The sequence below is a fragment of the Panthera leo genome, chromosome D4, assembly GCF_018350215.1.
Source record: "Panthera leo isolate Ple1 chromosome D4, P.leo_Ple1_pat1.1, whole genome shotgun sequence".
NCBI classification, from domain to species: Eukaryota; Metazoa; Chordata; class Mammalia; order Carnivora; family Felidae; genus Panthera; species Panthera leo.
Window position 1 is genome coordinate 78,654,629 of NC_056691.1, and position 72,089 is coordinate 78,726,717.

The 72,089-nt window shown below is 46.4% G+C and overlaps 1 long non-coding RNA gene across 1 annotated transcript; it reads left to right on the forward strand.

Moving 5' to 3' along the window:
* The first annotated feature begins 24,890 nt into the window (after positions 1 to 24,890).
* Positions 24,891 to 49,727, forward strand: LOC122205158. The gene is made up of 3 exons (XR_006195926.1): positions 24,891 to 25,174; positions 27,256 to 27,314; positions 49,557 to 49,727. It is a non-coding gene; the product is annotated as an uncharacterized LOC122205158 (long non-coding RNA).
* Positions 49,728 to 72,089: the final 22,362 nt, after the last annotated feature.

Here is a 72,089-nt window from a genome sequence, read left to right on the forward strand (position 1 = left end):
CCTCTTATAAGAGCATCAAAATATAAAATACATAGGAAAAAATTACCAATATGTGTGTAACACCTCTACCCTGAAAACTAAAAAAAAAAAAAAAAAAAAAAAAGTTCAGAAAAAACATAGAAGACCTAAATTATCAAACCCTGTTGTGCTGGCATTGGAATTAACAAATAGATTAATATAATGGAAAGTATAGAAATAGGCCACACTTATATGGTCATCTGTTTTTTTTTCCCCCCAAGATTTTATTTAAATTCAAGTTAGTTAACATATAGTGTAGTATTAATTTCAGGAGTAGAATTTAGTGATTCATCACTTACTTATAACACCAAGGGCTCATCCCAACAGTGCCCTCCTTAATGCCCAACACCCATTTAGCCCATTGCCCCACTTCCCTCCCCTCCAGCAACCCTCAATTTGTTTCTATAGTTAAGAGTCTCTTATGGTCTGCCTGTTTTTTAACAAAGGCATCGAAGCAACACAATGTTAAAGGGGTCTTCCACAAATGGTGCGGAAGTAATTGGATATTTCTATGAGAAATTCTTAATCCAGGGGTGCCTGGGTGGCTCAGTGGGTTGAGCGTCCGACTTCGGCTCAGGTCATGATCTTGCTGTCCGTGAGGTCGAGCCCCGTGTCAGGCTCTGTGCTGACAGCTCAGATCCTGGAGCTGGTTTCAGATTCTGTGTCTCCCTCTCTCTCTCTGCCCCTCCCCCGCTCATGCTCTGTCTCTCTCTCTCTCTCTCTCTGTCAATAATAAATAAACACTAAAAAAAAGAGAGAGAGAGAGAGAGAAATTCTTAATCCACTTCAACCTTTACTCAAAATTTACTTGATATGGATCATAGATCAAAACATAAAAGCTAAACCCACAAAACTTTTTGGAAGTTAAATCTAAGAGATTATTTTTGTGATCACCGATAAACAAAGGTTTCTTAAACAGGTCATAGAAAGCATAAGCATAAAAGGAAAATTGTGATAAGTAAGATGTCAAAAGTTAAAAATTCTTCTCTGCAAAAGACACCATTAGGAAAATGAATAGACCAAACATAGACTAAGAGAGAATGTCCGTAAATACTCAAGAAAAGACTGTTATTCAGGGTATATAAGTAACCCCTATAATTGAATTGAAAGACAAACAATTCAATAAAAAGTAGCCAAAATATTTGCATACCCTTTGCAAAAGAAATATACAAATGGCCGATGAGCAAATTATAAAGTGCTCAACATCGTTAGCATGGAAATGCAAATTAAAACCACAATGAGATATAGCTACACAGCTACCAAAATGGATAAAATTATATACACTGGGAACATGAGATGTTGACAGTGATGTGGAGCAACCAGGCTCTCTTGGTGAGAGTATCAAATTGTACGATTGCTGTGGGAAAAAGTTCTGACCGATTCTGATAAACATAAGTGCATATGTACCTTATGATCCAGCAAGTCCAATAATAAGAGAAACAAAAGAATATGTCCACACAAAGACTTGCAGATAAATGCTCGCGGTGGCCTTATTCTTGTTTTTTTGCAAAGTTTATTTATTGGGTGTGTGTGTGTGTGTGTGTGTGTGTGTGAGAGAGAGAGAGAGAGAGAGAGAGAGAGAGAGAGAGAGAACAAGCAGTGGATGGGTCCATGCTGTCAGCTTGGAGCTCAGTGCAGGGGTTGAACTCACAAACCGTGAGATCATGACCTGAGCTGAAATCAAGAGTTGGATGCTTAACCGACTGAGCCACCCAAGCCCCCCGTATAGTGGCATTATTCTTAATAGCCGTAACAGGAAGTGAACCAAATGTCCATCAAGTGGTTAATGGATCAACAAAACAATGTATATCCACGTGGTGGAATACTACATAGTCATTAAAAGGAATAAATTATTGATAGCTTAAAACATTAGGCTCAGTGAAAGAAGCCTTAATTTACAAAGTACATTTTGTATAAGTTATTTAAAAATTTTTTAAATTTATTCTTTTCTTGAGAGACAGAGAGGCAGAGCACGAGCAGAAGAGGGGCAGAGAGAGCGGGAGACACAGAATCTGAAGCTGGCTCCAGGCTCTGAGCTGTCAGCGCAGAGCCCGATGCGGGGCTCAAACCCCCAAACTGAGAGATCATGACGTGAGCTGAAGTCGGATGCTCAACTGACTGAGTCTCCCAGGTGCTCCTGTATAAGTTATTTCATATGAAATTCTAGAACAGGTGAATGTAATCTCTAGCATAAAAAAATCAGAACTGTGGTTGCGTCTGCAGAGAGGGTGACTTTCGTGATTGGCTTGTTAGGGGCATGAGGAAACCTTCTGGAAAAATGGGAGTGTTCTCTATCTTGAGAAGGGTTTGGATTATAGGTAAGTGCATTTGTCAAGTCTCAGCGCATACCTCAAGATTTGTGCACTGCGTTGTACATCAATTTTACAACAGAAGGAAAAGGTGTAAGTAAATATTGAATCCTGCTAATGATATGAATGCTGAAGTTTTCAGAGTGACTAAGACTTGTAGTTTCCTTTGAAATGCAAAAAAGGAATCGATTAAAGGAAGGATAGATATGTAATAAAATAAGTATAGTAAAATGTTAATGGTACATTGAAAATAGCTTGGCCGTTGTTCAAAAGGTTAAACATTGAGTTACCATGTGACCCAGCAATTCCACTCGTAGAGATATACCCAAGAGAAATGAAAACATATGTCCACACAAATACTTGTAGACAAATGTTCATGGCAGCATTATTCACAATAGCCAAAAAGTGGAAACAACCCATATGGCCATCAACTGATGAACGGGTAAATAAAATGTGGCATATCCATACAATGGAATATTTTTTGGTAATAAAAACAATGTAGTACTGATGTATGTTGCAACATGGATGAACCTTGAAGACATTACGTGAGCTAAAGAAGCTAGTCATGGAAGGTCACCTGTTGTATGATTCTATTTATATGAAATGTGCAGAATAAGCAACTCTCTAGAGACAGAAAGTAGATTATTGGCTTCCTAGAGCTGGGGGATGATGGAAAGGACATGGGTGGTAGGAGGGGGAAAGAGAGCAGCTGGTGACGGGTATGGTGTTTTCTGAGAAGGAATGACAAACATATTTGAAAATCATTTGTGGTGCTGGTTACACAGTAAGAAAGCATTTAACGGCACACTTTTGATATATGAGCTATATGGTATATGAATCCTGTCGCAATAAGGCTATCATAAAATTTGTTAATGGTAAAATCTAGGTGGTGAGTATACAGGTGTTTACTATAAAGATATTTCAACTTTGCTATATATTTGAAAACTTATTTATTTATTTATTTATTTTTAACATTTATTTATTTTTGAAAGAGAGAGAGGGAGAGAGAGAGCACGAGCAGGGGAGGGACAGAGAGAGAGGGAGACACAGAATCCGAAGCATGTTCCAGGCTCTGAGCTATCAGCACAGAGCCTGATGCGGGGCTTGAACTCACGAACTGTGAGGTCGTGACCTGCACCGAAGTCTGAAGCTTACCCACCTGAGCCACCCAGGAGCCTCTATATTTGAAAACTTTTGAACTAAAATAGCCTAAGTAAGATCTGGATTGGAATTGTCTTATATCTAGAGATGAACAGGGACAAAACTGATACCTGGAAAATGTTGACTTTTTCCAGTTAGGGATAGGCCACCTGCTGTTTAAATCCTTTGTCAGCGTCCTTAATACACTATATCATCTCAGGCCACCTCTGACGAGTATGTGACCAGGTCCACTATTCCATCACGGCTCAGCTCTGGATGTCAGAAAGGTCTTCCTTATGTGCCAAGACAGAAATCCCTGTCACTGGTTCACTAGAACTTGTTCTTAACTTCTCGAAACTTCTTTCACATTTAATTCCATCCCTTGAGACAATAACAGTCATTAAGTCTACGAGTCTACTTGTCCTTCCAGTGGTGTTTTCTATTTGCATGCTCCTGAGACCCTTGGCTCTCTGGGGTCCCTTTCTCTGAAAATTGTCAGCTTCTCCTCGCCTCCTAGGTAGTACAAGAACGGAACAGTGTGGCTCGGGTAAGGTCTTATTAACCCAGAGGAGAGAGGAATTATTTTCTCTCATCTAAGACATTTTACTTCTATTAATACAACCTTAGGATTGCAGTAGCTTTTCCAGACAACCACATCTCATTGCTTTTGAACTTAAAACCACTTCGTCTATTCCTGTGTATTACCAAATACACTATGTTTTTTTTTTCCCCCATCTGTTTTTAAAATGACCTTAAAAAAAAAAACAACACCTCAAGGACTTTCCTCAGCAAGTGTTCTCGGAGTGCTGAGTGTCTGGATGCCTGGTTTAGTGGCCACCTACCTTTGAGAGAGCTGCTTTTCTGGATTTGCGTCACTTTCGTGATGAATAAAGCATGGAGAATCACTCTCAGCTGGTAGCGGTATTCATAGCCTTCCCAGATTGGAAGAGACCTTAAAAGTCCGGCTCCTCCCTCCTCCTGTCACCAAGCAAGACGATATCTACATCAATCCTCTTCAGAGAGAGGGCAACAGCTGTCACCAATCCCCCCGCCCCCAGGTCCCTAGGCTGTCCCTCTGTGACCCAGTCTCAGGTTAGCATAGTCCTGTTGATCAAGAGTTTTGAGAGCCTTGGATGAATACAGTACTGCAATTAGCAGGAAGTAGTGGAAATAATTCGCCTGCGCTCAGCGTCTTGTGCAGACAGCATCTGCCAGAAGTGGGGAACTGCGGGCCGGAAGAGATGTTGTGCATGCCAAAGGGTGATGAGGGGGCTTGGAGCTCCCTGCACCACGGGCTGAGAACTGCTCGTTCCCGGTCATCTACTTGGAGAGCACGCTATGAATAGCACTCCACTCGCCGCATGCTGCCCACAGCCCATGAAGGGAACGATTTTCCAAGGAAAGTAGGTCAGTGCAGTTCCTGGATGGAGGGTCACTTCACCTATCATCTGGGTCAGTCCCCAAGGCCCACGGTCTCTTACTGGCGGGGAGACCAGCATTCACAGTGCCAGGCTCTTTTACGGTATTTCTGCCAGACTCATCATATCCCAGAACTGGAGGCAAGACGTGGGTCATGAGATTCCAAAATCGGCCATCGGGTTATGGGATTCAAACAGCATTAGCTACTCCAAAATGTTTATTAATGACTGTGGTCGTGTTGACATACGTCCACAAAGGTTTTGAGACTCGTATCTCTGGGAAACAGAGCTTCATCCCCCTCCCCCTGAATATGGCCTGGACTTAGTGATTGGCTTCTAACAAATAGAGCACGGCAAGGGAACAATGCTAACTTTGCAAGGGAGAAACCTGGCAGACACCCCCTTCATCAAACGATTAATTAAGAGCAACAGTAACGTTGGAGTCACATAGCCAGGGCTGGCTTCGTAGATGCGCAACCTGTGTAGACACAGGGCTCCGTGCTCAGAAGGGTCCTGCCCTTGACGTAATGTTCCGCTTTGGGCATACTGAAATTCTTAATAATTTTATTTATGAACTTGTGTTTTAGAATTGAAGTGTTACGGGAAATGGGGCAGATGTGTGAGCAGAAGAGATACGTGCGGCACGCATGGCTTCCATTCCTTGCTACTCTGTTTGCATACAGCATCCGATGCCCCGTGAGCACAGGGTTCCAGTGGACCCATGATGCATGGGAGTCCAACGAGACTCAAGCAAGGACAGGGTAAGCGCATTACCCTGTAACTGAGGAGGCAGGGACGCTGATCGCCCCTGGAAGCCACTTCCTGTTCCAACCAGAACTTCCTTGGAAGAGAGAAGAAGGCAATGAATGGCGTAGGTGTAGAACACACGCACGTGCAAGCTTCAGAACACAAGTTGTGTAATTTCGATGATTCTGCATACAAATTAAATGCTCTAATATTTGTACTTAAAACTGCCATTCCGCGATGCAAAGATAATAAAATTCATGCCCATAATTTACAATATTTTTATTTAGAATGATCTTCAGTAGCAAATAAAAATTGGTGTAACAAGTTCAGAGATATTGTGGCGGAAAAGGAAAAGCTTTATATTTAGTGCCTTTAATGTTTTTTCCTCCTTTTTAAAAAAAAAACATGGGGTTTCACTTTTTCATTGTACACTGTGCCCAGAAAATTACATGGCCGATCCTGCATATATCCTGATGTTCTACAATCACCTCTTTGATATTCTTCCTCCAGATACTTAACTGTAGTCTAATCATAAGTAAGAGTCAGACAAATGCAGTGACATTCTCAAAATACCCAAACAGTGCTCTTCAAATATGTCCAGGTCATGAAAGGCAAGGAAAGACCAAGAAATTATCAGACTGGAGGAGATTAAGGAGACATGATGACTTAAAACAACATGCGGTTCTATATCTGATTCAGGAACAGAAAAAAGAACATGCATGGAAAAACTGGTGGAATCCAAATAGTCTGTGGTTTAGTTAATAGTACTCAAATTACTCAGTCATGTTAATTTTTCAGTTTTGATAAATATACTAAAGGATTATCAGATGTTAACGTTAAGGGAGGAAGCAGGATGACAAGTATGTGGAAACTCGATGTACTAACGTTGCAACTTTTCTGGAAATTTAAATTGCTTCCAAATAACCTTATTACTTTGAACAAAACATTAACTCGGGGTCTACTATGTTCAAATCACCACAAAAGGTAAATTCATGTATATGTTCTTCTTTAACCCTCACAACAGAGCTATGATGTGTGTGTGTGTGTGTGTGTGCGTGCGTGTACATATATTCTCTATTTTACAATAATAAAACTGAACCTCAGATGTCAAAGTGGCCACCTAAGATAAAAAAAAATATCTAAAGCGATGGGGCTCAGATTAAGATCAAACCCAATGGGGGCACCTGGGCGACTCGGTCAGTTAAGCGACCGACTTTGGTTTCGGCTCAGGTCATGATCTCACGGCTCATGGGATCAAAGCCTGTGTTGAGCTCTGCGCTGACAGTGCGGAGCCTGCTTGGGATTCTCTCTCCTGCTCTCTCTGATTCTCCCCACCCGCTCCCCCCAAAATAAATACATAAACTTAAAACAAAAACCAAAGCACATCCAATGATCACTTTCTTCTCTAAACGTTACTTTTCCTCCTTGTCCCCTAAATTAAGTCCAAAGCCCTGTGCCTTATAAACCAGTCTCCTTGTTCTCATTCCAGGCTCATATTACTTTGTGCTATATTATTTCACACATGCAACATCACACTTGACTTCTTCCAGATCACTAGTCACAACCTGTATTTTCCCTACTTTATGCCCAAATTCGTGTCACTTCCCTGCCTAAACTGCCCCCCCCCCCAAAATATCCAACCCCAACCCCAATCTTACTTGATGTTTATGACCCAGCTCAAATGCCCCTTTCTCCTTGAAATTTCCCCTTATCTTTCTTCTGGAAGTGATCTCACTCCCTCTCGTCAAATTCCATAGCACTGTGTGAAATTCTTTATGATTCGTAATGGTAATAATAAACAATAATGACACAATGCCATTAACATCTACTAGTGCCAGGCACTGTCACAAGTTTTATGCCTGTGTTATCTCACTGGTTCCTCACACACAATGGTGCTCTGGGGTAGGTACAATTGTTTTATCCATTTTACAAATGAAAAACTGAGGCTTGTAGAGTTTAAGTAAATCACCCAAGGTCACAGAGCTACCCATGATAATACCATAAAACTATGTAATTTTTTAAAAATTGTTTTAACGTTTATTTATTTTTGAGACAGAGAGAGACAGAGCACGAACAGGGGAGGGTCAGAGAGAGAGGGAGCTACAGAATCCGAAACAGCCTCCAGGCTCTGAGCTGTCAGCACAGAGCCCGACGCGGGGCTCGAACTCATGGACCGCGAGATCATGACCTGAGCTGAGGTCGGATGCTTAACCGACTGAGCCACCTAGGCGCCTCAACCTTATAATTTTTAAGTAAAGGATTTCTGAAAAGCCAACTAACTCAACCAAGTCACCCAATGCTTGGATTTTCTTTAGCACGTGAGGAGCCTGAGGCCAAGAGAGGTAAAGATGACTTTTTACGAAATAGGCAATGGCGCAAATGGATTAGGACCCAACACTCCTAATATGGGGCTAGCTCCACAAGCTGAAGCTTTATGCATTTTGCCTTAACCAAAATCCCCAGCCTTCAGGAACACTGGCAGAAATGTTATGGCAACTCAGGGATAAAGGGGAGCCTTCCCACAATCCATAGAAGAATGCATGAAATGTCTCTGCTTTGGAGGATTTATGACCTACTGTAGTAATCCTCAAACTGTAGTCCCAGACCAGCATTACCTGAAATCCTGTATGAGATGAAAATTATTGGGTTCCACCCAAGCCCAGCTAAATTATCAACTCTGGGGTGGGGCCCAGGACTCTGATTAATGAGCCTTCCAGGTAATTATGCTACTTGCATAATTAGTCTGAGAACTACTGTTGCAGGGTAGATTCTAAGGCACAGGTAGAGACATATGTTACCAACTGCAGCAATTCTGTGAGTTTTTTGGGCTCCTCTGGTTGTGTTGTTTGTTTCATGAGGCACTTGGTTTTCTTTTTCCTTAATAGACTCACTTGTTCATTAGCATCTGAATCAGGAAGAACAGGTGAGAGGAACTTTTCCAATTGGAGCAAGGTCACCATCTTGTCTTTGTCTGCCTCAAATCTATTCTTCTCCTCTCTCTTGGGTAAGAGTTGTCATATGGGTTCTCAGTATAAAAAGGTTAATGCAAAAAATGTCAAGGATTCCTTTTATGGACATGAGAGGCTTAAAGATTTCTTCAGGCTCTTGCTAATGCAGCAGTGCCTTGATTTTCCTACCCTGACACAATTCAGGATAGATTGGATTATGTTTTCAAATTCTTTATTCCCCTGCAAAAAGATTGCATCCCCATGCTCTGTCTTTGCAGTGCTCTCCTCTGTTTGTGGAATCCACTTCCCTGTCACGCTGATGTTAACTTTGGCACAGTGACTTGGTTTGGCTAACGGAATATAAACAAATGCGACATGAGCAGAGTCTTTAAACTTGCTTGTATATCATGGTCCTATTGATCTTCTTAGATCCGTCGTAAGAAGAGCATTCTTCAGGTAGCCAAAAGAATAACGGAGCACGTGGATCGTAGCTGAACCCAACTCTTAGCCCAGGGCCAAACCCAGATTCCAGCGGAACCACAGCCAACCCAAAGGTTTGTGATGATGGAAATAAATGCTTATTGCATGACACTAAGAATTTGACAGTGTCACTTCCGTGAAGAGGTCCTGGAATATGACCATAATGGTAACCAGAGAGAGTTATGTTTATGTTTGGGATGTGGTAGTTCAAGATAGACTATTGATCCCATAACCAAGAATTACAGAAAATATCATCTGTCTTTTAAGATAGGGGAGGACAGTGGACACAAAGACATCTAAAAGAATTAAATTTCAGCGAGAGCTGAGTCCTTTCTTGATGAGCAGAAAAGAGTGGCTGCTTTCCTTCCTGCTGGCATCAGCCTTTCTTAAGCCAGAGAAGGTGGAAGGTTATGCCTTCCATAGGCAGACATTCCTTCCATAGGCGGTTGGCCAATAATAAGCCAACAAAGCCTTTTGTCACATGACCTGGTATGATGAATGGAAATCTGTTGGACCCCACCTCCCAAAATACACCACTAATTCTCTTTTCCTACTGATTCCTCCCCCTAGGACTTTCACTAAATACATGGTGGTATTGCAGAAGGTTGAGGGCTGTGGTAGGAATAATAACAATCTCTCTTCATCTAGTGGTCCTCAGAGCTCAAAGTCTTGCAGGGAAAGGTGCAAGTAATACACACAGGATACATGTTGACCTTAGACATTTGAAATCAGAGGTGAACTGAAACTAAATAAAGTTTAACCTCAGATGTGACCAATTGCAACTCATGATGGAATTTAGCTGAAGTCATCAGTCCCTATTCCACCTTCCTTGTTGAGTAAAAGGTTTGTCTCTTTGGAGCAAAATAAGATTTACTCCATGCTCTATGGTTGTTTAAAGCACAATATCTGGCACACAATAAAATTTCAAGGTCTGCAAAGGAACAGGAAATTGCTATCCCTTAACAAGAGGAAGAAATAGTCAATAAAAGCAGATCCACAGGTGACCCAGATATTGGAACTAATAGGTAATGACTTAAAAATTATAACCATGCAGTAATAACATCTAGGATTAAAAGGTAGATTAAAAAAGGAGAAATTTAATGGAGAAAAAGAATCTCTAAAACAGTTCCCAGTAAACACCCAAACCGAAGAGTACAATATCTAAAAGAGAGGATTGATTGGATAGGCCTACAGCAGACCTGACGTAGCTGGATGAAGGAAGAGTGAATTCAGAAATAAATAAATAAATAAATAGAAATCATACAACCTCAAGCACAGAGAGAAAAAACCATGAAAAAAAAAAATACTTGTAAGACACTAACAAATGATACAACTGGAGCCCCAGAGGAGAGAGTTAGAAAAGAAGAAATATAAGAAGAGATAATGGCCAAAGGTTTTCCAAAATTGTTCGAGGAGGTCAAATCAAGAATATCTTTGAAACTCAATGGGGTTAATGATAATCCTAACCAATCTCAAGATGCCAGGTAGGAGCAATCTGGGACCCTGATTTCCCTTTGCACCATGATCTGTTTTTCTCTCTGCTCAGCCCCATGCACTGACCTCCTAACTTTATCCCCTGTGCTAGTGGCTCTCAGACTCTCTTGTAGTACCTTCCCTACACTGAAGAAGTCCAGCAAGGGAGCTACCAATGCCTCTGTCTAGCTCAGACTGATCTGCCCACATCAAGCCACCAGGGGAAGTGGTGACTGACTGTTGTTTATATCAAATTTCCACATGCATAGTGAACAGCCTACCCAGAGGCAGCCCCTCCCTAGATGGCCAATGATGCCTGATTTATTGTGAACTCAAGTTTCTGCCCGGTGGGAACACTCTTAATTAGCTAAGTAAACCACCAGGAAAGAAAATGGGAGGGATTGGTTAACGCAGAATAAGGAAATAACAAAACATTGGGTTTGGAGATGAAAAGACCCCATGATAAAGAGACCATATGAGGTTTGGAGCGAAGGACCCTGGGAAGCCGCTTTGGATTATTCACTCACTTAATCTGTGCCAGATGCAGAGCATTCAAATTTCATTTGCAATCCTTTAACAAATGCTTCTAGAGTGTCTCTTGTCTTTGCCACCATGAGCAAAGCTGTGGTCCTGCCAGAACGGCCCGATTGTCTGTCCCTGAATGACCCGATGGTCATTCTGCCTGGGACCCAATTCTGCCATGCACAGCTCAATGCAATGATTCTATATCCCAAGGCTGCTATACCAACAGGAAAATGTGCCCTGGACCACTCTCCTCCCTCTAACCCATGCCCCAGGTCCTAATTATTGTGGCCCTTCCCTGCCCTAGCTCATTTCACCCATACAGCATCCACCCGTCTCCTAAACCCCCACCCCCCACTTTTTTTGTATATGCCTGTCAGGAGCTATTTCAACTCAACAAATATTAACTGAACACCAACACTATTCAAGCCGCTATGCCACTTGTAATAAGTAGATGCAACAAATAAGTTTCTTTTGCATCAAAACTCTGATTCTGCAACAGAAGGAGCTTAAGGGGCTTTGTTATGAAGGGTTCTGAGGCCTTTTACAAGCACTGTGGTAAGGGATGCTGTGATTGATTATTAATGTCTACCTAGAGCAAGGCTTGAGGTAAAGGCAGTATGTTGCATACTTACTATCCTGGCTGTAAGAGAGAGAAATATGTATTAAGGGCACTTCTGTCCCAAAGAGTCTCTCAATTGATTGGGAAAGACAAATAAATATACACATAGCTAACTCGCACGACAAACAAGCCAATGTGAAATATTAATATATTCTATGACAACATGGGGGGACAATTTGTCTTAATAATGAGGGTTAAGAAAGGTGTTATAGAAGTGGTAAAATTTGAGCTGAGCTTTATTATTTTTAATTTTAAAATATTTTTAATGTTTTATTTATTTTTGAGGGGGGGAGAGAGAGAGAAAGAGAGAGAGAGAGAGAAAGAGAGAGAGAGAGAGAGTACAAGCGACGGAGGGGCAGAGACAGAGGGAGACACAGAATCCTAAGCAGGCTCCAGGGTCTGAGCTGTCAGCACAGAGTCTGATGCGGGGCTTGAACTCACAAACTGAGAGATCATGACCTGAGCCAAATTCGGACACTTAACCGACTGCGCCACCCAGGTGCCTCTGAACTGAGCTTTCGATAGAATTAAATCATTTGTGAGTTGAAATCCAAGTTATAACATCAAGTGGCTTTTGGCCATTTAATTTTGCGTCACCTTTTTTTCTTTTTTAAATCCAGCATTTCATTTTGGACCCATTGGGTTTTGTACCTAGTGCTGTTGGAGTTAGGGAAGCTAATGTCAAGTGCTGTCTCCAGGTTCCTTCCCTAATTCCTCTAAGGCAACATTTTGTGGCCCTCCAGTTCATGCTATGCATGATCCCATTCCCAACCCATCCTTAAGCACTTCAAGGAGCTGGGATCCCTGTCCAGGCTCCAAGGAGAGAAGAGGTTTCCATACTATCCAGTGTTTATTGCCATCCCTGAAACATGATACTTTTCTTTTCACAAATGACACAGATGATGTGGAAATAAGGTGGCATTTATAAATTTAATACATGTTTGTTTGTTTGTTTGTTTGTTTTTGTTGTTTTTTTGCACCAGAGAGTGTCTGTCTGGTGAGATCCAGGTATGAAAGTCAAACAAAGATAGATTTCTTCATTGTGAGCCCCAGAACATGGTATCCTTGAAAGATAGCTGGACAAAAAGAGGAGAAGAGATTCCAGTTCAGATTCTGTCTCCGCTTTGCACCGGGACCTCCAGAAGCAACACATTTCCCCTGAGTCATCATGTTGTCGTGTGTCCAGTGAGAGGGTTGGAAAAGATGACCTCTCTGGGCTACTCTGACCTCAATTTCTGAGATCTATAAGAAGGATGAGTCTATCAGATAGTGAGGGGAAAAGGTAAAGGTTAGAATGAGACCCTGGAAAGCTGCCCCAAGTCACCTTCTTGTGCGAGTCAGAAATTCTGACTATTCACCCAGTTGGTGGCAGGAGGACGGAACAGAAAGGGAGACCGGGATGTACTCAGAAGCTAACCCCTGAATCAGCCATCTGCAATGGTAAGGGTGTGACTAACCATAGCACAAGGAAAGACAAAAAAGAGTGCTATACAGTAACCCTGCCCACTAGCAAAAAAAAAAAAAAAAAATACTACTGTTAATGTTTTGGGCAGGACTAGGAAAGGAGGGGGCAGATGGACTGAGGCATAGGAAAAGGAGGTAGCTCCCTCCTCACCAGTTGGTTTGGAAACTTCTCCCCAAACTCATGAGATCCAGCCAGTTACTGCCTAGGAAGTTGGCATATCCGGGCTAAACTCAACAATCAGCTTCGTTTGAAAGCACACAACAACGACGACAACAATAACAACAACCAAAACAAAGCAGTATATGAATCACTTGAGAAAAATAACTTCGACTAATTATAAATGTACTTGGAGTTCAGAGAAGAGAGGTCAGTACGAGCTGGAGAGATTAGCAAAGCTCTCCTGGATGAGGCAGGATTTGAACTGATCTTGAAGAATGGGAAGGGGATAGTAGATAAGGTAGTGATAAGATTTAGGAAAGTAGGGGGGTCAGATGTGAATCCATAAACGCGTTTCAACAACAGGCAAATAGCAGTGGAATATATTTCAGAAAAATCAGAACATAAGCGAACGTGCAGAGCAAGCCTCAACATGACTTGTCTGGGGATGAGAACGATAACTTAGACTTGGCGGGTGGGTAGGAAATAATATCGGGAGATGTTTGGATGGGCTGCAGGGACAGATAGAGTCAGATTTGGAAGGGCCTTCAAATCCATGGGGTTTGGACTAAAGTCAGAGTCGACATTAAGTATTGATAGGCAATACGGTACAGGGCAGTGGAAATATGAGAATAGGATTTTCAGGAGATATTTCTTATAGCTTATAGCTTATAGGGGAATAATTGGCATGGTGGGAGGGGGTGGGACTGGCTGTGCTCCGAGCCAGAGGCTTGAAGACCTATAGCATCTGGTTAGATGCTCAAACATAATGGTAAACTGAATGGTTGAAGCCTGGATTGGGGGAATGGCTGCAGGGATCCAGATAAAGTGTCAACTCAGAGAGACAATTCAAGTGAATAGATGTCAAATCTCAATGCAAATTGGAGACACAGGTGAATAATTTGAAGAAAAATCTCTCTAGATGTGCATGTATACCTTAAATAACTTCCTATATAATTTTCTCAGGGAAAATAATCTATAATTCAGCTTCACTTCCTGCCTAATTCAAGTGCCAACGATTATAAGGCTGACTTTTTGAAAAAAAATTTTTAACGTTTATTTATTATTGAGAGATGGAGAGACACAGAGCATGAGCAGGGGAGGGGCAGAGAGAGGGGGAGGCACAGAATCCGAAGCAGGCTCCAGGCTCTGAGCTGTCAGCACAGAGCCCGACACGGGGCTCGAGCTCAGAAACTTCAAGATCATGACCTGAGCCGCAGTAGGTCGCTTAACCAACTGAGCCACCCAGGTGCCCTAAGACTGACTTTCTAATGCAAGCTTTGGCTCCCTGGAATGGCAGGAGCTCCAACGAAACCCATGAGGAAGTTGTTTGGGCTGGTTCTCACGCAATTTGTCCGGCTCCCTCATCTCAAAATTTCTCAAGGAATTCACCAGATCCGAATCACGCGAGAAAAGGTCTGTGTTTTCCTGAGGGCATCCCTTCGTATTTCGCATGCGTTGTCACGTTTAAATCTCACATCAGCGCTGTCCATATGATATACACAACTCCTCCCACTTAATGACAAAGGAACAGTCACTGAAGGCAGGCGAGCCTTAGACCAGCTACCCAGACAGGTTGCTGATGCACTGGGGCTCCAGTCTGCCTGTCCCAACCCAGGGGAAGTTTTATTCTTTGATTTAAAGTGACATGCTGTAAATAACTGTCTCTTTCCAAGCGCCCAAGTCCCAAATAGTTTTACAAGTAAAAAAAAAAAAAAAAAAAAAAAAAAAAAAGTGAAAAAACATCTTATGACCAGAAGTTTTTGGGTCAAGTTTAGACTTGATCTAAGATAAAGCGTCTCCCTAATTCCCACGTGGGCTGCCCACTTCCACTTCCAAAGATTCCTGGGAGTGTAATCGTTATGACCCAAAGGGAGAAAGCAGAGAAAAGGATCGCAGAGAGGTAGGTGGGAGCAAATGGCAGGAGACTGGATCTAAATACGAAAATTTCCCAAGACTTCTGAATGAGGAGCTTCTGTCAGAACATACACCTGTTCTAGCTTGCCAGTAAACATGCCAGCCCGAGGAGCAAAAATACGATAGAGAATCCCAAAATGTAGGATGGAAAGGAAAACACTTACTGGTAAGTGTATATGTCCGGGGATGAGTGTGAGAGCCAGGTTTGGGGAAAGATTCATCCTTCGGTAAATATTCGTCGACTCCTTTTAATGTGTCAGATAATGTGCTAGTTGGCAAGACGGAATCCATGTTGGAGGCTGCCATTCATCATGTGATCACACAAATACATTTTATACTTATATATTTTGAACTGTGTTTAATGAAGAAAAAAATGTGAGTTATGAGCATTTATAAAAAAGGGATCCTGATGTAACCCGTGAGGTGGGAGCCTTTGGAGGCAGGAGAGTGAGACATAGGGAGGTCCCGAGGACAAAGTAATCCAGTGTATTCTAAGCCTAATGTGTAAAAATAAGGCCAGTGTGACTGGGGGACAGATCAGCACCGTCCAGGGCTCGAGAGATAGGTGACAGTGAACCTGGGCAGAACTCTGTGGGCTACCCTGAGAATTTTGGTAATCGACTGATAGAGTGCTTGTTTTGCCCACTGATTTGGGGGCACCGTCGAGTGGGTTTACGTGGAAAAGTGAAATGGCCAAGTTTGTGATTTCAAGTTTACCCCAGCCCTATGTAAACTACTCGAATGTTGAAAGCTCACCAATAAGTAAATAAGTGTAAGTATCTAGTAAGATCTGCTGAAGTTAACACGTTACCCTGAGGGCACTCGTTCATGGATCCGGGGAAGGAGGCAGTTTTTGCTTGGTAGACTTGGAGTCTTTTAGACTCCAGGGATTGTGACCAGTGTTTACTGGATCTCGTTTCATTTAATCTCCATAAAATCTCCATGAAGTAGATGGTATTTCTGCCACTTGACAGATAAGGGAATACCAACGTTAGAACAAACCATCCATCCATCCATCCATCCATCCATCCATCCATCATTAGCTCATTCGTCCACTCACCAACTATTGTATGGAGCATCTACAGTGAAGGTACCTAGCTAAGCACCAGGATTCCATTGGTGAACAAGACGCAGTCCCTACCCTCAAAGAACTCATAGTCTAGTGGAGATGAGTAAATGGGTGAGTATGGTTAGTGGAGAAGGTTCTCTGCTATGGGTACACTCATGGTGCTTGAAAGAGCAAAGGCAAACACCCATCCATGTTATGGTAGATGGACCTCCTTACCTAAGGTCTCACAACCGGTATGTGTCAGAGCCAAACCTATGTAGGTGGCTCTTAATCTGAAATCCACGTGCTTTTCATCCGACTACATACGCAAGCAATTACTTTAGATTCGGGGCCAACTGTCAGAAAACACATGTCACGTCTTGTCAAAATCCCAGGGGAGGCTGAGCTGCGAAGCATTGCGTGAATAAGAGCAGTTGAGGTTGACAGACCTCAGCTACCCTCCCCCACACTGCCTGGACTTGGCCGGCGCGGGGCTGCTCAGGAAGCACTGAGCACTCGGCCTCGGCAAGCACCTGCCCAGGACAGGCCCTGCATCTAATGAGCTCGGCCACGGCAGAGGGGCACTTGGCACCTGGGCCGATGGAAATGGCCCCTCAGGCTAAACAAAAAATGAAGTGCACAGGCTGCCAGCGTTTGGAGCATGAGAGAAAGAAATCTGGGTTGAGTGAGGAAAAGCAATTAATTATAATCTCAGCTCGGGCCGAAGAGCGGTGAGAAGTGCTTCTTCCGAAAATCACTTGTCTCGGAGAAAAGGAGAGGGCTGTCACCCTTCTGTTCCATCTCGCAGGCCCGCAGGGGCCTCGGAGGGGGCGTGAACACACACGTACACGCTCACACACACACATACACACGTTACCTAGCACTGATCATGTGTCAAGCATGGTGCTTAGTGTTTATCTGAATCATCTTACTTCATTTTGTTCCTACAGTGGCCCCTTATTTGGATCTCTTAATCATTCTATGTTACCTATCGATAGACCAAAAAAAAATAAAGCACCCTACCTTCACCTTCCACGTGATTCTTCCTGACTCTTCTCTGACTTTTTTAAACAGATTCGTGAAAAAAGACAAGTGACATAAAAAGGTACTATTTTGCATGGGCCTCTATTCCCCTGCCATGACCCCAGGAAGGGAGCTGACATGGATGATGACTTTGGCCTTTGAGGGGGGATCATCTGCACCGCCCCAGAAGACCCTAGGAAGGAGGGAAGTGGCTATTTTTTTTTTTTTTTTTTTTTTTTTTTGAGGAAGGAGGTTCACAGGAGTGAAAGAGACAGAGCCTCTTCGGCCTGGGGAGGGGATGCCGTTGGATGGCCGACCGCAGAACCTGAGCCGGGACTGGAGGGCACGTGGCCATGTCTGTGCTCAGTGGGCAACTCAGCGGCCTGTAGAGTAGCTGTGCCTTGGAAAAAGGAGGCCAGGGTCAACACCCGTGGTCCCTGCTGAAGGGGATACTGCAGCCACTGCAACAGAGCACCTCTTCCCTCCCGGGAGTCCCGAAACGTCCTCCACTCTCACAACATACAGACGCCATCTTGGAAGGAAGGAAGTTGCGTATTCCACGACCACGCCCATACGCGCTGCTCCTTAACCCACAAGGATCAGTCCCTCCCCTTATACACGCAGTCATGTAAGCTCAGCGTTATACACAGTGCTTCTATCATTGGTTCTTTTTTGCATTAACCGGTGCTTCGGGGCCTCCGTGCATCTACGCAGGGGCCCTGGGGGCCATTTGCATGATTCTCTTAGCGCCGCACGTGAAAGCCATGGACTTCTTTAAAAAACAAACACAAAAACAAAAACCACTTTACATTAGTGAGTGGCACAGAAAACAAGGAGAGGGGGAGGGGGAGACAGCCAGCAAGTGATGCCTCTTTGATGAGGGGCCGGGATGTCTTTCACCACAGGCACCATCAAGGCCAGGCGCAGGGCACAGACTGAGCGGGCAGCTGCCTGCTGGCATGCTTGAAGCCTCTCTTCCACCACAACCTCCCCACCGTAATCCTGCAGCTCTCTGGATCGTCTCCCACATGTCCCTCGTTGGGTGTATGGCGAAGTCCCCATGTCCGGTTATGGGTGTGGGGGAGCATTTATTCGTGAACTCTCTATCAGTGGCGTGAAATTACTGGCAGCCTTGACCGGAGAGGAGGTTGAAGGCCATTGTCCCCACTGACCATCTGAGGGGCTTTGGCAACATCACGGACCTCTCTTTGCTTCCATCTTCCTGTACAAACTATTTTCTATCGGGGGCCCCCTGGGGGGCTCAGTCGGTTAAGCCTCGGACTGCCGCTCAGGTCATGATCTCGCAGTTTGAGGGTTCGAGGCCCCACCGGGGTCTGTGCTGCCAGCGTGGAGCCTGCCTGGGACTCTCACTCTCTCTCCCTCTGCCGCCTTCCCTGCTCGTGCGCTCTCTCTTTCAAAATAAATAAATAAACTTAAAATACTTTCTTCTCTTGGCATTTCACTGTAGTACGGTGGGGTGCAGGGGGGGGGCATTAAATGGGGAGACGCAACGGAACGGATGGCTCGGCCACTGCTCTGGCCGTCATCACAGACTGACCAGCTTTGTGAGTGCTCGCCGAGGAAGACGAGTGTTCTCAGGGGTGCGTTCTGATGGCAGAGAGGGAGTGGAGAATGGCCAGGGGTGAGGGGATTTTGTCAGGAAAGGCAAGGCTGAGTAGGGTCGTGGGCAGATTGTGACATGGCCGGTGTGCAGATGCAGGGGGGCAGGGGGGGCCGGTGACGGCAGCTGTTCCAGTAGCTTCTTCCAGCAGGATGGGAGGAGAGCTGGTGCAGAGGCCCAGCAAGCATCCTCCGCGGTCTGCGGTCCCGCAGGTGAGAGCTCGGGCAAACGTCAGGCATCTGTAGCACGTTCAGGGTGCAGGGGACAGCGGTGCAGCTGAGAGGTGAAGGAAGCTTGCCCCAGGTCACTCAGCAGGCCGGCTCTGGAGTTGAGACTGGAGCTGGGGTCCCTGGACTCCCGTTCCAGGGCACCATTCCACGCCTACATTGTCTCTGTTCAAATGGCAGCACTAGGCTGTGCCAGAGGCATTGATCACGCAGCCCCCTTGCAGCTTCCCTGGGTCCTGACACCGCCCCTGGCTAATCGTGGCCCTTAGGGGCACCCGTCCCCTCCCGGGGTTGTGTCAACCGGGTGGCTGATCGGATGGCTTCTGAGGTCCCTTTGGCTTTGACGATCTGTGATTCCTCGGCTCACGAGTCACGGAGGCTGTCAGATGTCCGAGTAGGAGGAGGACGCAACGTGACAGGTGGTGTCCCTGACTCTGGAGGGGGACTTGGCAAAGCTGCCTCCTCTGATGGGGATGGGGGGGGGGGGTTGGTGGGAGCCGGCAGGAGGATCCACCCACTTTGGACACCAGCTATGATTCACCCAGTGGAGGAAGGGAGGGAGGGAAGCGCATCAGCCGGCAGCATGGGACTTCACAAGAGATGGGTCTATAGTCTTCCAAGCTCTGGAAGCCCACCCCCCTCCCCCGCCAGACCTGTGTGCCAGAAGGCCTGGAGTTGACTCAGACAAAGCCCAGAGCTCAAAGGCACAACTTTCTCACCGAGATTCAAGGAGGCCACTATTTCTGTAGTGAAGATATTTTAGGATTATTCAGCAAGTTTTAGTGACTCAGTTCTTCATGGCACAGCCGGAGGGGGTCTTTCTAAAATGAAAAGTGGGTCATGGCATTTTCTTGCTTAAAATCTTTGAGGGACTTCTGCAATCCTCGTCACTGCCTCTAGAGTCTGGCTGGATGAGACCTTTGCCTGCCTTGCTGACCGCCTCCCAGCCCCCTGCCCTGCACCCTTGCCTGACTGCATTCCCACGGCCCTTCTCTCCTGAGGGACCCTGGCTGGTTCCCTTCTCAGTGCTGTTTTTTGCACGTGCTGTTCCCACCACCAGGAATGCTGTTCTCTCCACTTCTCTACCATCTATCACTAATCTTCCTCCAGGTCTCTGATGAAATAGGACGTTAGCAGCAAGGCTTTCTTACCCCTCTCCTACATAAATTAGGGTCCTTTTCCTCTTAGATCTTACTTCAACTTCTTTTTTAAAATATTTATTTATTTATTTTGAGAGAGAGAAAGAGAGGGTGCGTGCAAATGGGGAAGGGGCAGAGAGAGAGAGAGAGACAGAGACAGAGACAGAGACAGAGAGACAGAGAATCCCAGGCAGGCTCCACACTGTCAGCACAGAGCCCAATGCAGGCTTGAACTCACAAACCGTGAGATGGTGACCAGAGCTGAAATCAAGAGTTGGACACTTAACCGATTGAGCCACCCAGGTGCCCCATTTACCTACTTATAATTACATATTTGTTGGTGTTTATTCGTTGCTCTCTGTCTCTCTCCCCCACCATCCCCAAGCCCCATGAGACCAAAAATCATAGTTTTCCTTTTTCCTTCTTGAAATGCCGGTCCCTAACACAGTGCCTGGCAAATGATGAACACACAGTAAAATATATTTTTCTTTGCTTTAATAAAAAGGAACGTATGATCATTGGGACTCACATCAGGAACAACCGTCACAAAATGTGAAATGTCCACAGTTCGTTCCAAAATGCCTTCAGGGGAATTTGTGCATTTATGTAAATAAGGGCTTTGAATCACTCCTCCCGGAAGAGAGCAGTTTTAGAGCCATAAAATGTGGCGACTGGACAGAACTCTAGAAAGAACATATCAGCGGATAGCTTCAAATTCCTTTTTAGTGGTGGAACTTGTTTCCTGGCCAAAGCTGTGTCCAAACCCCAATACATAAACCACACAAAAGCAAAGGTCTCTGGCTAATGTGTGTGTGTTGGGGGGGGGGCGGTGCTGGGGGCCCTGCAGAAGCAATTTCTAGAATCTTTCTCTCCTCCGGTGGTGTCCCTAGGGTGGGATAGCGGGAGTGGTCCACCCTGGATGTAAGCTATAAGAGGGTCTATAGAGAGTTTAAAACAGTCATACAATCAATAAACAACAAGCATAAAACAACATGATCTAAACCTAAAATTTGACTGGCTTTTTATTAGACAGCTCTAGATAATATCCGTGATAAAATGCCCGTTTTTGCCTGGGGGTGGCTCCCACTGCTTGCACGCTGCAGGTCCCAGTGGCCTTCCTCCATGGAATTTTTATCCAAAGCCCCCATCAAAGAAGAGACGGATTTGGTCAAGTTCAAACTCCACGCCCGGGGGAGCTCCGCATGAGGGCGCCCGCCTGGAATCAAGTCAAGCTAAACGGAACGCTGGATCAAAGGGCTTTGGTGTTGTGCTTACGGCTACTCCCGGGACAGAGGCTCGCGTCTTTGAGGGCCAAGACTGGGTGGAGGTCAAAGGCAGCCAGCCAGCCTGGATCCAAACCCGTGCTGTGTCATTTGCTAGTGTTTGAGCTTGGGTAACTCACCTGAGCTTCTTAAGCTTCAGCCCTCACCGCTAAGTTGGGGATAATGAAACGACCTGCTGAAGAGTGCTGCTTTGGCAGTTAGAGGAGAGAATCGACTTCTCTTGTTGGGGTGTCGGGAAAAACGCAGGTGGTGTCGGGGATGTCCTTGATGCCAGCATTCCGAGGGCACCTTTCTCCCCCTGGGGGTGCTCCGTGGCAGGGGCTGAAGGCACAAAACGTTGAGATCCACAAGAAGAAGCCGGGAGTGCCTGCTGGCCCCCCAAAAGGGAACACCAAAACCTTTACCTTCCTGCCTGATCTTGAGAAGCCACCAACAGAGTTGGGAGAGGGGCGGCATTGGGACAATTACTGTGGCTGATCTCGACAGGACTGCAAACCAAATATTAAAAAAAAAAAAAAAAAAAATCACGGAGGGGCGCCTGGGTGGCTCAGTCGGTTGAGCATCCGCCGTCGGCTCAGGTCATGATCTCATGGTTCATGAGTTCGAGCCCCGCGTCGGACTCTGTGCTGACGGCTCGGAGCCTGGGGCCTGCTCCGGATTCTGTGCCTCTCTTTCTCTCTCTCTCTCTCTCTCTCTCCCTGCCCCTCCCCCACTCACACTCTGTCTCTCAAAAATAATAAATAAACATGAAAAAAAAATGTAAAGCCAAATCACGGAAAGTACGTTTTCTTCTTAGAGCTAGGCTTGAGACGCTACTTCCTCTGCCCCTACAATCCTGTCAGGCCTCACGAGCGTCCAGGGGCTAGAATAATCACCCCTTTTCTCAGTTACTTAAGACCTCCAGTGAGCCCAGAGCACGCCCAGCCTCTCAGAAACAAGAGCGTTACACATTGCACAGTGCAGCTTGCTGATATGTCTGTGATTTCAGGTGCTCGTCCAGAGAAACATGGAGACAAGGGCACGGTATTTGCTGCAAGCCTACCGTGTGCCCCTGACACTTTCCACAAAACACCTCCTTTAATCCCGGCCGTGACCTTGTGCCATATTCCCGTTTGTCAGATGGGAACATTGAAGCTCACGAGGTCAAAAGTAACTTGTCCGAGGCTACGCGTTTTCGAAGGGGGAGAGAAAGTATTGGAACCAGGCCTGGGAAGACTTGATGGTTTTACTCTTTCCCCTCTGCCCCTCTGTTGCCTTCTTCATAGTTTATGTCTCAAACATTAATCCATCTATTCTGAAAACAGCCTTGGAAGGCAGAGGTCATTGCGTCAGACAGAGCCGTGGAGAGACGACTCTTCGCTGTCCCGGAGCCATTTTGAGGACACAGCTCTACGTCTAAAATGGGTAAAGCTCCCTCCGGTGAGCATGGGAGGGTCTCGAAAGCTTTGTGACCCTCTGGCGCCTTTCCGGAGAGAGATTGAGGAAAGGAGCAGGGGAGGTAAGTGATTTTCCTAATGCCACACCATAGAATATTTTGCAGTCCTGCCCCTGTAGGATTTTGGAGAGTCTCCCTTAGGGAGCTCTGGTTCAAGATTTTCAGAAACAGAGCCTGCTTCTGGATCCTCGTGGCTTCAGCTGTCTGGTGGGGTGGAATTTTCCACTTACTGAGCGAATTGACTTCTGAGTGACAACCTCCTCCCACCTAAAACCTGGATCAGGCCCAGGTTTCAGGTGCCAGACACTGCCATGAAATTCGTAAGCCCTCGTCCCCTGGGGCCGGACCGTCATGCCTGGTGCGGGCAGGCGCCTGGGCCGCAGCCCTTGCAGAAGGATGTGTTCCAGTCTGGTAGGAGCACACAGAGAAACTCACTCCATCCCGCGGGCCCTTGCTAAGCAGAGATGTTCCAGCTCGAGAACACATTAGTCATGCTGATGACTACTGCTGACTCAAAGCAGGGCAGGATGTAGCACAATAGTCGGGGGAGGAGGCCGAGGGGATCATCCAGGCCAGCCTCAATGGCTTCTTGCTAAGGAAGCTGAGGTCCAGTGGGAAGCAGTAACTCACTCAAGGCCACCCGGTGGGTCACGAGAGAGACAAGTCATAGCATTTGTTCACTCTGATCAGGGCCCGGGGAACTCTCAAGGGTGGAGGTGGTCAAAAGCCACAGGAGAGATGTAGGCATGTTTCAGAGACTGGTTTTTTTAGTGTCCTGGGCCAATACTGGCAGATTCTGGGCTGAGAGATTTGCTTAAGTCCCAAGTGCCCCAGTCCTTCCCCATGCTTCCGAGAAGACCGAATACGGGGCCTTAAACCTGGAAGGCCCCGCAGGAGAGCCTTCGGTGTGGATGCAATATTGACAAAAGGTATGCTTCAGTTGGGCAACGTAAACGGCTGCGCTCGTGGTCCCGGAGCTGAGTGGAGCTTCTTGGACTTGCACACGTGTGGTTGTGTTAGGAGGAGGCTGGCCCCGCGACTCCCCATCACATGCCCTTGCCGTGCGGCCACCGCCATTCTAGTCACTCATTCATTGCACAAATACGTAGAGAGTGCCCGCACATGCCAAGCACTGTCCTGAGTCCACAGGTACAGGAGCAAATTAAACAGAGTCCCTTGCTCTCATGGAGCCTGAAATTTACAGACTCTTCTCAAATGTCAACCTTGTCAGTGAAGCCTTCTCAGGTTATACCGCACAGACATGGTCCGTCTCTCCATCGTTTTTACGGCATGCGACGCCAGGAACTCAGTAATGCTGGACGAGTGTTTCTTGAGGTATTTAATTAACCCAGTCAGTCAATCATCCATAAACACTTGTTTAGCATTTTCTATGTACAAGGTCCTATATTGGTGTCTATCACAAATGGATGCATATCATGTTTTGGGAACATGTGTTTTATCTTCTTAAGGATAATATAAACTCCTTGGTGATGATAGGGACTATATGTCATTTGTCCATGTGGTGGACATGATGTTTTCTGGTAGTAAAATAACCATCAGGGCATGTTATTAGAAGGAGGGAAGAAGGACGGCTAGTAATGACAGCTGCACAACTGTATGGTTAGAGACATTTGCCACCAGTTCAAAGACTAAGAAACTATGAGTTTCCTAGCCAGGTCATACTCAGATCCAGGATTAAGATCAAGGACTTTTGAATATGGGTCTCAGCTCTTTATTCTCTATGGGTAAAATAAAGGCTGTGGAGGCAACTTTGGGAACAACAGCTCTCCAAGGACTGCCGGGGGAGTGCCTAATCCTAGCCAGCTCTTTCTAGGGCCATGGCAACCTGACCTTCACCCATCACGGTCCTTGGCAACACACTCCAGAACTGAGAAACCTTCCATTTACAAGAAGTTCCTCTTCATGGTCAGTCCACTAGAATCTCTCCATCCCTTCTGTGAATTGGTTCTGACCGTCATGGAAGTTGAGTTGAATTGTTGTCGAGCTTTTGTCCAAGGTGATGCTTAAAAGCACAGGCTCTAGTGTCAAAGTGAACGTGGTTAAGACCCTTCACTTTCTGAATTTCTGTCTTCGGCATTGGTGATAGCCTCCGACTACCCGACTGCTATGAAGACGAAATGAGAGAATCTACATAAGGTTCCTACCCTAAGACTAAGTCCACGGTGAGTCCTTAACAAATATTAGCTCCTGGGGTTGTTTGCTTCCAGTGAAGATCACTAGTCACTCAGCAAACCTTTCCCAAGAGCTGGTCATGATGCCAGGCTTTATGCAAAGTTCTGAGAACTCAGGAGTAACTAAAAATAAAATCCCTGTCCTCAAGCTCCTGACACTCTCGTTGGGTTCCGACACACACACAAGTTATGTCCACTGAGGCAGAATCGGACACGGCCCAAATGGATCGCCCATGGTGAGCCGCACAGGGAAGAGATTCATTGTGACCGTGGGATGGAAGACGGGGTGGCATTTGAGCCAAGTCCTGAAGGATGAGCAACGAAGAAGGAGAAGGTTGAGGGAATGGCGTGATCAATGCTAAGAAAGAGCTGGGCATTTTCCACGTGTTCTGAAGCAGTCAGAGGGGAGGGAAGGTAGATGGATACAAACCAGGGTAGGACTGGAAAATGCTGAAACATCCACTAAATTACCATGAAGAGTAATTTGAACTTAGTTTTTATTTTTTTTAAATATTTTTAATGTTTATTTATTCTTGAGGGGGCGGGGAGAGAGTCAGGGAGGGGCAGAGAGAGACGGAGATACAGAATCCTCAGCAGGCTCCGGGCTCTGAGTTATGAGCACAGAGCCTGGCATGGGACTCAAACCCATGAACCATGAGATCATGACCTGAGCCAAAGTCAGGCGATTAACCGACTGAGCCACCCAGGCGCCCCGAAGTTAGTTTTTTCAATGTCAGGGAGCCACTGACAAGCCTTGAGGATGGATGTGACATGATCTGCCCAGGATTGGATAGAGATTTTAAAATCAGATGCACGGGGAAGATGGGAAAGATGAGACACCGACATCAGGGAGAAAGGTGGGAGTTTAGGCAGGAGGCAATAGCCCAAGCTCCCATATTGGCCAAATGCCCTCAACAAGCTACCCCTGCCTGCCCTTCTCACCTCCTTTCCTGCTACACTTCTTTCTACTCCGCTGTACTCCTGGCCCTGGAACCCCACAGACATGTCTAAACCTCAGGGCCTTTGCACTTGCTTTGCTCTCTGCCTGCAATCATCAATCCCCAGTTATCCACATGGCTTGGTTCCTTCCTTCTCTCAGGTCTTATCCAGATGTCACCAGTCTATCTAAAATGGCCTCCAGTTGTTTTTCAGTCCCTTCACCCTGGTTTATTTTTATTCACAAAACTTATACCCCCTGTCCTTATGTTACGTGCTTACTTGTTTACGTCTTTGTTACCTGTCTTCTTGAGGGGAGGGAACTTATGCCTCTCATTCTTACCTATATCCATAGTGCCCTCCCATCACATTACAGGCACTTGGTGAATATTGGCCGAGTGAGCGACTGAATGAATGGTCTTCCTTTATCCTTATATCACTGCCACTTCTCACCGGCAATACATTTTGTAGGGCGACAAAACGAAAATGGTTCCTATCCTTGAGGATCCTACAAAATGACCCATAAAATGTTTGCGCAAATGTGAGCTCTGAGCCCTCGTGGCGCAACAAGGAAGAGTTTCGGTGTGGTAGGAAAACCCCTCGAGGCAAGAACTTTTTGGGGCCTCAGGGAGGGCTGGGGATAAGACTTCGAGGACAGACTTGCCTCAAGCTACCACGGACCTAGCATACGACTGACACACGGGAGGCTCTCCATAAACATTGGACGAATTACTGAAGGCATGGCACATTTAGCTGAGTTCTTTCCAACACATCCATGCCTATTTTAAGGGGCAAGATGGAAAACAGGGCCAAATACTGGCCCAGAGGCCACAACAGAGGTGGGAGCCAGGAGGCAGGAGTGAGCAAGCACGCGCCTTTTTTTATGAAACCCCGTATAGACCATTTTCCTCTCACAATGAGTAGTGCTCATGTTACGTGGTATTACAAAGGCTGGAACCACAATGCCGTGTATTTATGGAGGGGCTGCCTCCGAGGGGTTCAGACCGTTTTACAGACGTGATCTCATTCATGCTGTCTGAGGTCTCCTCTCCAATGACAGGATGGTTCATTGTTCCAAACGACGTCAACTATTTCTTTTAGACGCACTCTTAGAATTATCCGTTCTCCTGTTACAGGTTCAAAGATTTACAAATCACCACCACATGGCTCCAGAATTGCTACAGCAGGCAAGGAGGTGGGTGGAAATGGAAATTTTCTGAATTTGTAATTTAGAAACTCTTCAAATATTAGGAAGTCACTCTTTGTAAACTCGTCTTAAAAACGGGGGGAAACATAGGCTATGACTTCCAGTCGCATAATGTGCTAATAAAGGTAGGAAAAAAAGAATATCAATCCTCCACAATGTTAGCTGGGGCTATAAAAATAGGCGTTAACAAGTGTGGCTAAGCGGCGGGATAATTAGAGCCATGATAAGCATGAAAGCAGGTGGCGATATGGACGTATTCTCAAGCTCAGGGTCACAAGAAGTGGGTTCCTCTTTGGTGCTGCTGTAAGTTACTTTGTGCCCTTACACAAACGCTTCACTTCTCTGGGCATTTTTGTCTTATCTGGCAATGGAGGTGATTGGAAATAGGTCCTCCCAAGCCCCTGCTGTTAGTGAGAACATTCTGGTCTGCATGGCTCTACTACAACCACCAGTGCATCGTGGCCTAATGTTTCACCTGGAACATAATAGATGCTCACCAAATGTTTGGTAGATGACGGTGGCTACTCTTCGGTGGTTTCCACACTAGATTAGACTTCATACACAGTTGGCGAGCGCCTATTCTGTTCCAGGCACAAAGATGGTGCTGGGTTATAGCAATTTGTGGAGAAGGTCGTCATTGACACCCATGTGAGCTGTGAAGGGAGCCAGATGATTAACACTGACGCAACAGAGCCTCCTTGGAGGAGGGGACATAAGCTGAGTTTAAACGGGTAACGACCAGGAGCTCACCAGATGGACCAGAAAGAGAAAGGCATTGCAGTCGGAGGGAAAAGCATGTGCAAAGACACAGAGGTGGGAAAGAGCTGGAGGAAAGGTGAACAGAGTGTGCGGGTGGGCCACCAGGAAGCCAGGCTGGAGAAGTAAGTTTGGGTCACATGGTTCAGGACCTGGAACCCTGGCTATAGATCTCAGGCTTTGTCTTCTAGGCAACCGCATCACTGAAAGGTTGATAGCAGGAGACGGTCATGTCTGATTTTCAGAAGAAACATTAGAAATTACTTTAGACTTTACTCCAAGGAATTGGTGGACTGGATGTTATTCCTGTTTTACAAAGGCAGAAGTTGAGACTCAGACAGGATAAGGCATCTGCCTAGAATCAAATGGCTTGAAGATAGCAGAGGGGCATCTGGGTGACTCAGTCGTTTACGCGTCTGACCTCAGCTCAGGTCATGATCTCACAGTTAGTGGGTTCGAGTCCCAGGTCAGGCTCTGTGCTGACAACTCGGAGCCTGGAGCCTGCTGCAGATTCTGTGTCTCCCTCTCTCTCTCTTTCTGCCCTTCCCCAGCTCATGCTCTGTCTCTCACTCTCTCTCTCTCAAATATAAATAAACATTAAAAAAAGATTTAAAAAATAGCAGAACCAGGATTAGACTCCTTTCCTAAAAGTCTATCAAATCTACCTTCTCTTACTGATGTGATCTAACCTATTCTTCCTCTCCTGCACGGACCCCTTGTTCCAGCAGCTAAGTCACTTGCTTGTCCTCTGAGCACACAGTGGCACTCCCCCCTTCCCTACTCTGGCCCCCATGCTGTTCTCTCAATCTGGGATATGCTACTCGGTCCAAATCCCCCACATTCAAGGTCCACAAATACTTCAAAGTTCAACTCAACCTCCCTCTACTGCGAGAAACTTTCCCTGGCGATTCCAGGGTCCACAGGCCCTTTGCAGAAGGACTATAGTGCGTAAGGTGTGAACCACATATCTCACCAGTCTTCATTTGCTCAACCCACTGGGCCATCCCAGACGGTGCAGCCTCCAAGCACCCAAAACCATGCTGGGCAGTGAGCAAAACACACAGTCTTTACCCTCATGTAGTTTACATCTAGTCTGGGGAGATGGCCGGATAGTGCTTCAAAGGAAGATGGCAGGGTCAGGGGAGGGGCAAAAGGAGAGAGGGGCTCCAGGGCTCGAGGGCTGCTATGATGAAATGGGGTTCAAGCTGAGGTCGAATGGCTATAGGGCGAGCGGGGGTTAACTAGGTGAAAAGAAGGGGAGACAAGGGGAGAAGCGTGGTCTTGGGCTGAAGGAACCCCCAGCCTAAGCCAACGGTGGGAGAGAACGTGATGTATTGAGGAATGGACAGGAGGCAGTGTTCCTCAGCCAGGATACAAAGGGGCAAGCAACAGAGATCAACTCTGGTGAGATTTAAGCCAGATAGAAGATTAGCGAAGGATATTGAGAAGTTCAAAGTTCCACCAGAAGACCAAAGGAGTTTATACCACCAAAGCCCATCACAAACATAAGCTCGCAAGCAATCTGGTAGGGATCCTGGGAGCTCACTGTTTTAACATCGGGATCCACAGCCAGCTTGAGCACTCCTCCCGCACGGGGCTTCCGGCACCCTCCGGCACCTTTGTCACCAGTGCCCTGAAAATAGGCAGGTGTCACTGCCGCCACTACGATGAACTTTTTCCCAGTCTTTTCTCCCCCACCCGCTATACCACGACCCCCAGCCAGGCACCTCTGATTGGCCATCCATACGCTCAATCCCTGGCTAGCTGGAAAAGCTTCTAGCTGGCTTTTTCAGCTTCTATCGTGGGGCGCGGACTATTTCCCATCAAGATGTATGATGTGAAGAAGTCCTCAAATATAGCAAGAAAGCTCACGTGCCGGGCACACGCTAGCACAACGGGAGGACGAGAGCACCTGTAAAATTCCGTAATTGTTTTAGTTGTGTTCCTGTCAGCTGCCGAACTGGATTGAGATCTCCTTTGGGGAAGTGCCCACGCTTTCTGCCTCCCTCACAAGTTCAGCCCTGACTGACGGTCCTGGCCACATACTCCCTGCTCAATAAATTCTTGTTGACTTCAGTCTAGTTCATTCTGCAAAGGTCATTTCATTTGGCCTTCGCTGGGAGATGATTTTCAAATGTAAAATATGAATAACTTGGCCCCGGAGTCAGTAACATCTGCAGATAATCATGTCATCTGGCCATGCAGAACCTGTGGGCATGGGAAGCTTCCTGGGACGTGAGCAGATACGCAATGGAAATGTGGTGCGTGATGTACCCATCACTTCTCAGGGGCTTATTCCCTCCAGGGCAGTAGAGAAGCTCAGGTCTTGAAAACGCATTTGGGCAATCCACTATTAAGTAATGGTTACTTAGGTGAAAAAAAAGTTCCTTAAAAAATGAACAGTCCACACAAGCAGGTGCAATACCTTGCTGCAAGGAATTTTGTCCTTTGTTGTTGTTGTTGTTGTTGTTTTTTACAGTGTTTCAGTAGAAGGAGTGCTGGATTAGGAAGCGGGATATCTGAGTCCCAGATGTGGCTCTGGGCTTAGTAGACATGAAGTCTTGGCGTAGTTTCATTATTTCCTGGACCCTCGGGCTCCCCTTCTGTAAAATGGGTGTGCTGATTTATTAGGGGGCAGCCTATAATAGGCATCTGGTTTTTTTCTGCTCGTTCACCATACTTCTGTCCTTTTCTAGAAATCTGTTTGTGTATTTTATTTTAGAATGGTGGTTCTCAAATTTGAGCATACATCAGAATCACACAGGGGGACTTTAAAACACAGATTCCTGGGGCACCTGAGTGGTTCAGTCGGTTGCGTGTCTGACTTGATTTCGGCTCAGGTCATGATCCCAGCATCGTGGGATCGAGCCCCACGCTGGGCTCTGTGCTGAGCACATAGCCTGCTTGGGATTCTCTCTCTCTCTCTCTCTCTCTCTTTCTCTCCCTCCTCACACTCTTTCATTCTCTCTCTAAACAAAACAAAACAAAACAAAACAAAACACACAGAATTCCTGAACCCTTTCTTCAGAGTTTCTGATTTTATAGGTCTATATAAAGAAGTGAATTATTATATTTATAATAGTAGGGTTGATATAATAATATATTGTACAATATAATTGTATTCTGGAATTTGTATTTCTAGCTATTTTTCAGGGGATGCTGATGTTACTGACCCAGGGACCATACTTTGAGAATCACTGTGCTACAAAGCCACCCTCCTTTATTCTAACTCCATGGGGTTCAGAGACTCATTTTAGCCTTTGGCTCCACAGGTGGGAACACAAACCAACCCTGACTCAATTAGTTTATTCTAACCATCTACTCATAGAGGATGGTTTAGGATGGGGAGAAGAACCATATCAAACCAATGAATACTCTTCTTCGAGGGCTGCTCACCGGGTAGAATGCGAGCCTGAATCCACTGGGGGCCATCTTGAATCTTCTGATGATTATATTGACTGAAGAACTCAGATTTGAGACCTGCAAACCAGAGATCCCTGAACCTCTACCTGAGCTTTTTCAGTCATCCTCAAAACATGCCACGTGAAACTACATGTTCTCCTTTTAGCTTGAGTCACTTGCGTTTCTGTTCCTTGCAACTGAATAATTCTAAGTAATACATAATTCTCCAGAACAGAGAGTGGGCTCAGTCCTTTAAAAAACAAAACAAAACAAACAAAGAACAAACAAACAAAAACTCCTGAGAAGTTGTTAGCTGTGAGACAGTGACCAGATAGGAAAATGGTGAAATGATATTACAGTTCCTTAAGGACTAGGCTAGGAGACAAACGGAGAATGGCACACCAAAGACAACCATGACAGTGAAAAGGACAGTAAGGAACCTTTGCTGAGTGTTTAGTCAATACCACGTTCTCTGCTTGATGATGTGCATGTATTACCTGACTTAATCCACATGATGACCCTCGGAGCCAAATATGATCATAAGATCAGCTCCTGGATAAGGATACTAAACCTCAGAGATTTTAAGTAACTTGCCTGACATTGCTCACCCAGTAAAAGGCAAAAAAGGAAAGGAAAGGAAAAGAAAAAAAAGGAAAGGAAAGGAAAGGAAAGGAAAGGAAAGGAAAGGAAAGGAAAGGGGAAAGGAAAGGAAAGGAAAGGAAAGGAAAGGGGAAAGGAAAGAGGAAAGGAAAGAGGAAAGGAAAGGAAAGGAAAGGAAAGGAAAGGAAAGGAAAGGAAAGGAAAGAGGAAAGGAAAGGAAGGGAAAGGAAGGGAAGGGAAGGGAAGGGAAAGGAAAGGAAAGGAAAGGAAAGGAAAGGAAAGGAAAGGAAAGGAAAGGAAAGGAAAGGAAATGAGACGTGCCCACTTGTCCCAGCTCATTCTGTTACCTTGACAACTGCTCAGACCTGTTCCCTGTCCAACTCATCTGCAGTATCCCCCCCCCCCCCACAAGCCTGCCTCTTAGAGCCACCACCCAAATCAGAATTTGGTAAATATTTCAAAGATGATCCCAATAAATACTTCATTGGTTACCAACTTCACCTGTCTCAAAAATATACACCCAGATGGTTTGATTATATAAACAGATTGCCTTTTTTTAAGTGCCTGTGGCTTTCAGCACTTTTCACTGTGTCCTCTGGCTCCTTTGCACATACCTCACCTGCTTGCTTCTCTGATTTCCACTTATTTGTGTTTGTTCCATGGCACAGTGGCAGCCCGGAGTCCCTTGCCCAAGCAGTGATGGCGGTGGGGTTTGATCTGGTTTTGTCTGAGCCATCATCCTCTGCCGCCCGCATGAACACTTCTGCCAGGTTCATAACATGAGTTCCTGCCTCCGTGTTTATCCCGCACACCTGAAGCATGTCCCTCCTGACCACACTGCTGTCTTTCCGAAGCACAAAGACGCCTGTTGCTCATAAGCCTAAAATCTGCTATTGATTTAACCTCCTGGTCTGCCAGGTGAACTCCTTCAGAGACTCTTCCCCAACTGCCATGCAGCCTTGCCTCCTTGCAACCTCACCCCAACTGTGCATTTAGCCTCAGCTGTCCCATCCCGGCCAGACCCCTGTTCCCTGGACTCAGTCTCTGTATGTCTGCTAAGGATTGCTTCCTGACATGGTGACAGCCATACTCCTGCATCTTTTCCCATCCAGCCGTTACCTGTCCTTCAAGTCGTAGCTGGAAATCTTCCTTCTCCATGACATGTCCCCAAGTCCCTTGGGCTAAAGATGATAGCACCTCCTCTGGACTCCCAAAGCACATTTAAAGTCCTTCTCTCCCACTACCTAGCCCTGTCTCCATTACAGTTATTTATAGATAGAAGCCATCTCTTCCCCACTAGTCTATAAAATCTTTGTGGGGTTTTTTTGTTTTTGTTTTTTTTAAAGTTGATTTATTTATTTTGAGAGAGAGAGAGAGGCAGAGAGAGAGAGAGAGAGAGAGAGAATCCCGAGCAGATGTGGGTCTCAGTCTCATGAACCATGAGACCACGACCTGAGCTGAAATCAACGGCAGGACCCAGGTGCCACCCAGGCACCCCACAGCCTAGACGATTTTTGAATGCATGATCCTGTGTCGTTTGTCAATGTATTCCACACTGGACCTGCCTTATTACCTTGTACATATTAGAAACTCACATATCTAAAAATAAGTAAGTGTATGGGGTTCTGGGAGGGGACGCTCCTCCAAAATGCCCCTTTCATAGTCTACCATAATCGTGGACATTCCATGATTCCAGTATAGAAGATTAGTTGTTCTGGGTTGGCACTAAGTACTGATAACAGGAGTCTCTCATGAGACCAGACTTCACAGGAAATGTCTCCATACATCTGGTCAGTCACCGGGTGTCCCTGGAGCACTTGGGGACCCCATTTGAAACAGTTCCCCATAAACATGTTATTTTTGGTATACTGCCTTAGTTTTTGACATCCATGCACATTTTAATTCTCTATTATGCAATACCAATATTCCATTTGATATAAACATTTCCTCCCAATGGTCATAGCTCCAGGCATCTATGCCCAGTGTACTATATGACCCTGAGTACCTTCTTGTCCCCCATCATGGATGGTGATACCCCTGGCTGCAAGGCACAGCGTGAAAGGATCTGAGTCATTCACATATTTCCGTGAATTAATGATTCAGCTCTTTTCTCACCGAGGGCGAAAGGAAGACAATATGAGACATGAGAGCATTACTAGGGACCGGCTAGCATTGTGTTTCCCTGAGGGACAGTGTAAAACACATCGGAGGAGACGGGCAGAGAGAATATCCCTGGCATCTGAGACGAGTCAAGGTGACCTGACGGAAGGTGTGGGAGGGAGCCTGATCTGGTCGCCAGTTTTCCAAATGATGGCCCTGCTTTGGCCTCTCCTCTCCCCATGGAAGGTGAAGGCCTGAGCTAGAGAGGTCATCAATTCATTTTCTTATTGGAAGCTGAGCTAGCTTATCCAGAGCCGGGGGGCTGTCAGCACAGGATTGTTAATGAACATGTTTCCTGTAGATAATTATAGGAAAGGGAATATTGAAAGCACTTAAAACATTTCATTCTTTTTAATTCATTAATTATATTGCAATTATCCCGTGCTCAGGAGCGGTTCAGGAGGCTGGATTCCAGCTATTCCTGTGAGGCCCCATGGGCAGAAATGAGGGCCAAGGGCTTGGGGAGAGAGGGCCTGAAGAGAAAAGCTCAGAAAAGGTTAACTGTGCAGTTACAAGAAGCTAATTGGAAACCTCTTAAACAAAATCCAGGTTAATAAGAGTTGAAAAGAACAACAAGCCTCTTTGATAACGATTATTATGATTATTATCATTGTTTTCCACCTACATCAGAATTGCTTCCAATCTGATAGACCCCGTCATAAGCAACCTGACCCCTCCCGAAAACTTCTGGCTCTGAGGTTGAATTGGGAACGTCAGACTTTTAGAGATGGGGAGAAACTTTAAAAATGGTGGACTCACGGAGAGACCAGTCTCAAAACTGCATCTCGGTGGCTTATATCCTAGACCTGACCCTGTGTCCTCTCCCCAGATTCTCACGTTATCCATAAAAGAGGATTGTAAATAACTTGCATCGACAAGTACCGGACCCCTCGCATATGCCAGGCTTGGGAGAATAATAGCGGTACGGAGGAGGTCTCTGTTCTCATAGAACTTGCGTTGTGTGGGGAACACGGTGGGTTAAACGTGCGATCGACGCTACGGATGAGGTGCAGGGAGAAAGGCCATGGGAGCTCAGGGAGGGAGCTCCTATCCTGGTCAGAAGACAGGGTGGCGAGAAGGCCTCCCGTGGGGGTCTCCATCCTCCAGACACGGGTGCGTCACATTAACAGCATTACCTCCAATCTCAGTGTTTCCTGACTCCACCCTCCTGCCTTTCGGGCAATCCAGGCTGCTTTCTTCCCCCCCGGGGATTTCCTCTAGGAAATCTGGTTGTAGTCGTGGAAAGGTGAAGCGTCGCCCTCACCCTTAAGTGGAGCTGCAGCCTAAGGGTCTGCAGTTGGTCAGCCTGATGGGCACCAGTCATCCACCCTTTCTCCCTGCCCGTCTGCTCTTCATGGCTTCACCAGCCTCCTAGGACTGCTTGACCCCAAGCCACCCATGGCTGATGCTGCCACTGATAACCAGGTACATCGCTAACAGATGAGTCATTAATATATTTCTGGGAATTAATGAGTCTGCTCTTTTCTGGCTGAGATCAAAAGGAAGACACTAGGAGACATGAGAGACTAAGTAGGGACCAACTACAGTTGAGTCTCCTATGGGGGTAGTGCAAAATGGACCTGGGGGGGACAGAGTATGCCCTTGGCTCCTGACCACTAGCCAAGAGATCTTGAACCTGAAGGTATGTTTTCCCAGTCTCTATAATGTGAACCAGCTCATGTCGCACTGATTAAAGGTGATAGACCACGTGGGGGCGCCTGGGTGGCTCAGGCGGTTAAGCATCTGGCTTCAGCTCAGGTCATGATCTCCGAGCCCCGCGTCGGCTCTGTGCTGACAGCTCGGAGCCTGGAGCCCGCTTTGGATTCTGGGTCTCCCTCTCTCTCTCTGCCCCTCCCCTGCTCACGTTCTGTCTCTCTCTCTCTTTGAAATAAATAAACATTAAAAAAATTTTTTCTAAAGATGATAGACCATGTGGACTGCAGATGAGTCAACCCAGTTGTCTCAGTCAAGCCCTGTATATCTTACAGAGCTCAGTCAACATCAGCAAAAACAATCTGTATCTCACTCACAACTGACCAAAACCACATATGGGGACCTCGCTGAGACCAAAGGAACTCCCCAGATGAACCCCATCCAAATTGCTCACCTGCAGAATCATGGGTCAAATAAATGGCCATTGTTTTAAGCCATTACCTTGTGGGGTAGTTTGTTATGCAGTAACAGCTGACTGATAGAGCATTTAACCATATTTTAGGTCAGTTCAATTCACCCAAATGTTTTGGAATATCTATTATGTTCTTGGTCACTGAAGACATAATAATGAATAAGGCACAGTCCCTGTTTCTGGAAATATACAGATCTAACACCTCTTAAGTGTAACTAAGAAATTTTCAAACGCTGAGATTTTTACACTTTTGTATATGCATCACCAGAGTGTATATGATGAGGCCCCAGGGTGGTCTGTGGACTCCTTGAAAGCGTGTTAAAACTTTGCACGTATGTGCTTCTATACGTTTCCTAAGAGAAGGCCCTTGGTTTTCAAAGGGATGTTGAGAACCGTTTGATGGTACTGCAGCGGAAACCCGCTCACTTTGCCAGCACTCACTCCAGTCTATTTGGGAATGCATTTCACTGCTGACTCATCCAATCAGAAAGGCGTCCTCAAAATGTTATGCTGCCCGAGGCCACAGAGGTTATGTTTTGGACCATCAGAGTGTTACGACTGTCTTTAAAAAAGCTTCCAACAGATAATGTTATCACTTTTTTGTCATATAGAGCAGAACCTTTGTATGATCCCCAAGCACAGTTTCTTTTATAAAACATGATGGGCTTATCTGTGTCCTGCTTTTGTTCACTGTAAGGTTGGTAAATCTTTCTCTCAGGGCAAAAATGCAAGCTATCATTCCCTATAGCCTTGCTCTTCCGGCAACAAATGCCTCTCATTTTAGCCAAAAATGGAGAATATCTATACTGTGTGTTCTTGTTGGAGGACTTCACCGAGCTCTGTCTGAGATCGAGAACCATACTAAACCCCGATGACAAAACATCTGATGTCGGGAAAGAGAAATTATCCCTTTCTCTTATTTACTTAGGGTTTCTTTATTTTTAAACTAGATAACACAAAAGGGTGAGAGAGCAAGGTAAAGGACAGAAAATGCCCTAAAGGACCGTATCTTATGTTTATCTTATAATCAGTTCTATAATCTTGCTTAGCATCTTTGACCAAAGCTACCACCTCTGAGTCTAGGTATTTTTATTTGTAAAATTGGAGTTACCCTCCGTGCCTTGCCCTCTTCACGAAGGCGGTACTGTGCAGCTCAAGCAACTATGTGTGAAAGTGCTTTACAAATCGTGAAGTGCTACCAAACCTAAGGATGGTCTCCTCTATCTTGTGTTCCTGTGATTCACTTGGAGTCTTACGCCTGGGCCCATGTGATTCTATCAAATTGCCACCTCTGGAATTAATGACATCGTAGTTCATTAACAATATCAGATGGACAACATCATTCCCCGAATCGGCTCCTTCCCTGATGCCCACTGGATGGATGGTGGGAGTGGCCGAGTGTTGAACTCCGACGGTCCCTATGTTTCCCTGGACGGCTGTGTGAAAATCACTGGTCTTATTTCTGCATCAGGAGATGATAATAATTTACTGGTTAACGGCATGAACTTGGGAATAACGATGCCTGGGGTGGAATGCTGTAACAACCCCTTAGGAGCCACGTAATCTTACGAAAATCATTTAACCGCTCTGTGCCTCAGTTTTTCTCATAGGAATTCATAACTCATATAGTTTGGGAGGATTAAGGGAGGTAAGTATGTAAAGTACTTAGAACAATTCCCAGCACTTAGTGGAGTAACAAGAGAGCTCAAAAATATTAGCTAATATTATTAACTTTTTCCTGTGCCAACTTGGGAGCACCTTGGGTGGTGGTGAGAGTTGCACCTGCTTGCCCATTTCCCGATTCTCACACTTGCTGTTTGATAGGTGCTCAACAAATATTAAAACATGCACGCATAACATGAAGGATAGATGAATAAGTGAAGGAATGAATGATTTTGGGAAAAACGCTGGCCCTGAAGGCAGAACACATGAATCCTGGGCCGCGCCCCATCTTTAACTCTATCTGACAATCTCTGAAACACATTATTTACCTCTCTAGCCCGCAATTTCCTTGCAAATGCAAGCAGTGGACCAGATAATCACTAATGACCATTTCATCTCCAGAGGTCTATAAAATGAGATTATAAGGTGAGAAGGAGAGGGGCTGTTTCACTCAGAGTCTGCCGGTGGGTCAGACAATTTACTCAGAGGATCTTGTGAAATCTTCCCAGCGCATTATCAGGGAAACAAGATTATCTCCATTTTATAAACAGAGAAACCGATGAGACTCAGAGAGAGGTTAAGTGACTTCCCCGAGACCACACAGCTGATAAATTGGGAAGCAGACTCCGCCTAGCTCTGAATGAAGTCAAAGGTCAGTCCTTCCCACTATCCTATTGAGATCCACGATATAAAAGTGAAAGATGGCATGCTATAACCCACGCGGCACCTTCTCCCGTCAAAGGGAATCAGAGGCGGTGAGCAGGGGCAGGGCAGGTATACTGAGAACAGGTGTGGAGAGAGCTGTCACTTGACATACACATTTAGACACGTCAGCATCTGTGTTGGGATCCAGATGGGGAGAGATTAAGCAGGGGAGACAGTAGCAGCTATAACATTAGCCTTGAGTTAATTGCTATTTTGGTATCCTTATGGAAGGAAACATCCAATGTACATATTCACGCAGCAAATGGAATTCATAACAATTTCTTTGAGTTGGGAATCACTTGTCCCCTCCTCCCTGGAGCTAATCCAATGTCTATATTTAACCCGGCAGGCTGGGTGGCATTACATTTGGGTGATTATTTATAGATACCCTCATGCACGGTCTGCTGCAAAGCCACAGGGATTCTGCCAAGGCGGTGGGGAGGGAATAGTTCCAGATGTGCGACTGCATGTGAATCCACGTCCGGGCCTCTTCGGATAGGGAGGTCTGGGAGCTCGAATATGCATGAGATCACAGTGTCTCTGCTTTTTATTTCTATTCTTAATTCCCAACGTGAGGGGATTTATTTGAACATGAGGGTAGCTAAATCATCAGTCTTACAGTTGGAAGGCAATTTAGAGTCATTCACCCAATCTCCAGTCTGATAATTTGAATCTTCTCTACAGTATTTTCATTCAACAAACACTTGCTAATTATAACCCTAATCTTACCTATCACTGATTCAACAGATAGTGTTTGAGAACCTACATCAGGATCTGTGCTGGGACTTCGCAGGTCAGGGACGTGCCCTCATGTTGAGTTGGGAGAGCGCTGCCATCACGGGGTCACAGAACATGGGATGACTTCTAAGAACAAGGTGCCTGGCAGGGCTAAGGGCTCAGTAAATGGTGGCCATTGTCGTCATCCCCTTCTTCCTGATGTGGTTGGAGAATGCTTCACAGCTCGTTCTTGAATGTTACGTTGCATTTCTCCAAGCAGAAGAGAGGATGACTAGGGGAAGAATGAATCCATAAGGCATTTTCAGGAAATGGTGAGAAGACCGGAGAGTCTGAAATATATTCTTCATGTGGAGGAGTGGATTGAGAAGAGACAGAGAGGGTAGATTGGGCTCACGGAGAAGCCTAGAATATCACACTCAATAGGAGGAACATGGTCGCAATTATTTGGTAAGCAAAGGAGTACTGTGCTTGTTTGTCTTAAAAATATCCAAAAAATATCCCTGTCAATTGATACTATTCAAATTTTAGGATTTCTTGGGAATGGTAGTTGGAGCCCAAAGCATTAATCTCTCGGAGTCTCAATTTTCATATCTGTGATGCATTTACCCTCAAGGAACTTAGAGTCCAGAGAAGATAAGACTCTTAATATGGTTGTAGTATAAGGCAGCTCATAATTAGTGCCATTAGATTCGATAACGGTCTTGCTTTTCAAGTATATTGGTTAAATTCTGCAGTTATGAATGCCACCGTTGTTATTTTGTTTTTATTATTTTGTTTGTTAACTTTGTTTTTATTATTACTTTAAGTTCCAGTATAATTAATGTACAGCATTATATTAGTTTCAGGTGGACAATATAGTGATTCAACAATTCTATACATGACTCGGTGCTCATCATGATAAGGGTACTTTTCATCCCCATCGCCTATCTCATCCATTCCGCTCCCCGCCTCCCCTTTGGCGACCATCAGTTTGTTCTCTATAGTTAAGAGTCTGATTTTTTTTCTCTCTTTTTTTTTCTTTGCTCCTTTGTCTTATTTCTTAAGTTCCACATATGAGTGAAGTCCTACGGCATTTGTCTTTCTCTGGCTTATTTAGCTTAGCATAGATCCATCCACGTTGTTGCAAATGGCAAGATTCCATTCTTTTTTGTGACTAACATTTCATCGTATATTTATTTACCATATATTCTTTATCCATTCCTCTACTGATGGACACTTGGGCTGCTCCCATAATTTATGCCACTGCTATTATTAATAACTACTCTTTATTGACCACTTACTGTATGCAAGCTACTTGTCTAAAATACTTTATTAAATTTTCTCCTTTAACTTAATGTTAGCAACGCTGCTAAGAAGTAGATATCATTAGGTCCATTTTACAAAATAGAGAAAGCTCACAAAAACAAGTCCATTCGTTCAAAGTCGTACAGCTAATAAAGAGGAGCAAGGAATCAGACCCGGGTAGTTCTGATTCCAGAGCTTATCGCCTGTCTGTGCCCTGTCACAATCCCATTGCACACTTTTGAAGTCTACCGTGCTTGCCTCATGGGCTGGGCAAACTGGAAAAGGCGAAGGGGGTTGTTTACCTGTCATCACGTGGTCTCAGGTCTGCAGATTCTTTGCTGCTCCTGGAGTTCACCCTCCAGACCATCCAGAGACTCAGCCTCTGTGAATATGTCCCAGTGACTCCTTATTCATGCTGTTTGGGGAACTGTGGCCCTGGGGTTCCCAGCCTAGTTGTTAATAACTCAACATTTACATGGTCACAGTAAGATGTATCCATAATGTATCAACTTCACCTTAAGGTTTATTTTTAATGAAATGAAGTTGACATACGTTTTGGTAACCTTAAAGTCACAACTGTGCAACACATCTGTCTCCAGGGCCAATTCATCTTTTTATATTATTATCATCAGAAGGCTGTGTTTATTTTATTAGGACCCCGCCTTTGACTTGTTCTCATGCAATCTTTGACAAAACACTAATTTCAGTAAAGGAAGTAGGTTGGACCATTTTTAATGTTTTTGTTGTTTATTTATTTTGAGAGGGAGAGGGAGACAGTGTGAGCAGAGAAGGGGCAGAGAGAGAGAGAGAGAGAGAGAGAGAGAGAGAATCCCACGCAGGATCTGCACTATCAGCACAGAACCTGATGTGAGGCTTGATCTCTCGAACCATGAGATCATGACCTGAGCTGAAATCAGGAGTCGGACACTTAACCAACTGAGCCACCCAAGCGTCCCAGGCCATTTTATTTTTAAGGTTCTGTGCACTTTAGTCGTCCCACATTCTGGTCCTGAACATTCTGTGCCACAAAACACAGAAACCTGGGGAGAGAGCAGTCTTACCCCTTAAGGAACGTACAATTTGCTCCAATAAACAAAACCTACCTGAATTAAAATTTCACACACACAGTGCTACAAGGCAGCATGAGTTCATGTCTCCAAAAAAGTGGCTTGGGCTGTCAGTGGTGGCAGTGTGGGGGGAAAGGCTGTCATTTGGTTGTGGTAGTTGGTCCAGAAAGAGGTTGGAAGGAAATACAAGTGATACGATATCGACGAGAAACCTGACTAGCTTCACGATTCTCTAGAACTGACTTTGGAGAAAAATCGACATAATGGTTGTCATGTTTGCATATATATTTATAGTCTCTGTATGTATATCTTATATAACAATGCATAAGGAGCTGCATAAACACACTGAGTAAGAAGTCAAGAGCCTTGGGTTCTTGTTCCAGCACGGATACGATCTGGGTAACCAGGAGCAAGCTGCTAGACCTCTCTGGGTCAAAATTTCTCTACCTATCACGTGAAGGCACTGAAGCCAAAGAATCTCATATTTCCTTCCAGCTTAATATCATAATTATGTGATTCTTGTTTGAAAAAGCAAAAGAAGGGAAAACGCACAAGAGAAAAAGTCAGCAACACGGCTAACAGTACCTTTCCAGTGTAGAACCTTTTTGCCGTAGCACGGATACGCTTGCTTCTTTCTGGCAACAAAACAAAACAAAACAAAAATACAATTCCTGAAATATGTCCTAAATGTTTATTAGGTTCCAGTGACAACATTATAAATGAACATCGAGTGACAGTCTTGTCACCTATTAATAGCATAAAATTTCGACAGGTGGAATTCTGGGACTTATGTAAATGAAAGACTGGATCCTCTGTTATACTTTCTTGGTCAACTTCCAACCTTCCAACATGCTGACTTAATAGCTATGGTGTACTGGAAAATAAAACGAAGCCACTCACATATATTATAAGGGAGATAATGAATTATTATTCCAAAAGTAGGCTGGTTGCACTCATTTGCATATAATGTTTAATTTTTACCAAATGTTTCATTTTAATACATGCAAAAATGATCAAAAACTATCAAAAAATGCTAATGAACTTTCTATTGCAAATACATTGTTGCCCTTGATTCTGGGGGTTTATTATAAGAACATTTGAAATTCTCAATGGTAAAGTGATTCTTTCAACAAAAATAATATTGAAAATCTTCACGCACTTTTGGTGGAAAAGGCCTTTGAGATCATCTAGGTAAATCACCTATTTTTATAAAGGAGGCTACTGGGGCTCAGACTGCTGGAGCGAGTTGTCTGTAGTCACATAGCTAACCAGCGGGGGACCCCAGGGTTGCGGCTGTCCAGTTTTGTCTATTTTTTAGTGGGCTACATGATCGCAAACAAACAGGCTTCGTGTTGGTGTTTCAAATGTTTACAACTGAACACAGTTTCACCGTCAGAGACCCCTTAGGAGTTATTTCGGTTTACATGGGGACGGAGATGCTGGCTCGGGAGTGGAGACAGGGCACGAGGCAGGCTGCCAGAGACGTATGGACGAAAGTAAAATGCCGAACGCCTTCATAACACGGTACTTCCCACACGACTGTGGTTCAAGCACCATCTTCGTGATTTTTACTATTCATAGACCACTTATGTTCTTTATTTAACTAACTTGTTTTTCCCTTTTTAAAAGGCTTTTTTAGGTTTATTTATTTATTTTTTAAGAGAGAGACAGAGACAGCGAGTGCAAGCTGGGGAAGGGCCGAGAGAGAGAGAGGGAGAGGGAATCACAAGCAGGCCCCGTGCTGTCAGTGCAGAGCCCGACACAGGATTTGATCTCGTGAACCTGAGCTGAAATCAAGAGTCAGATTAACCAACTGAGCCACCAAGGCACCCTTTAACTTGTGTTTCTTAAATTAACCCTTTTTAGTTAAAGAAACGCATGTTCCAGAGGGATTTAAATTCTCCTACTAAATGGAAAGCCAGAAGTATGTGTTTGTATAAAAGACAGTGGGAAAACAACAACAACAGCCATAATAACTGTTAGAGAAACCGCACAGTTAGTGAAATTCTAACAGGATACCGTTTCTTATCCCAAGTTCTGTGCCCGGAGTGTGCTCTTACTTTGTTATAAGAAAGGATGGAAACGGGGAGGCTAGCGAGTGTTAGAAGCGTTAAAGAAGCATAAAGATGTTAGCACCCAACGAAGATTTTTTCTTTGACATTGAAAAGGAAATGACTTTCTTCCAACATGATTTGATATCTGATGGCATCAGTGTCCTGCCCCATCAAAATTGCCTCTTGGACCATCAACAGTGTGCATCTCACACTTTGGAAAAGGCTGGGCTCACAGGAGACACCTGTGTTATTTGGGCCTCTGGCACTTAGATTTCTGACCAAGGAACCATGTAGTAGAGAAACTGAAAGAAACCTCAGCGATCATCCAAGCAACATTAATACGGCTGCGAAGGTATGGGTCCTGGATCCCAGCAGCCCAGCATGTATCCTCATCTCGCCACCTAATAACTGTTAGCCAAGCAAATTAACTTGTCCGAGCGTCAGTTTCCTCGCATGTAAAATGGTGGTAAAACTCCCTGCCTTGAAGGGTTATTGCAACGTTATCTAAGAAAATGTAATAAACATCAAAACATTTACTGAGCACAAACTTTACATGTGTGATATACCAAATCCTTGCAAGAGCCTATCAAGGGAAACATTATTAATCTCATTTTACACTTGAGAAAATTGAGGCACAGGAAACTAATGATTCCCCAAAGCTAATAGGCGGCCAAACAGGAACTCAAGTCCGTGTGTGCTTGTCTCCCAGACAGCTTCTTAGCAATTATGCTTTAGACACGCAGATAAGATGTTTAGAGAGAGAAAGTCTAGCTCGGATGGATGGGACCCTGCAGGCAAAAATCCCACATAGAAGCCTTAGGAGGTAAGCAGTGAATTATTTAGTCGATTACCGGAGTCCTATTGTCGCAAACATGCTACATAATGAGCCACCCAAAAGGAGTGGAGTAGAGCGACAAGTTTTTATGTGTTTTCCCCACTCACAGTCCAGACGTTGTTTGGTACACGTCTCATCCACAGGTGCCTACCTACCACCTCCTTGGAATAGTGGCCGAGAGGGACTCTTCTTCCCCTGGAGGTTCACAGAAGCTCAAGAGAACAAACCAAATGGCACACGTGTATTGAACGCCTTTGACCGCGTCGCCTCTCTCGTCACCTGGTCCTGGCCACCGCCAGGCACACGGCCGGTCCCAAAGTGGAACAGGAAAGTACACCCCACCTCCGGGGCCCAGGGAAGGGAATGACCATTTGCTGGGAAATATTCCGATCGGGAGAAATGAGCACGAGCCTCGAGAAGACAACTTTGGGTCTCACGAGGGAGCGCCCCGAATGCCGAACAGGGCGAACGTGGTTCCGTCAGCAACATGGAGTCACGAAGGCTTGCGGAGTGAAGCTCGAATCTCACTCATTTCGTCTGACCTCCCTGGCACTCGTTTGCTCACCAGTGCTAGCGAGCGGTCTTTGTTAGCGAAGGTTCCACCTGGGCAGAGAGCATTGCAACCTGCAGCCTCTTTACAGGAGATACTCAGCTCTAGTGGAGAGGTCAAACATGACAGCAGATTTTGGGGGGAATAAATAATAAGGGAGATGCCTCTCAACGTCCATGGGCCGGAGGACCGCCCGTCTGTGCAGTCAGCCTGGAAGCAGAAAGGCACGAATGGAGCAGAATCTTGTGCCGGTGAAGGCTGGTGGCCTCTTTTCTTCTTTCTCGTTAAGATGGCACCCCTTTTGTCTTCTTTGCCTTTTCATAAGACATCGCTACCTGACATGATGCTATACGTTTGTTTGCTTCTTTATTGTCTCCGCCTCACTCGAATATGAGTTCCGTGAGGCCAGTGACCTTGTCTGTTTTCCTTTCACTAGATTCTCGACACCTAGAATAATAACTTAATAAAGTTAAGAGCTCAGGAAGTTTTCGGTGTATGAAGGCACAGACACCAGGCTGGTGCCTTTCCGCTCGTTGCCTCTTCCTCTGAGATTCCCGACACTCAATACCAGGGGATCGTCACCATCTTCAATCCTGCACGATCGATCAATCCATCAATCCCACGTCTCCCACGGACAGCCTGCGGCCTACTCCTCCTCCTGGTACCACTCCGTATTCGTTACAGTTCTTGACTACACGTGAAAGAAACCAACATCGGGGGCGCCTGAATGGCTCAGTCGGTTAAGCGTCCGACGTCGGCTCAGGTCACGATCCCACGGTATGTGGGTTTGAGACCCGCGTCGAGCTCTGGGCTGACGGCTCAGTGCCTGGAGCCTGCTTCAGATTTTGTATCTCCTCTTTCTCTGCCCCTCCCCTGCTCTCTCTCTCTCAAAAATGAATAAAAACATAAAAAAAGTAAAAAAAAAAAAAAGAAAGAAACCAACTTCATGTAAATAGCAGAGAAGAAAGGTACCGGGGGATATAGGTGGTACAGGTAGGAATGGAAAGAGACAGAGCACAGACAAGTTCTTGGCCCTGGAATCATCTGCTTCAGGCATCCTGTTCCCCGAACCCCAACCTTCTACTCGCGTCCTTATTGCCGAACTCCCCACTGCGCTGAAGCCTTGCAAGTGATTTCGAACTAACCCGGAAGCTTTGGATTACTCCCTCAAGACTCACAGTCCCCCTTTTTGAAGGAACATTGGCAGCTGTTTCACGGAAAAAGGTTGCTCCTATTGTGGCAAGATCTACAAGATATATTGTCTAGTGAAAAGTCAAGGTACGCGATGGTGTGTGCATGCTTCGTGTTAAGAAAAAGGATGTGGATGCTGATGCATGTATCTAAATAGATTTCCCTGGAAGGCTACAAACCCATCTTGGCTATAAGAGTCTCATAAGTAAGGGAATTGTATGACGGGGAAATGGAGAGAGAAGATGTCCTTTTTTTTTTTTTTTTTTTTTTTTTAATTTTTTGATGTTTATTTAGTTTTTGAGAGAGACAGAGACAGAGCATGAGCAGGGGAGGGGCAGAGAGAGAGAGAGAGAGAGACACAGACTCCGAAGCAGGCTCCACGCTCGGACCTGTCAGCACAGAGCCCGAGACGGGGCCCGAACTCATGAACCGTGAGATCATGACCTGAGCCGAAGGTGGATGGTTAACCCAGGCACCCTGAGGAGATGTCCTTTTTCTAGAATATGGCTGTTCAGATCCTTTGAATTTTGTACTATGTGCCGAAGTTACTTGATAAAAAGATGAATCCGAAGTGATTTTAGAAAATAAAAATGAATAGAATTAAAAAAAAAAAAAAAAAAGAACCAATATCCTGGGCTGAACTACATGATTTGCCGGCTTCATTTATTTTCCATGCTTTAGCTACTAGAAGCGAGGGGAGAAAATAATTTTCTTCCTACCACTTCCTACTCCTTCTACCTTTTATGGCGTGTTCCCCTTCCACACACACGACAAACGAAGAGTGTCGGACGCATAGCAGCTCTGGTAGATTTTATTAATGGCCCCAGTTATTTACCCCATCCTGTATTCACAGCCTTTGCCAAGTGATTTCACTTCCTTCCGTCCCAAATCACCAAGTGCATTTTAACCCCTCTTAAATTTGAGCAGAACCACGTGACTGGCGCTGGACAATGGGGGTGAGGGGTGGCAGTGACACGGCGTCCATTCTGAACCTAGGCTTCAGGAGCCATCTCGTGCTCCTGTTGGCTGTCTTGCACCTCTGCTATCTCTATGAGAACATACTGGGCTTGCCTGTTGGTCCAGGGAGGGCAAGGAGCACATTGAAGAGACCTTGCCAATGGGTGGCTTCGAGCTGCCTGCTTCGGTCCAGCTGTAGGATAAATAAATGCTCATTCCGTGGCCTTGAGATTTGTGGTTGCTTGTTACACAGCGGCAGATGACGGATACAGCCACCAAAGCGAGGAATAGCTCCTGTAGGCACCAGCTTTCAAATCGCGTGGCCCAGGGTGACCTCTTGCCCTCTCCCAAAGGAAGGAAAATCACTGACAGGCCGTAAGCCCCTAGAACGTGTCACACGCAGAGCTAAATACCTGACCTGCATTTCGTCTTTTGCTCCCATCACAGACGCATTAATATAACCTTTCAGAAGAGGAGAACTAGAGGCTCAGACAAGTAAACAATCTTCCCAAGTTTATAAAGATAGTCAATGGCAGAGTTTGGATTTTAAACTATTTATATCTGATGGCCTTTTCACACACACACACACACACACACACACACACACAGAGCTATTTATTAGCAGACATGATTTAAGACATGCCTCTTACTGGGAGGTCCTGTCCCTCGCTAACCACTCCAAATGGGTGGACACTAGAATGTTCTGAGGACATAGCCAGAAGCGCGGCTTCCAGGAGAGTGTCACAGGACAAACAGTGTTTTCGTATTCATCTCCAGAGAATCGTTCTCTGGGCGAGACAAGATTCCCTGGAGCGGGGGCCCTGGGCAGTGTGCAAACCTCTGAGCTCAGAGTAGCCTCAGCTGGTAAATCATTGGTGAGACGATAGCCTGTGGTTTCAAGTTACTCCAGGCCCAATTTTGCCATCTCTGGATTAAAAAATTGGGCTCTGCACTGCAGGCTAAGAACGGGGAATGATTTGCTACTTTAAAGTGCTAATGCTTCTAGCAACGCCCTTTGTTTCCAAAGCTCTACAGCGGGCTTCTGCCTAAAAGGGTAACAGCACCCACTCCCTCCCAACTTTCCAGGAGATGTCACGTGCCCGCCTGCTGAAAAAGGTTAGGAGGAAGCACAGCCTGACTCTCCTGACCGTGATCTTGCTTCCTCCCACCTCGGCTCAGTGAGGTCAGTTTTATTAACCCTAGTGTTCCCAGTGAGGAAACTGAGGCTCCAAGAGTATAAGAGAGAAGTTCCGGGTCCTACAACTGACAGGAAACGGCAGATCTGGACTTGAAATCCTGACCCCTGAAACCAAGTCCGGAGCTCGTTTATGAGAACTGGCCACACAGGAGCAGAGCCCCAAGCTGCCCTCCGAATGTGGCCTCGCTTTGGAGATGAGCTTCACCGCTTCCTAGTGGCCATCCGTGACAATACCAATTGTCTGCCAAAGCATTTGATTAAGCCATCTCTGTACCTCGGTGTGCATGAACTGGTCATGGAATAGCTTGGAAGGAATGGACCTTAAAGGCATGTGGAAGAAATGGACGAAATTGTTTCCTTTTATACCTAGAAGAACAGAGATCTGGAGAGATAGACTTTCTCAAGGCCGTACTAGAGACCTAAGCTTGTCTTTTCCTATCACAAAAGCAGCCAACTCTCCTATTTCTAGGGCCAGTCTGAAGCAAAGAGCATTAACAGCAGTTTGTTGTGTATTTACAGAGATCCACGAAGCCCTCTGTGGCTCACGCTCTTATTACGATGCTCATGAAATAGACGAGGTGAGCTTTTTCCCTCCATTCCCCAGACAAGGCTACGGACAGCCAAAGAGATAGATTACCTTGGTTTAAAATACTCTACACCCGGGGCGCCTGGGTGGCTCTGTCGGTTGAGTGTCCGACTTCAGCTCAGGTCATGATCTCACAGTTCATGAGTTTGAGCCCCACATGTGTGCTGACAGCTCAGAGCCTGGAGCCTGCTTCCGATTCTGGGTCTCCCTCTCTCTCGGTCCCTCTCCCCCTCATGCTCTGTCTCTTTCTCTCAAAAATAAATAAACGTTAAAAAAAAAAATTAAAACAAAATACTCTATATCCACTGCCCTTCATTTTCAAAAAAAGTTTAATGACATTAATTTGTATTTATTCTACAGGCTTTTATTGCACAAGGATTGTGTGACAAGCACAGTGCTACTTCTAGAATCATAGGGCACAGAAGACTTGGTGCCTGCTGTCACAGACGTTACATTCTAATCAAGGAAGCAGCCATGAAGTCTGTAAACTATACAAATAATTGTATAATTCAAAAACCAATAAATGGAACAGAAGAAAAATATAGGAAGTCATAAGAGTTTTAATGTTGTTGGTGGAGAGGAGGATCTAATGGGTCAGGAAACACTTCTCTCAGGGGTGTTGGTAAGAAATGAGTGTTTTTTAAAGGAAAGAGCGCAGAAGGTATAGATGCTCTGAGATAAGAAGGAGCACATTACATGAAAGTGGCAGATGAAATGCCAAAGTGAGTGGACCCCACAGATAAGAAGAGTGGGGAGAGGCAGGATGTGGGGTAGGGGGGTCAGATCATGCCAGGTCTTTGTAGCCAAGGGAAAGGATTATGACCTGCATTCTAGCACTAAAGAGAAGCCACTGGAGATTTTAAGTGGTTGAGCAAAATGATCAGACTCTGATTTAAAAATTAAACCAAGCATGCTGCCTATAATGCTGAGAACAAATCCAAAGGGCATCGAGCGATTAGGTGGCTGTTTTTGACCAGGGTGGGAGAAGCAGAGAGAGTGCCCAAGAGTTGGTAGATTTGCGTGGCATTTTGGACATAGATTCAATAAGATTTTGTGATGGACGATCTGTGAAAGCAGAGGGAAGAGGGAAGGCAAGGTGTCAAAAATGAATCCCAAGTTGCTGACATAAGAAATTAGGTGATTAAGGGAGATGAGAAACCCGAGAGGAAAAGAAGCAGGAGGGCATGTGCCTGAGGCTGGTGAGAGGTGAAGACTGGGACACGAGGCAGTTTCAGGGCAACGAGCGGTCATGAGCGTACATCTCAAGAGAGAGTCTGGACCAGAGGGACGAATGTGGGAGCCATCGGATAGAGATGAAACCCAATCATGGAAGGGTCTGGGTTGTCCATGGAGGAAGTGACCAGTGAGAGAAACAGAGCATATTAAAGCAACGCAGGGATCCTAGGAGGAGAGAGGCTCAGGATTAAGCCCTAGGGAGCTCAACATCATCTTAGGTAGAAAAGGAGGGGCTGGCAGGAGAAGCTGGGAATGAGGACGGCCAAGTAGGTAGATGATCCAATGGTCATCCAATGGTAGATTTCTCCAATGGTTGAGAGGTCGAGAGACGACTTCAGAATACACCTTAGACTTGGCGACATGAAGGTGACCGAGTTTAGGCTGAAGTGATACAGTGGAAATCTGGAGGGAGTTGAAGATTACCGGAATGATGTGGCGAGGAATAGAGACTGTGTGCTAGCCAATGCTTTTGAGAATTTTGAATATGGAGAAGGGAGGCATGTTGATTGTTATTGTCACGTTTGCTGGGTGACCTCGGGCCACTTCGTTAACCTCTTTGTTTATGAACGAACACCTGCAAAAGGAAAATAATAGAATGTATTCATAAACTGCTGAGAAGACCCATAGAGAGGGAGATGTTGCTGATGGAGAAGAGAGGTTGGGAGACGAATGGAGATGGCGGAGGGAGGGCACGGGCATACAGAGCACAGGCGGGGGGAGGGGTGGTCATTGGCAGGAAGAGGGTCTGTTCCTACTGCATTGGAGATATAGGTAGGGTTCCCACGTGAGTCTGTGCCAACTTGTGATACTATGCATGAAAACTTGAGAAGGGGGCCACGAGAGGACAGAAAGCAGACGACTAATTTCTGAGTTGCTCCTCCAGACCACGTGGTTGGTCCATGCTCTGTGGGGGAAGCCCCAGGCCAGACCCCAGAGACTTGAACTACAGGTGAGAGCACAGTCGAGCGTCAGCATTGGAGACACAAGACAGCATCGGAACAGGCACGTGGGGCCACAGAAGCAAGGCAGCTTGGTGTTGAGGTGATTAATCCCTTGTCTCCATTACTCGAAATGAGCGAAACAGATCCCTTGTTGGGCCTGTCACACTGATGTTCCGCATGCAGATTGTTCTTAATGAGCAGGGCACAGGGCTGGTCCCTGGTTTGTAAACCCATTCATTTCACAACACATCGTTTTGGGTACATATTTCTGTGACACGATCTGTTGGCAGATGAGCTCTTAAATGAAACGTTGGCCATTCAGAACTGCTTGAAGAACATGCCGCCTCGCTCGTGGGGAAACACCACACACAGTGGACTCTGGTTAGAAGACTCGGGTTCGAGTCCCAGACTGCCAATTTCCATTCTCAGAGCCTCTATTTTTTTTTTTTTTTTACACAAGATGTGGGGTTTGAGCTACATTGGTTTTTCCATAGCGTTCTCTGACATATTCATGGTTTGCAAAATCAATTTTAAAAGGACTCTGTGATCCAATATTATGGAGAAATATGGAGTTGAAAAGCTGCACAAGTTTTTTTTCTTTTGGGGGTATTTTTTGAGGGGGAATTATGGGACATCCCAGAACACTACTATGTTAACTTGCATCACGAGTATTTGATCAATCAAGCAAATTTTTTTTTTTTTTTTTTAAACAGAGGATCTTACTGATCAAATCTTCTGGGAACCGCTGGGTCAGATGATGCTGGAGATTTCTCCAAACACTCAACTGCCTGCAATTATAAGGTGCCCACTGGGGATCAGAGGAAGAGGAGAAGGTGAAAAAAGCTGAATGGGTCAGATGAACTGATTTCAAGGACATTTACCAGGCATCTGCTCTATGACAGATATGATTTTCTTAGTTTCTCTTTTGCTTCTCCTGGACTTGAAAAATGTAATGCTGGTAAAGGAGGTGCGGACCACCACATTGATTTTATTATATTAGATTTATGGCATGCTGTTTTTATTGTGTTGAATTGTATTTGTTCTCAGTGCTGGTGGCAGATTTTACTGAAACTCGCATAGTTTGGTCTTACTGACACTCATGTGATCGCAGAGCCTCTCACCCACATCTCTGCTGCATGCAATACTTCCTGGGCCAGAAACTCTTCCAAGAGTTAGCGCCCCAGAGAAAACGCCAGAAGTTTCGCCCGGTGTCTCTAAATGGACCAAGTGCGGTCAGAGAAGTTTCTCTGCCTTTCTGGGCCTCAGCGTCCTCACATGGAGAATAAGGAAGTGACCTAACTCAACTTTAAGTGACCTGGTTTAGCTCTCTTGGGCTCCAGCCGCGGACAAGTCCTGAAGCGCATAGCTGAGGACACTATTGCACTGTAACTCTAAAGTCCCGACGTAGGAAATTCTAAGAAATACAGTCTACCTATAAGTGTGATCAAAGATCTCCCCCCAAGAGAAGTTGAGAATTCTTGTGACAATAACCACGCTAAAAGAGGGGCAAGAGGGGTGCCTGGGTGGCTCAGTCGGTTGAGCGGCCGACTTCGGCTCAGGTCATGATCTCGCGGTCCGTGAGTTCGAGCCCCGCGTCGGGCTCTGTGCTGACAGCTCGGAGCCTGGAGCCTGTTTCAGATTCTGTGTCTCCTTCTCTCTCTGACCCTCCCCCATTCATGCTCTGTCTCTCTCTGTCCCAAAAATAAATAAACTTAAAAAAAAAAAAAAAGACGGGCAAGAATCCCAGATTCTGGGTCCTCTCACCAAGCAACTGTGTGGCTTGTAGACCGGATGTTTGTGTCCCCCTCAAAATTCAAATATCGCAGTCCTAAGCCTCAGTGTGATAATATTAGGAGGTGGAGTCTTTGCGCGACCATTCGGTCCCGAAGGGGGAGCCCACATCAATGAGATTAGTGCCCTTAGAAAACAGACCTTGGAGAGTTCTTTGCCCTCTTTCATCATGGAGGATTCCAGAAGTCAGCGGTCTGCCAGCAGGAGGTGGACTCTTACCAGGCACCGGATCTGCCGGCACCTTGATCTTGGACTTCCTGCCTGAGAACAGGGAGAAATAGATATCTATTGTCCCTAAGCCACCCGGTCCATGGTATTCTGTTACAACAGCCCAACCTGAGTAAAATACAAGTTAGTCCCCCCTCTCCGAGCTTGTTCGCGCACTTGTAAAATGAGAGAGTCAATGCCATGTGACCGCTAAGGTCCCTTATAGCCATCACACTCTGTACGTCTCTGACATGAGTCCAGAGCCTGTTCGTGCAGGTGTTTGGTAAATAAGAAAGAAGAGAAACGCTCTTGCAGGCAGGAGAAAGGTCAGAGGCCTCAGGAACTGTCACATGATCAAACCTTCACGATGGAGAGTAGAAAAAGCCTGTTCTAAAATATAAAGAAGAAGGGTGTCGAGTAACAGACGATAATGATTCATTCAGTGATTACCGTATGCCATTGACACTCGATTGTTCAACAAGTATCCTTAGGCACTTACTCTGTGACAGGCACTGTGTGCTAGTTCTGTGGATATAGCAATGGATAAGAAAGAAATAATTTCTGTTCTCATACAAGCGACATTTGCGTGCATGTGTGGGATTAGACGCTAATCAAGCAAATAAGCGAGCATGACGACTTGAAAGAGGCTATTGGTGAACGAAGAGACTTGATCGCTACGATAGCAACCCCAAATAACATTGTTATCTATTTATATTTTTGTTACACTTTAAACAATTTTTTTAATGTTTAGTTTTGAGAGAGAGAGCTAGACAGAGTGTGGATGGGGGAGGGGCAGAGAGGGAGGGAGACACAGAATCCGACGCAGGCTCCAGGCTCTGAGTTGTCAGCACAGAGCCCAAAATGGGGCTCGAACTCACAAACCGTGAGATCATGACCTGAGCCAAAACACCTGTCAGGGGGCATGGAAACTGTTGTCTTGATTCTGCAAAGCCATTACTTTGCCAAAAATTAAGAATTCAATCACTGTGGAAGCAAGGGAGAATAGACGCTGAGAAATAACTAACACATTCATGGATAAAGGTAAATAATTCAAGGGGTCTATCAGCCAGGTTAGCCTAGGTTATGTTGCAATAATGAACCCCAAGTCGTCGTGTTGTACGATTCATTGTTGTTTATGCCTCAGCCTGGGTCTGGGAGACAAAAGAATCTTTTCTCATCATCGTCTTAGAGGGACTTGTCTTGAGTGGTGCCAGTTACCGTATCAAAGAGAAAATAGATCTCTGGAAGGTCTTGCATCGGCAAGAAAAGGCTCAGAATAATTAATGTCATTTTTGCTGACAAGTCATTGTCTAGAACTAGGCACACGGTCCCACCTAACAGCAAGGGACAACGGGTGTCATCCTGTTGTCCAGTCCACAGATGGAGGTAGAACTGAAAACATCTGGTAAATAGCACTGCTCATGACTCTGGAGGGTAATGCGACAGAGTGGCTTGGATAGGGGGAGGGTCTACCTCAAATACCATGGCCATGGAAAGCCTTTCTGAACAGTTTACTGGAGCTGAGACTTGACTAATGAGAAACAGGTTACAACCACGTGAAAATTCTCTGGGAACACTGTTTAAGTCTCGCTGTGGTCGCTGGGTAGAGGGGTAAAAGAACAACCAAGGAGGTCACCTGGAGGTGATTATCATATCTGGGTAGCCTTAAGAGGGAAGCATTATTACCATCCTGGTTTCAGAGAGGAGTAAACTGAGGCACAAGTCAACAGAGCTAGTAAGTGGCAGCATCTGAATTCGAACTCGGGCGTTGTGACTCTTGTGAAGCTTAGACCCCGTCAAGTTAGACGCCTCATCCTAGCCCTGAGGTAGACCTTCTCTAGGAGGGGACAAGTTTAGGACTAGCTATTAGGGCAGCACGTACAAGTGGCCAGGGAAAGAAGATGCTGGGCTCACCAGAAGGCGGCAGAACAACACAAGACTCTCAGACAACTCAGAGGAGTTGTGAGTTCTTGTGAGTAGATGTTTAACAGAAGAGGGAGTGGGGGATACACATTGCTGGCAGGGAGAACAGTGGGTGCAAACACTCACAAGCTTGGAACAGGGCTGCAGAGAGAGGGATGCTGACAGGGTGTGGCCAGGAAAGAGCCTGCAAGGTTGGCCAGGGTCGGTTTTGCCCACCAATAATCACGAAGAAAACGCATCAGTTATTCAAACTTCTTTCCAATTGCAATCTCCGTGACAAAGTACTCCTGTTTTACTCCAGCAAAGCCAGCATCCCGAGGACTTCTGGAGGTCATCAGCGCGAGCAACGGTAACAGAGACCCACTGGGGCAAAGACAAGCAAGCAGCAGAGACTGGCGTTAGGGCGGATGGACTTTGGCCCAATCCCAGGGGGAAAGAGAAAAAATCCAGGAGTAAAACACGGGGCCTTGTGAGCCCACTCTGCGTCTTTCAGCTTTAGTAACTGCTGCTCTTGGCTTGTATGGCGAAGCCTAGAGAAGGAAGTTGATAGCTGGAATCAGCCGCCTCTGGGATCACCAGGCAGAAGCATGGAGGGAGCCATCTTGGACTCCAAGCAGATGTCACTAACATCAGACCATTCTGGTAGAACACAGGCAGGACAGAGAACTCCAACCAGCTTGCCGTGATCTTCAAGGCGCTCTGGTCAAACTAATAGTAAGGAACTGGGTCAGACTCCCTACCTGACTTCATTTCCTAGAGCTCTCCTCTACCCTCATTTCACTGAAGCTTTGCTGGCCTGCTAATGATGCCTCAACAGTCCGGGTTTGTCCCCACGTCCGTGCCTTTGCCCTTGACCCCCTGTACCTGGAACACTTGCTCCCAGACACTCATTTGTCCACCAGACAAGACTGCTCAAATGCTACATCTTCAGAGAGGCATTCCCTGACCGCCTCACCCCGCCCCACTCAATTAGATGAATATCTTTGATGCTTTTGCTTCATTTATTTGTCTTCATAAGACATACAATTCCTGATGTTACAGCGTACATTTGGTTTTTTGTTTATTTGTCTCCCCATGGAACATGATCACCATGCAGACATTGTCTGCCATTTGTATGTCTATATTCCAAGGATTTAGAACAGTGCCTATCACGCAAACAGTGCCCATTCCATATTCGTGAACTGAGTGATGATTACGGCAGAAACACGTATGCAAACTTGATCATAAGGGAACATAAAAACACCCGAGTTACTGGAACTGGAGTAAAAATGGAAACTGGAATTATGCCATAGTAATGGAAGCCACTTAGTTACTTGCCCAAGGCTCCTCCCATGGATTGTACATGGAGCTCAGGGTCCGGCCAAGTCCTGAGATGGTCCCTACTATGGGTGAAGATTGGAGGTGTGTGTGTCTGAGTTAAGTCACTGCAGTTCTCCTTTGTGAGTCTTCCTGAGTCCAGTTCAGTTTCATCTGAAACCCTTGCGAGCGGAGTAAGGACCCACGCTGGTGCCGAAATGTGCCATCAACACCCCACCCATCTACTCCTACAGAGCCCTTGCTTCTGGTCTTGGTGCTTAGTGGTAAGAGATGACTGTGATCGCAAACATTAAAGAAACTCGGAGCTGGGGTAGCTGGCGACATCCCTCGGTGTGTGTGTCATTTTGCCCAGCCTGGGGTCTGCTAAGAGCCTGTCGGCCGGCTCACTGTTCCTGTGGCAGGGCCAATTATCTCCATATTACAGCAACACGCATCCAGACCACATACCTTGACAAGTGCCACAGCTCATTAGGGTGATTACACACCCCAGAGGCTGCTCCACCGGAGGCTCAGGTCTGTGAAATGGACTGTAGCCACCCTTGGCTTTCAGAGGTGCCCACCCCATGGTTTCTGCCACCCTTATCCCACACAACCAACGACAACTAAGGGAAATCGATATCAGTCTTAGAGTCATGAGCATATAACATGCCTAAGAGACCTCTGGATTTGGAGAGCCAAGATTGAGGTTCTCGTCCTCCTTCTGCCTCTGATTTACCGTAAGACCCAAGACGCATGGCTGAAGATCTCAGGGCTCAGTTTCTCCCCTGTAAAAAGAGGGCCTGACTAACTCCCTTCATTGTTGTAAAGATTACTTGTGAGTTACTTTAATTATTATACTGAGTGCTGATTATCATGTATGACCATTTGTGGGAAGAGAACGGCACAAGGGGTCAGTGGGCTACCATTTGCCTTTTCTTTAGGAAACCAGACTGATATTATTATATAATTCTTTCATCCCAAGAATCACGCCTCCTCATTATAGAGCCTTTCCTATTTCAATTCCTGGGTAGAGCAATTTACATCCATCTTTAAAAATAGCATTGACCAATGATACAAACCAACTTCCCTACTGCAAACCACACTTCTTTCCACCCTCCATGCAAGCCTTCGTTTTGGCTTTGGACAGTTGATACAACAAGGTTATTACACTAATATGTGGGTATTAAATACGCTATCTCCTCCAGCTAGCACATGTGTATTTTAATAGAATTTTTTAAAAACATTATCCGAGGAGGGGCACTTCTGGTGGACTTTTGGGCACAGGGATCTTGTGACTCGGAAATCAAGGAAGGTGGTCAGCTTCAAGTATCACATCTTTATTCCTCGAAATAAATTCAGTTTCATAGGGAATCAAGCCCAAAGAACTTCCCTGCCATTCCTTCTGCCACTAGGCTCAGAGACTTTCAGCTTCTCTTTCTTCATGCACCCACCCAAGCCTAGACAGGAAATACCTTGGAAAGCCAGGCTCAGAAGACTAGCTTGGTTATTCATTAGAAGGTGGAGAGGTTATCAAACTTGGGCAACATCATTTTTTCCCCCCAAAGTCCTTTTCACTTGCTGATTTCTACTGGCTCCTGGCCCGTTTTTTCAGATATCCCGCCTCAGACTCCATTAGTTCTGGAAACATGGTATAGTGAGGTACCTCTCTCACCGTACAATGAGCAAGGTCAGGGAGGTGAGGTCCAAACCTTTTCTAGTACCATGATTCCATACATCCTCAATTCATTTCATTTCAATTAATCTCCATTCAATCCAATTTGCTATATTTCAATTCAATTACTTCCATTTAGTTTTGTAATTCTATTTCACTCAGTTCAAGTCAATTCAAATAAACTAAATTCCACGGACTCCAATTGGATCCACTATTTCCTGGTGTCCTAAGCAATTTCTAGGGCTTGAGAATCTAGGACTGAGCTGGGGAGAACATAGGGGCAGGCAGGAACGCCTTCATGGCCCTCATCCAGGTCTGAATAAAGGTACCACCGGAATGTCTTTGGTCTGCAGAGAAGTAAGCATGAAGCATTGGAAAGGAAGTTGAATTAGGAATGCGGTGTGGCCTTGTGCGACCCGTAGGGCCCTGCACTCATGACATGCAATGAATACATACTCTTGAATGATTGAATGTAAATATTAATGAATATAAGAATCTCCTCCTTTCTCTAGATCTGGCTTTCTCTGTGACCTTGGCCAAGTCACATCGCCTCCTTATTCTCAGGAGAGAACTGAAGGTATTGCACTAGGCCGTCCAGATCTTAAACCCCAGGCCTGAGACTCCATGAGTCCCCCTGCTGTCTCCTGGCCAAGTCCAGAGTGTTCCTCCAAGGAGCTGAGCTGGGAGAACAATACCCCATGATTGGCTCTGGCAGCTTCCCCAAGGGAAGAGCAGCAGGTGAGCAGGGGGAGCCCTGATTGCAAGGCCCATGATGAGCCGAGAGGGATTGATTAGCTTGAGCTTCTTAAGTCAAGTGGCTCCAAAATTCCCCCAGTGCGTGCGTCCCTCCCCTTGGCTCTTGTCTCCGGAGCCGTATGTTATGTTCCCAGCAACAGCCACCCTTCTCCATCTGACATTGCCCTGTTTTCCCTTACATGACTTGGGGTTTAAGGAGTTAAAAAAACATCGAGGGCTTACTGTATGCCCATGGGAGTTCTCTGATCTTCGTTAAATCCTCGTGAGGACCCCCATGCAATGCTATTATTATAGATGACGCGACCCTCCACCTATTTTTTCCGTGGCCTTTGGATGTTGGTCAGTCAGCCATCCTGGGTTCTCTCCCAAACAAGAGCCCGATCAGTCCAAGAAGCAGGGCCAGTGCTGAACCCCAGTCCATCCCGCTAGAGTGGAGGCCTTGCCCCATTTGGTCCAAAGGTAAGCCACCTCCCAAGTCTGATGCAATGGGGGTCAAGCAAGCAAGGACTTGGGTCAAACTGAGCAGAAGGTGGGGTCATTAAGTAGGCTACTTTCTCCGGGTCTCCCAGGATCCTGAGCCATAGGCACCCAATTTTGAGGGGTCGATGCCTAAAGGATGCCTATCCTTCTGCCATGAAAATACACCAAACCAGAGCTATCTCCCTCCAAGTCCTGTATAGGTCTGCAACAGAGGGGTGGGGGTGGGGGGGCGGCTAGTGGGTTAATCAGATAATCCAATCCATCCTAGAGCTACTCACTCTGTTATCTCATTTTGGTAATCTGGTTCTTTGAGCAAGTTAAACAAATTTAAGGTGCTTAAGGAGAAAGGAGGGAGAAAGACAACCAGTGTTGAGTAGGTACTTTCTGCGGTGGTCCTCCAACCTGAGTGTGTATAAGAACCCTCTGGGATGACTTAAGAAAAGGCAGTTTGAGGACTCACTTCCAGAGATCCTCATTCATTCATTCGTGGGTTCTTTTATTCCTACTTACCAAACACGGTTCTAGGGGCTGGAGGCATAGCAGCAAAAAGTCTCTACTCTTATGGTGTTTATAGGAAAATAAGTGGAGAAAACACACAAGGAAGAAAGGACGAAGTATACTGTATATCAGGTGATAAGAGCTGTAGGGAAATATGGAGCAAAATAAGGGATGATGAAACTCTAATGGGAGTAGAGGTAGGGTCTATATTTTATGTTAGAGAAAGAGAAAGAGAATGAGTGAGGGAAGAGGGCAGAGGGTGGGAGGAAAGGGGAGAGAGAGAGAGAGAGAGAGAGAGAGAGAGAGAGAGAGAGAAAGAGAGAATCCCAAGCAGTCTCCATGCTCAGCTCAGAGCCCAAAGCAGGGCTCAATCCCGCGACCTTGGGATCATGACCTGAGCCGAAATCAGGAGTCAGACGCTCCACCATCCAGGCACCCCTGGAAGGGTTGCATTTGAAATAGGGGATTCCAATGCAGGAGACCCTGGACCCCTTGAAAAACACGGGCTTGCTTCGTGTCAAAATCTTCACACGGATATTTCATTTAATACTCACACCAGTCAAGACGGTTACTGTGGTCATAATTTCCGTTCAGCAGATGGGAAGACTGAGATGCCGAGAGGAGAATTTGTTAAAGTTATCCCAGCCAGTAAGAAGCAGAGTCTAACTTCAGCTTTCTCACTGACTTCTCACAAACGTCCTGGGGAGAGAGGTACGATTTGTAGGACCCTGTTTCACATGAGAGTGAACCGACACTCAGAAGGGTCAGGTCATTTGCTCAGGTTCCCAGGGTTGGGAAACGGTCAAGCTTGGGTTTGGACCGGTGTCTGATCCCGAAGCCCACGCTCTCCATCATCGGGAAACAAGATTAAATGACCATAATCTGCTCCCTGATCAACTTCGCTCATCGCCGCGGCCCGGAAGCCTCTGTGCCATTACAGGATACGCTGGATTAGGGCGTCTCAAAAGACAGCACTGACTCAGATCAAGGGAAGCTTTCTCGGCCACTTTGGCCACTGTACTTTGGACTCTTGGGAAGCTCATGTGGAGGCCGACGGTAGAGCTAATGAGCGCCCTTTGGCCCTGATCCCATCAGATTCTTCAGTCTTTATCAGTCTAACCAGATGCCCCAGCAGAGATCACGGCTGATCCCATAATGGTGGTTTTAGAGCATGGCTGCAGAAATCTTCACAGCTCAGTCCACTGAGAGGTGGACCTATGTGCCCACCTGCTGAATCTGAGTAGCTTATGACTGCTTTGACCCCATCATAGGAAGAAGTGTTGCCACGTGATTCCTAAGACTAGATCATGAAGGGCCACCGGGCTTCCAATGTTTTACAAGAACATTCGTTCTTGGAGCCCCTGTGCCAAAAATGTAAGCAATCCAAATGTCTGGAGGTCACCCCGCTGTGAGGGTGCCCAGTCTGCATGGAGAGTTGAATGTGGGCATTCTGGTTAGCAGTTTCGATATGAGCCCGGTCTTTGAGTCACCCCAACCCAGGGGCCAGACAGGCCTTCAGACTTCTTGAAACTTCCCAGCTGAGGCTCCAGACATTGTAAAGCAGAGACAAAGCATCCGTACTGTGTCCTGCCCAACCTCCCTTCCCCACAGAACCCACAAGCATAATACTATGGCGGTTGTTCTACGTTACTAAGTTTTGGGGTGGCGTGGTACCTATCGACAGGTAGGTAACCGGAGCGCCATCTACATAGTCCAGCCCAGCTGCGTAGCAGAAGGCTAAGGGCACAGACTCTGGAGTCACACGGGACTGGGTTTGAATTCCAGGGGGTGTCATCCTCCAGACCCGGCAAGTTATTTCACTCCTCTGAGCTGTATTTGTCTCGTCTGCAAAATAGCAAGAAGGACAGCATTTCAATGCGTGGACTATTAAGAAGATTAAGTGAGAAGGGTGCCTGGCAATCTTCTTAGTGCCTAGTATATAGGACGCATTCAGAGACACTGGCTCTGGCCGTTGTTACCGAGTGGCTGAGTGAGCGCAGGTATTATGCTAATACCCTACAGAGGAGGAAACCAAAGCTCTGAGAAGGGAGATGATTCCCCCAAGGTCACCCAGCCAATCAAACTTAACTTCACGCCCGGTGCTGTAGAGCCTTGCCACCGTGGATGTGGCCAGCTCCCGGTGGAACCAAATAACTTCCAAGGGGCTCGGGAAGCGAGAACGACAGCACTGATCTTTCGGCCCCTTAGGAAGCACCAGAGGGAACACAGGAGAACTTCTCTTCCTGCGCCCCCACCTCCACGGAGCCCCCAAGCACCAAATTGGAGGGACATCTTCTGAACACATTCCCATATCAGCTTCCCTTTAAAGCAAGTCTTAAAAAAAAAAAAAAAAAAAAGATGTGATACTCTAAATGTCATCCTTTCCCGTGCTGGTAAGCAGCTTTTTTAGCCCAGTGTGTGGCCACCTTAAGAGCCGGGAGGAGAAAGCCTACTGCTGGGAGTCATCTCTGGGAGCCCTGGGGGGTGAGCGAGTCACTGGCCTGATGGGGACAGAGGGGGGCAGGGGAGGTGGCTGCACAAGGACAGGAATCTCTGCGGGGGTAAGCGGAGGGGTGGGGCTGGGCGAGGCGAGGGTCCCGCATCCGTTTTCATAAGCATGGAAACCAGAGGCTCAGAATTTGAGAGCCAGAGGGAGGCAACGCGTTTTGTCCAACTCGCAACATTCTACGGATGAGAAAACTGAGTGCCTGGAGTGGCGTGGGTAAGGGAAGCTCAGAAAACTGAAAATCTACCTACGAGAAATGGCTTTAGAGCGATTCCTCCCGTAGCCCCACCACGTATCCGCTGGGTCTCTGGCGCACAAGTGGTAGCTCTCTTTTACAGACGCGCAAAGCAAGGATCAGAAGAGGAGCATCTTGCCGAAGTCCACACAGGAAGTTAACCTGAAAGCTTGGCCACCAGCCTGGTCTTCAGACCCTGGGTTTTATCTTCTTGGAGTAAGAGACTAACCTGCTACCTTACTGCCCGGAAACTCACAGGTAAAGAGTCACTTCCCTCCGTAACCACGGGGGGTGTCAGTTGTCACAGGGTTGGAGACGCGTCTGTCTGTGGAGGCTGGGAAAAAAACAGGCAAACGTGTGAAAATTAAATAGAAAAGCTGGATTTTTAAATTAGAAAGGATCACTTCCCATCGATGAGGAAAAACCAATCTCCCAAAGGAGAAAACAACTTTCTGGTTAGTGGAAGACGTAAAGTTGTTTAAAGAGAGGGACAGGGGCTTGGCGTATCAAGAGACCCAGATGTCCCTCCCAGGCTAGCTCTTTACCAGCCGAGCACCCTCGGGTAGATTATTGAAACTCCCCGAGCCTCTGTTTCCTTTTGTGTAAGATAGGAGTAAATATCCTCTTCATACGTTTGCCTTGAAGATTAAATATAAAACAGCTAGCATGTAGGAGGCCTTGCCTACTTTGCTTCCTAGAAGGAAGACCCAAGACTCAAAACAGTGTTCTTTAATGCCAGCTTCTTTGGAAAGATGAGATTTCCGGTGGAGGCTATGTAAGAGCCTCGCGGGTCCCTACTTCTCATCTTCTGAGGTGGATACCAACAGAAGCAGCCACCCAGCTCACAAAACCACCCCCCAAGTTGGGGGGTTTCCTTAGTACACTGTGGTGGGCCCCTGGCGGCAATGCCCGTGTTGGGTTGCCCTGGCCCCCAGCCACAGAAAATTGTCCCAGGGGTAACTCCTGCATGTAAGCCGGGCCAGTCAGACGTCCCCCTGGGTGTTCACACTAGAACTAAAGGAAGAGACTGAGTCTTTCCACAGTGGTAGTCATGGAACACGAGTGATAACAACCATGAGGCTCCATGTTCTGTGCCTCATGGAGGAAGCCAGTAGAAGAGGATGGAAGTGATGCTCAGAAATGAGAGACACAAGAGAGCTGCAAATCTGGCTGTGTGGAGCACCTGTGACCCAGCTATACCCGTCATTCAGAGCTTACAAGACGTCCCCGTGTCTTTCTAGTGAATTACTCTCTTCTTGGGTCAGGTAGCTTCTGGCCTAAGATTTCCCTCCGTCGGGTCACCCTGGGTGATGCTTGAGGCTTCCCCATGCCTTAAGCAGCTGTAGCTCTCCAGGGCGGGCTGAAATGTCTACCTCACTCTCATCCTGAAACCCCAAGACTGAGAGCAAAGGAGACTTTTGAGAACCCAGTGTAATAAACCAGAGATAAAGGATTTCTACCAGAGCCTTCATATCCACCTCCCTCTCACTTAGCCCTCACTCTTAAACCTAAGAGCATCAAGAATGCCTTTTCCCTACCATTAAACAGCATTTCATACTTTTTAGAGCTATTTATTATATAGGAAGCTTAAAAGACCCCTATCTGGAGGTGTGTTTCTTTTTGCCATCTTTAGAGAAGCTCATATCCTTGCCCTTCCTGGCTTACACCTCTAGACTTCTTCAGGGAGTCCGACCCCAGAAGAACCTGTCCCATCCCCATCGCTTCATCAATAAAAGCCTTAAAGCAAGAGTTTCAAATTCAGGGTCTTCACTCACTCCTTGCCTCTTGAGTCCACGGCACGTCCCCTTAGAGCTGGAGCTCGGCAGGGCCCCCCAATGTCGATGTGCCTCTGATACAGTGAACCCCGCCATCCGGTTCTCTGGGGTATTGTTTTCAGCAACAATAGTGAGCCGGGTCCAGGAATGTGTACTGGGGAGGAAATAAAAACTGCAAAATATATGACCCCAGGCTTCCAGCAGGTCACTATTCGGGTAGGCGGGTGGCCACTGGCACAAAGAGTGGCGACCTTCTGGGGGATGTGTTATCATCCAGGTGGGCACTAAATTATCTGAGCGGAGAGAACAGCAGGTTACCTCCAGGAGTCCTGAGAGGTCTTGCCCGAGGACGCCAGAGCGGTGACTTTAATCAACTGGCCACCGTAACTTGGGGCAAGCGAACTGATCTCTGGCACGTCAGTTTCCTCCTCTGTAAAATGGGAATAATGATAGTGAGTCCGTCATAGACTTTGTGTGGCTCAAGTGAGTTAATCCACGTAAAGTGCTTTAAACCGCGTGGCCCATCATCAGTCTCCGGCACTCGGCTAGCGGCATCCACATCGACATTAAAAAGGTGAGCAGGAGCATCCCAGAGGGACAGGCAGGGAAGCACAGGATAGCCAGATACAGAGCTGTGTCAACCATATGACGCTTCGAGCCTGGTGAGTTACCCCAGGTGGCTGGCAAGCTGGGAGCTGACCCTCCAGAGGAGGGGTCCCCGAACTTTTTCAGTCAAGGGTCAGATGCTAAGTATTTTAGGCTTTGAAGTCCAAGAGATGAGGCCCTCAACATCTCGAGCAGCCAAAAAGCTAACAGTCTGTTTCACATTTTACATTTAAAAATGCAAAAAATGCAAAAAAAAAAAAAAAAATCCTTTGCTCACAGCACACACAGGCTGCAGGCTATATTTGGCCCGTAGGCTGTAGTTTGCCAACCCCTGCTCCAGGAGAAGGCCAGAGGTTGGGCGTAAAGGAGATCACAGGCCTTGCTCAGGAAGCTGCATTTCTCCAGGCAGGGAATGCAACATCAGATTTGCATGTGACAAAGCAATGTGCAGAATGGATTGGGAGGGAAGGGCGGGGGGGTAGGTTAAGCCGACAGTCCAAATAGAGCATCACTGTAATTGCAATGGAAGTGATGTGTGTGCAGAGGCAGGAATAATGAAGACGCTGAGAGAGATTTAGGGGGAGAAATGAACATAACTGGTTGTCGAGATTTAAGCGGCAAGCGGGAAAGAGAGGCAGAACACTCACCGTTATCTGCTTATCCGATGACGGATGAACTTCCACGCAGAGTGGAAGTGAGCGCTCCATCCCCAGAAGCAATCAAACAGGCAATATGGATTCCTGCCTGACAAGCGTTCTGCAGACAGCAGTGGATGAAGAGAGGGACAGGTAAAAGTCTTGCCTGGCTCCGAGGGTCCACGATCCTACAGTTCTGGGATCGTCTTTATCAATCTAACAGAAGCAAACAAACGATTTGTTTAGTCAATGAAGGATATAGACAAACTTCGCCCCTCAATACAAATCACCTTAATTTTGCAGAAAGCTGTCTATTTTCTAAAGTGCTCACATCCATTATCTCTCTGAGGGGCCTGGAAAAGGACTCCGAAACTTGAAAAATGCTAGGCAAACGTGAGATTGTGTTATTATGGTCATTATTATTTTTAAAACATGCTGCAATTGAATATAAGAATTCTCTATTTGATTTCAAATGTAGTGCACTTACTCTGACTTGGGCCCGGTGAATTATTCATTTCTGTACCCTTCTCATCTCTTGGACAACACTCGGCACATTGTAATAATAGCAATAACAATAACAACAATAAAACGGTGTTTGTCAAATCCTAGCAATGCGTCCAGACCCAGCTCAGAAAGCATTTGATCCACACAATGTTTCCCTTCACTGCGGGGAAGACTTAACCAGTGCTAGCTCCCTTTGCAAAGACAATAGTATCTTTATCAATGACAACAGTCACCATTTATCAAGATCCCCTGGGTGGCACTCAGGAACCTCATGACAGACGCCATCGTGTGCCCATTTTACAGGTGAGTAAGTCAAGACCCAGAGAAGCGCAGCTGCTTGCTCAGGGTCACAAAGGTTAGAATCGTGCTTTCAACAAACAGGCCATCTTCCCGGTGGACACGGGGAAGTCACTTTTGCACACGTTACTTCTTGGAGGGGGAGATTGGGGCTGCTGAGTGGCCAGGACCGGCACAAAGGTGTTTTGTCATAACTGCCTTCTCCATGTCAGGGTCGCTCTGGGAAATACCTGCCACCACCGGTCGGCAGAGTCTCTGAGGCAGAAACCACAGCTTCTGGGTCGCAGGTGTCGGCCGCCTATGCGGCTACTGGCCAGCAGAGGGCAGCTGCGGGAAGCCGTCCAAGGACAGTCTCCACCCCCATTAGAGCTAATTAAGCCGCAAGAGGCAGGAGGCGAGTGCCTGTCGGCGCGATGAAAGCAAACAGATCTACTCGTGGGCTGAGTGAGGCAGGGGGATCACAGGAGAGGGGCGTCCATCGGCGTCCAAGAAGCCGGCTGGCCGGTGCCGTGGTGGCTGCCTGCACCGCGCCCCCTCCTCCCTCAGCCAAGCCCACCAAACTGGAAGCGAATGGCCTAGGGCTAGAGATGCTGGGAAGCCCAGTGGCGGGAGCCGAAAGGGCAGCCAGTTTGCAGCAGAAAAACCAAGACAAACCGAGAGATGCATAGCATGCCCACAAAGCCTGTGCTCACCAAACAGGGTGGAACCCACAAGCGTTCACGGGGGACCAGCCGTCGCTGCCTGATTGGAGTAAGAAAACCGGGACAGTCGAGGCGAACCCCAATGGTTGGTTGCTTAGCCCTCTGAACATACACAAAGGCGGGCAGATCCACAGCAAGCGCATGGATAAACACACACACGCACACACACACACACACACACACACACACACACACACACTCCTGCAAATACGCGCAAATACTGATCCACCATCCAGAGGCATATTGAGGTAGAAGGCTGTGCTGCTTTGAATTCTAGTACCAGCTCTCCCACAGATGGGTGCAACCTGGAGGAAGGTACCAAACGGTTCCCGATCTCAGTTTTCTCCTTTGCAAAATGAACACTAGCCTGGTTTCTCAGAATCATGCCGGTGCTCACTCAGAAGTTGGGGAGCCCAATCCAGTCCCCCCAGGGACGCCGGGGACGGCTCTGTGTTTCTTCTGCCAATTCTTAACCGTCGAGGAGGTATGAGCTGGGTGGCGAAGTTCACGTCCCTGGACCCAGACCAACACCTCCAGGCCTGCTCTGCTCTCTCTAACAATGTGGGAATCTTTAAGTCTATGTGCCTATGACATTCTCCCTATAAGCACAATCATACTGAACGCAGAATTTCTTTTTCTGTCCTCCTTCTTCACTTAACTTTAGCATTTCATAAACATCTTTTTAAATGGCCACAGAATGTTTCCTTATATGGCTATCTGTACCTCTCTGATTTTCTATTTCGTTCTTATCCACCCCCCACCCTTTGGCTACTATAAATAATGCTCCAGGAAAAAAAGAATCTTCATGCATAGATCCTTTCTCTATTTTCGGAAACTTTCTTTAGGAAAAAAAAAATCTGAGAAATTAAATTACTAAAATTAAACCATATTTTAAGAGTCTTCATGCACACTGCCAAATTGTTTTTCCAAAAACGCTTGCCCTGGTTTATGCGTCTCCCAGCAATGGTGGAGAGCCTCTGTCAGCCCATTCTCGAAAGCACTGGCTGTCCTCTTTTTGTTTCTGTTTAAACTTTGTTAATTCAATAGGCGAAAAATGTTATCTCATGGTTTTAATAAGCGTTTCTGTGATTATTAGAGGGAATGAACATGTTTTTCTTGTGTTTGTTAACCAGTTGTATGTATTTCCCTCTTTTGAGAATTGTCTCTTTCTGCCCTCTGCTCACTTATCTGCTGGGGTCTTAGTGACTTTAATTGATTTGCATGCGCTCTTTACATAATAAAGATAGTAATCCTTTGTCGTATTTGCTGTGGGTATTTTTCCAGTTTGCTTTATGTCGTTTCCTTTGTGGTATCTTCTATCACTTCTAAGCTTATACAGCCACCCCCTCCTCCAGAGACTTGATAAATATTCATTTCCGATTCCTGAAGTTTTCTTTTCTCCTGGTAGGGTTTGATTCTATAAGCTACAGATTCCATGAGACCGTAAATCTGTGATTCTTTGCTTCCAAGATGAGTGCTGCCAGCACTGGGTTGGTTATCTTTCCAGGTATAGGCTTTCTAGCACATTCCATGTTTCCTGAATACTTTCACGCACTCTTCAGAACATGAGCTCCGTGAAGATAGGACTGTGTCTGTCTCATTCTCCCTGAATCCTACGAGCCCGGCACAGCGCCAGGCACACAGTGGACGATCGCTAAATATCTGTTGCTTGATTAACTCCCCGATCCTGCGGCAAGCCCTTGAGAACGCTCCAGTGCTGGTTCCACGTCCCAGCGCACAGCGTGGACGCCCAGAGGTACGAAGCCACCTGTACCAGCAGGGAGGGCGTTGCCAGAAGAAAGAACACCAACGGCTGAATTAAAAGTGTGCAAGGACGTGGAATTTAGGAACGATAAACAGCGGAGCATGCCAAGACCCCGGGACGTGTGGCAGCGATGGACAATGTGGCCGAAAGTTTAAGTTGGGCCCAACGAGCGAAGGGCGCTGAATGTCAATATTGGAGTTTCAGCCACAAAAATTCCGTTCTCCACAGTGCAGCCAGAGGGATCTTTTTAAAAGGGGAAACTGATCATGTCATTCCCCGGCTTTACACCCTGCAAAAGCTTCCCTTTGCACTCAGGATGCAGCTGAGGACCTTGCTAGATGGTCTACAGGGTCCTGCCTTCCTTAGTCCCTGCACCTCCGGCCATCCTCCCCTTTCCCACCACCCCAGCCCCCTTTCTGCAGCTCTGCTGAGCCCAGCGCGTTGTCTGTCCAGCCTCTGCAATTGCTACTTTCTCGTCCTGTTAAGCCTCCCATCCCCAGGCTGCCTGCAGCTGCTTCCTTCCCCTGCTTGGGTGGAGCTCAACTATCCTGTGCTGCTGACCCTCATTACTCTGGCCTTCTCCCTGGTTTTACTGCCCTCCTCTGACTTGTCACTAACTAAGGTCATCTCTGTTCACCCTTCTTTTCTTTTTTGTCTCTTCTTCTTGAAGGAGGGACCTCCCTCGTCTCACTTAATGCTACAGTTTCATCACCTGCGACAGTGCCTGGAGCACGTTCATCTGACTGTGTTAAGTATGGAGATCTGGCCAGTGGAGACTACCGTGGCGGGGGGGGGGGGGGGTGGCGGGATCAGGCGTGTGTTTCAGACAGATAATCTGGCTGGTGTGGTGGAAAGTGGTCTAGAACTGGGGAAGGCAGGGGCAGACAGACGGAACAATGTTCACATGGAAATGACTGCTTTCAGAAACATTTTTTTTTAAATTTTTGAGAGAGAGTACGAATGGGGGAGAGGGGCAGAGGGAGAGACAGAGAGAATTGCAAGCAATCTCCAGGCTCAGCAGGAAGCCCGATGCGAAGTTTGATCCCACGACCCCGGAATCATGACCTGAGCCGAAGTCAAGAGTCTGACGCTCAACAACCTGAGCCACCCAGGTGCCCCTGGAAACTTTTTTTGAGAGGATTTGATCCCGGGGGAACCCGACGTGAGAGGATATCGGGAGGCCGGTATTGGAAAGGAAGAGCAAAAAACATGCAGAGTGGGCAACTGCAGGCCTCCCAACACAAAGTAACCATAATCATAGTGAACATTAAATGGTGCTTCACGTTATCTCGCAATAGCCTCACCAGCACCATTTTGCAGACGAGAAGACTGAGGCTGGGGATTGTGAACTCGGGGACACACAGCTGGTGAGCAGTGGACGTGGACGGGAACAGAGGGCAGAGTTAAAACACGATGAGTCAGGGAGGAGGCCATTTGCCGCCACATTAACGGTAAATGCCATTTGCTCCAGTGATATCTCCGTATCTGACTTTTTTTGTTCCCTCCCCCTGTGGCTGAAATTACGACAAAGTGGAGCAGGGACCGAGGGAAGGAAGAGATAAACAGGGGTCAGAAAGAGACAGGGAGGGACATCTCCGTTCAAGTCGGCAGACAGGCCGAGAGACCCACATGTCCTTATCCCCTCTAAACTGGAGCCAGCGACATCTCGATGGAGGCGGCAATTACCGGTGGTGTTCCGGTGAAGTCTCTGGATGCATGAGCAGCAGAGGTAGGGAGAAGGGCCCGGAATGTCTCCTAATTCTCCTGAAGGGAAGAGCCCTCCCACCCCCCAACGTGGCACACCCAAACCTATTGTTCCGGTGCTATCTGCTTCCTGGAGCTTACATAGGTCCCACTGATCATTTTCATCTAGAGCTTGTTCCTGTCTGTCATGTTTCTTTAGACGGAGACAAAGAAGTGGAAGGCGATAGGGGCACCAGGCCTGCACCTGTCCTCGAGTTTGGAGAACAAGCCACGGGCTGGGGACACAGCCCACAGAATGATTCCCGTCTGAATGGCTCCCAAAGGGGCTCGAGCGACACCTTCCAACTCTGGGTGTTTCTAGCAATTTGTATCCAAATAAAAGTCATGGGCAAGTATCCCTATGGGTTGACAGTGATCCAGGAATAACTTGACCATCGTGTTCATAGGGAAATAAGTTAAGGTTGGGGCAATGGGGTCCCATATCCCACCCTCCTGGAGTGAACCAGACAAGAGAGCCGTCCTGGCAGGAGACATCTGCCAACTGATTTTTCTCTCCCTCCCTCCTCCCTTCTTTCTCTCTCTCCACTCTCCCTTCCTTCAAAGTTTTTTTCACTCATTCATTCTCTCTCTTCTTTTTTTTCCTGCCCCTTTCTCTTTCCCTCTCCCTGAATCCAAATTCACAATTTCAGATCTTTCTCATGTGTTAAAAAAATTAAGCTCTTTACTACTCAGTTCAAGATATAGTGAATCATATATAAGAATCATATCATAAGAAATCATATCATATATAAGATCATATATAAGAAATCATATATAAGAAATCATATATAAGAAATTGAATGGTTTCCTTGGGGCTGTTCAGTGTGTATTTGCCAAGAGGTAAACAGAGGCATCATTTTAAGGTAAAGGAGTGTGTGTGTGTGTATGTGTGTGTGTGTGTGTGTGTGTGTGTGCACATGCACACACGTCTGATGGCTCCTGGGAAGAAAGGGAGGGGCAAAGAACAGAAAGCACAGGTCAGATTCAACCATCCATTCATTCCTTCATTCATTCAACCAAGAAATATTTGTTGTGAGCTCCCCATAAGCCGGTGCTGGGTGGGCCCCAGCCTCATGGAATGCCCAACCTGGTATGGAGGCAGAAAGCTATCAGGAAGTCATCAGCCATTGCGATCAGGCCTGGGGTAAAGGTCACGTGAGGAGGAAAGGTAAGGGATACGTAGGGAGAAGCAGTGGCCTTGGGACCATTTCTCAGAACAGTTGAAGCAGCTCAGGCCAAGAGGGACATGTGTAAAGCCATATTTAAGGAGAAAACAAGAGGGTGAAGTTCAGGAAGCCATGCTGGCCAGTAGATAAGGGAGGGACG